The following is a 72,089-nucleotide window of genomic DNA, read 5'->3' as shown; positions in this document are numbered from 1 at the left end:
TGCAGTCAACCATTTTTAATTTCTCCAAAATTTTCTTTGCATATCCTTCTTAAGAAATAAAAATGCCATCTTCCATTTGCTTCACCTCTAGGCCTAAATAGTAAGTTGTGAGGCCAATGTCGGTAATCTCAAATTCAAGAGTCATTGTTTTCTTGAATTCTTCAAACAAATTTGAATTGTTGCCCGTGAAAATGAGATCATCCACATATAGACAAACAATTAAAATATCACCATTAGCATGTAGCTTCACATAAAGAGCATATTCATGAAGACAACGTACAAACCCACTATCTTGAAAGTACTTGTCAATCCAGCTATTCCATGCTCTAGGTGCTTATTTTAGCCCATACAAAGCTTTCTTTAATCTCAACACTTTATCTTCATGCCTTTCAACCACGAAACCCAATGGTTGTTCTACATAAACCTCCTCTTCAAGATAGCCATTGAGAAAAGCCAACTTCACATCAAGTTGAAAGATTTTTCACTTATTTGTGCTGAAATAGCTATGAGAAAACGAATAGTCTCCATGCGTGCAATTGGTGCAAACACCTCTTCATAATCAACTCCATGCTTTTGCTTGTATCCTTTAACGACAAGACTTGCCTTGTATCTTTCCACCTCTTCTTGAGAATTCTTCTTTGCCTTGTACACTCATTTGATGCCAATAACTTCATGTCCTTTAGGAAGAGTTGTTAGCTTCCACGTGTTGTTTTCTTTATGGAATTGATCTATTCTTCAATGGCTTGTCTCTATTTTCTATCTCTCATGGCTTCATCAAAATTCATGGGCCCACTATCAAGGAAAAAACAAAACAAATCATTTATATCAAAGTTAATGATCTCTTCGGTTTCATCATAAAGTTCTAGAATGCTCTTCATCTTTTGTGTCCTTTCACTTAAACTTTCTTGAGGTGGGTGATGTAACATGATTTGGAGAAGGAGGTGGAGTTGTCTCTTGCAAAGGCGCCATGGTCTCTTGATCTTCTTCTCCAAAGTATGGAAAGAAATCAGAGACACCTTCTTATTGCTCCCATTTCCAAGCCGCTTCTTCATCAAATTCTACATCTCTACTCACCACAATCTTGCCATTACTAGGGTTGTATAATTTGTAGCCTTTTGAATTTGCATCATAGCCAATGAAGACATGCTTGACACTTTGATCATTAAGCTTGGATCTCTCTTGTTGTGGAACATGAGCATGTGCAACGCTTCCAAAAACTCGCAAATGATCGACACAAGGCTTCTTTTTACTCCATACTTCTTAGGGAGTCTTGTCTTTCACACTTCTTATTGGAGATCTGTTGGACAAATATACTGCACAAGAGATAGCTTCGGCCCAAAATTCCTTGGGCATACATTTGGCTTTTAACATACATCTAGCCATGTTAATAATTGTTTTATTTTTCCTCTCTGCAACACCATTTTGTTGTAGTGATCTTGGAACTGTTAAAGGACTATGAATTCCATGAGATTCATAAAAATTATGGAATTCTTTGAAAGTGAATTCGCCTCCTCTATCGGTTCTCAAAGATTTAATCTCATAGCCACTATCTTTTTTTAAAAGTGCCTTAAAATTTTTAAAAGCAACAAATGCATCCGACTTTTGCTTCAAAAAATAAACCCAAGTCTTCCTGCTATAATCATCAATAAAAAGTAGGAAATATTTGTTTTTACTAAATGAAGGTGGATTAATTGGCCCATAAATATCAGCATGCACAAGTTAGAGCGGCTTGGATGCTCTTGTAGTGGCTTCTTTTGGAAAACTCCTTCTTGAATGCTTCCCAACTAGGCATGTTTCACACAATTGATTTGGATGGTTGATCAAAGGCATCCCCTTCACCATCTTTTCTTTTCCCATCACCTTGAGTGCGATAAAGTTTAAATGGCCAAACCTCAAATGCCAACGCCATGCTTCATCTTTCACACTAGCCTTTAAGCATCTTGCTTCAATAGTCTTGAGATTCAACACAAACATTCTATTCTTTGACATGTGCACCTTAGCAATCAAATTAGCACTTTGATCTCTAAGCCAACGATAACAATCTTTCATGTGAATCTCATGCCCTTTTTCAAGAAGTTGACACAAACTCAAAATATTACTCTTCAATTTTGGCACATAATAAACATTGGTAATAAGTACATGCCCACCATCCTTTGAAGAAATTAGAATTGTACCTCTCCCTTGAATTTGTACTTTTGAAGAGTCTCCAAAAGAAACATTTCCATTGATCTTCTCATCAAGTTTCACAAATTTTTCCTTATAGCCACACATGTGATTGCTTGCTCCATTATCCAAGTACCACAAACTATGGTCATCATGATCTCCATCTTTGAGTGCTAGCAACAAGCTTGATTCCTTTCCATCTTATTTATCATTAACAAGATTGACTTTCTCCTCCCTATCATTTGAAATGCCATGACATTCCCAAGAATAATGACCATAATTGTGACAATTGTAACATTCAATGTTAGACTTTTCAAACCTTCTTTCATTTGATCTATAATAGTTGCCTCTGCCTCTTCCTCTTCCTCTTCCACTACCTTTACTTGATTGTTGGCTTTTATCTTTATTGTTGGCATGATCTTGATTGCTTCTTCTTTTAGGTACTTGACCACGACCACGACCGCGTTCTCTACCTCTTCCTCTTTGGCTTCCATCATCATTCAAAGAAACCTTGGTTTTGGGGATTTGCTCTAAAGGCTCTTCTTGTCTTCTCTTCATTTTGTCTTCATGAGCTTGCAAAGACCCCTCTAACTCCTCAATTGTCATGGAGTCTAAATCTTTTGATTCTTCAATGGCACACACCACATAATCAAATTTTGGTGTCAAAGATTGAAGAATTTTCTCTACCACATGAACATCTTCTACCTTCTCACCAATTCTCTTCAATTGGCTCACTATAGACTTCATCCTTGTGTAAAAATCCGAAATGGATTCAACATCCTTCATTCACAATGCTTCAAATTCACCTCTTAACATTTGGAGTCGTACCTTCTTCACTCTATCAACTCCTTGGAGAGAATTTTTCAAAATCTCCCAAGCTTCTTTTGCATTACTAGCATCAGCCACCTTCAAGAATATAGATTCATCCAAACCTTGATGGATGAGAGCAAGGGCTTGTTGATCCTTCTTCATTGCTCTTGCTAAAGCATCCTTCTCTTTTTGAAATAACGATGCTTCATCTTCAGGTGAAGTAATGCCTTTATCAACAATATCCCACACATCTTGTGACCCAAGCAAGGCTTTCATATGAATACACCAACTCTCATAATTTTCTTTTGTAAGGTGAGGGAATTGAAAAGAAAGAAGACCACTGCTAGCCATTTCTCAAATTGTTCAAGATTAAAGAAAGAGACTCTAATACCACTTTGTTGGAAAAGAAAGAGGAGAGAAAACACTATTTTGTATTCCACACATATTAACTTTCAAGTACAAGGGATATGTATAGGAGTTTAGGCAACCCCTCAAGTTCTAATTACATGAACCTAAGTTAACATCCATTCATGAACCATCCAAGAAACCCAAAAAGACACATACTTTGAACTATTACATTAATTATATTTAATCACCAAAAAAAAACTAAAAGACAAATGAACCTAGACATATATAGGAAATTACAAATTATTTTTTCAACATTAATTACATTCCTGTATGGCAGGTGAAGATAAAAAAGATAATCAAGGTGTTGAAGGGAATAACAATAATCTTCCCAACAACATTCGTCTTAGAGCAACTCTTTCCGTGAACCTAAGACCGTCTGCAGGCATCCAAGTGAGTGTTGTTACTATAACTCCATACTTTTAATTTTATCAAATAGTATTCTTTTTATGATTATTTATTATTAATTGTTGACTAATATATATCCATTAAAATTTTATAATTAAATTGAAAATAGGCTTTTGATGATATGGTGAGAAGGGATAGTAAAGCCAGGTGGGGCAACCATATTGGATTTGTGTTGTTTCCCTTGAAAATTGCATTACAAGATGATCCACTATGTCATGTACGTGACGCCAAGGTTTCTGGGGACAGAAAGAAAGCTAGTCTTGAAGCTAAATTCTCTTATTTCGTGGCCAAGTTGGCCAGGTTTTTTCCCAAATATCTCACTACTAAAGTACGTACATTTCTCACTTACACAGTGAAAGGACGACAAATTATTTTATTTTCTTTTTCATATTAATATTTTGGTGCAATTTTCATCTGAGTTAAATGATATTATTCAAGTCGAAACAAAATTAACTGTTAAGAAATTGATTAAAAAATATTATTTTATTTTATTTTTACTAATTATGAGCAGTTATCAAGCTGTCCAAGTCGAATCACTCTGTACTTTTCAAATGTACCTGGTCCAGAAGAAGAAATATCTTACTTTGGTCATCCTGTGACATTTATAGCACTCAGTGTTTATGGACTACCTACTGTAAGTACCATTATCTCATTCTTTAAGCAGATTTAATTTTGATTTCCATGATGATGATGATGATTATTATTATTATTATTATTATTATTATTATTATTATTATTATTATGTTACAGGCGCTGATAATTCATGTAGTGAGTTATGCAAACAAGATGAAAATCATTTTATCAGTGGATGAGAACATAATTCCTGATCCACATCAACTCTGTGATGATCTTCAAAATTCTCTTGACCTCATGAAGAATGCTGTCATAACTAGCACAAGGGCAGATCCAAAATTATATAAATACCACTAGTATTAGTATATGTGATAAATACACCACTGGTTAGTGGTTATGTTTTATAGTCTAATGAATATGGAAGAAAATCAACGAGCTTTTTAGCTCAATGATATGGAAGTCGTATCATAGCTATTAATAACCAAGCTGGTAAAAGAAAAAATTCCAAGGATAATAACCTTCGAAGCTGCTATGTTGTTCTCAATATTCAAAACATATGATTCACCAAAATCCGTCAGGAGAGTTTAAAAATTGTCAGGACAACAAGCTGTGTTCATTTCTTGATTTCTCAGCTAGCTGCTGCTTTTACTGCTTTCTGTGCAGCATCTGTGTCCATATTCCACTTTCCTTAAGAGTTCTCTTTCCTAGGTCAACATTTTTGGCTGCATTCAAATCACATGTCTTTATTCTTCCAAATATGTTCACTAAAATTAATTCCTCCAAATATTTTAAATGCCTCAACCACTGGCCCTCAGCTGCATTAATTAAGTTTGAATTCAGGGGCAGCCACAAGATTAGAAATGAAAGGATCAAAGCGTAAATAGTTGTTTAAGTATTATAATTAATAAAAATTTATAAATTACACTACTATTAAACAATAATCAAGATTCATTATTTTTTTATAAATTATATATTTTATTAAATTTAAATAATTATGAAAATTTTAATAAAAAAATTTATAGATTGTGTCAACATTTATTGTAGTATTTTTTTTTTTTTTACCTGTCAATAGTAGATTAATTTTTAAAGACTTTCATTTAGAGTTTACAGTGAAAAATTATAGTGTCATAGAAAAATTAAATTAAATTTTAAAAGTTTAATTGTGTTTAAAAATATTTTTAAACTAATTAATATTTAAAATAATATTTTATAATTATTATAATAAATAGTAACTAATAAAAATTATGACTCTATAAGAATAAAATAAATGGAGATAAATTTTTGTGTTAGAAGAATATGACTTTAATATTTAATTTATTTTTAAAATTGGTGATAAAACTAAAAATTCTAAATATTAATTTTGATAAGTTATTATTTTTAAATTTAAAAGAAAATTTTTAGAGATAAATTAATTAGATAAACAAATTAATAATTTAATTATTATCCAACTCCCCAATTTCTTTTTAGATGAATCCTTTTCATCTCTCTCTTCCATCTTTTCTTCGTTGGAAATGGTTTTTTTTTTTAACGACGTACAATACGTAAATTATCCTTCTATAAATAATTTGGATTTTTTGCAAAATATTAATTAGCTTTTTTTTACCTACATAAATATGATATCATATTTATGTTTTTTTTTTATTTGTTTTCATTTATATTATGCTTTTCCTCTTGTTTTATTGTTTTATGAAAGCAGTATTTTAGCATTAATATGAAAAAAGAAAAATCCATTTCCCTTTCTTTTCCCTTTATTCCTTTTCTTCTTTAAAGTTTTAAAGATTTATATTTAAATATTAAATTCAATTAAAATTTTAAATAAAAGGTAATTTTATGAATTTATTTTAATTATTTTGAATGTTTTCAAATGGAGTTTAGGCATATAATTAGGCTTAGTAAGATGCGTATAGGAGAACATGGTAATGGGCCAAATTACATAAGACCTTCCTCTTCCTCTTATGCGTATACTTAAGATTGAAATACTTAAAATTCTTTCTTTTGTATGCTATGTATGACATGCAAAATGACTTGACATGTAATTAACTTAGTTAAACACAAATATAGAGTAATATGGTAAATAAGTTAATTCTTTTAACTTGGAAATATAAAATAATAGGACTTTCTATGCGCATGTACTTATTTATTTTGAATGGTTGAATTTAAATGCGTGTGTAATCTTTGCTTGCATAAATGTGTGTTAGGGAAATTAATAAAAGTAATAATAAGACAAACTTAATGAATTATTAGTAGAGGCTGAAGCAAATCTAAGTAAGTCTAGGCGGAGAGGATGCCTAACACCTTTAATAACTTGTACCCACTAACCCAAACCTAAGCTACTGGCTCATGGTAACAGAAGGTAGTGGACCTCTACAACAGGTAAGTTGCCACCCACGTCTTTTCTATGATTTTATCTCAGTTAGTACTCAGGTGGCGACCTCTTTCTTTCGCCTTAGTGGCATTAATATTCAAGTAGTGTTATAGGAAGACGATGCTAAACTAGGTTTGAGGATCTCACAATATCAACTATAACCAAATTAACAATATTTTTATTATTTAATATGTAAATTATAATTTTATTGATATTATATTATTAATAATTATTATTTTTTATAATTTTATTAATAGCATTTGATATATAATTATTATTTTATTAAAATATAGTATATTTAGTATTACCTTTTTACATTTTTACATTAGTTTTAGATGAATTAATGATGATGTTCGATATAGATGAGAAGAAGGAGTCAATAGAAGCTGGAGAAATACTCTAGAGTCAAAGGTTAAGAGAAGTAAGAGATAGAATACATGCAATAGGAAGGAGTTAGTTGAAGGAGTGGGTCCCAAAGTAATCACTTTAAATATCTAGGCTCTCAAGTAGATGGGGATGTGAGGAGGATGTTAGTCATAGGATAAGCGAATGGTTATGTGATTTTATGATAAAGTTGAAAGGAAAAAGGAAAATTATGTTATATGGTAGTGAGAAGAGTCAAGTCTAAGATAAGAGTTGCAGAGATGAGAATGTTAAGGTGGATGAGTGGTCATACTAGACTAGATAAAGTCCGTAATGAGAGTATTAGAGAAAAGGTAGGAGTGGTGCCAATTGAAGATAAGTTGAGAAAAGGGAGATTGAGGTGGTTTGGTCATGTGAAGCATAAACATACGGAGGCTCTAGTTAGACAAGTAGAGCACATTAGGTTAGAGGATAGAAAGAAAAAAAGGGGTAGACCTAAATTAACTTGGAGGAGAATAGTACAACATGACCTAGAAGCATTAGATATTTCTAAGGATTTAGCCCAAAATCGTTCAAAGTGGAGAAAGCGAATCCATATAGCCGACCCCAAATTTTTGGGATAAAGGCTTAGTTGAGTTGAGTATAGTATATTTAGTATTTAAATAAATTAAATATAATTATGAATATATTTTATAAACATTTTATTCATTAATAATATAAATTGTGTATGGTAATTTTTTTCAATGATAATTGACTAAATATTTCCAATTTTGATTATATTTAATCTTTTTTAATTTAAATTTATTATTATTTTAAAATTATAAAAAAATTTTGATTAGGTGAAATTCAGACTCTCAATTGTTATCATTTTTTTAAAATTTATTTTCACTTTTTTCTTTTTTGAATTGCAAATCTATTGCATCAAAGCCCAAAGGGTTTGTGCAGCTGATAAAAAGGCCTAAGGCCTGATTACAAATAAAGCCCAACCCAAAGAAGACCCTCTTAGTGTTTAGAACCCAATCCAGCCAAACCTTAACCCTTGAAAACTAAGGAACCAAAACCAGAATTCCTCACCCTTGTGCAGTGTCGCCACCAACAGGATCAACTGGAAGGGATGGTCAGAAAAGAAAATTTTCTTCTATCAAAGCCTTGCTAACTCTTGCATGACCTCCCAAGGACAAGAAAGAAACCCATTAACCAAAGAAAGAGCATCTCCTTCGACATAACTGCCAAGCTTAGAACCAACCATCAACTGAGGAGGAAAGAGGGCAGAGGTCATTACATTCTAACCATGAGAAAATCAGCAACAGACATTTCAAACGTTGAGTATAGATCCTCAAGTTGCCTTCCTTGGAACCCACTCCCATGTCAAATGTCTGCTCTTCCCATTAACACTTAACACAATCGACATCAAGAAGAACATAACCATGTCATACATGGATCCTTCAACCAACAACCTCACCACAGGACAAATAAAATCTTCTCCAAATTACACATCCTACAAATCAAAACCAAACTCAAAACTAATTACAACCTCACCCAGTGATGAGGATGGAAACCCATACCCTAAGGAAGAGAAGGAAGCCTTCCCCTACTCGAAAGGCAAGGGACATCTCAAACATAACCAAGAACAACTAGGTTTAGATAACCCAAAAAGACGAAACATGAGAGAGAGAAACCTTCTCTCCTGTCCACCTCCGTCTTAATCGTGATGTCATCTTATCATAATAGAACATTAAGCAAAACGTTTCAAAGTATGGTTTGTCTCATTACGTCAGCTTGACTTTAGGGCCATGGATTTTAAATAATGGATCATGGGCCATGGAGCTAGGTTATGGACCAAACTATCCGCATGAGTTTGTTTTTAATAGACATAATTAAATTTAAAATTTAAATTCAATAATTAATTTGATTTAAGTCCAATTTAAATATAGTGTAAACATTAAATAAAATAAACTTTGTGTAAAACTATTTTAATATTAATCAAAATTTTAATGAGGTTTATAATTTATTAAAACAAAATTAAAATTAAAATTTATTTTAAATAAAAAAAATTAAGAATTCAATTATTATCCAACTCCCCAATTTCCTTTTAATTAGATGAATCTTTTCTCATCTCTCTTTACTTTTTTTTTTAATTTTTTTAAAATATTTTTTTTTATTTATTAAGATATTCTTCTATATTCATTTTATAGATGACAAATACTAATATCTTTAGAGTTTGTGACTATCCCTCCTAACAATATCTTCTCCAAAAATCAAACTTAAGTTCACTCTTGAGTAGCATGATAGGCCTTACCATTGCACTCAATGCTTGTTAATTTTATTATATATATATTTTTTTTTGAAAAGGATGCTTTTAAATTATTTGATCATAAGTCATGTTTGGCATGGCATAATCAAAATTGTAATATAATCGTAATTACATTATGTTGTTTGATAACACAAAAAAATTTAACGTAATAGAATGAAAATTACCTAACGTAATTAATTATACTTAAAGTGATGTAATAGTCTCTACATAAAAAAATAAAATGAATATAATCATGATTACTCATTTTGATTTTTTTATTTATTGTCAATACTATTACCACCACACTACTCGGTCACCATTGTTATTACCACCACTAATTTTACTCTATCACCACTACCACTACCCTTACAACCACCACCACCACCACCACCATCACTATCCTGTTACCACTATCACTATCACCATCACTTGACTGCTGTTATTATCACTTAGCTATTGTCACCTTTATCACTGCCTAGCCACTATCACTACCTCACCTTATCACCACTACGACTTAGCCATTACTACCATTCGACTATCAATCACTACAACCATTACCACTTAATATTAACATTATAAATAAATTAAATATTAAAATAAAAATTATTATTACATTGTACTACTTATATAACAAAGGAATATAATAATAATTACACTACATTATATTACAATTTTAATTGCATTACATAATTAATTACATTACATTATATTACATTCCTTATTTATAAGATTTATATTAAAAATCACATTACAATGTTTAATTAGCTTTTAAAAGCATTATACTATAATAAATGTTAAAAATAACTACGAAAATTACCAACCACAGAATTTCGTCAGTAATTTACCGACGATTTACTGACGCTTTATAGACAAAAAGAGAGAAATAAAATTTAAACTAATTTTTACCTACAAAATTTTTGACTAATTACCTACGAACACTTTGCCGGCAATATAATTTTGTAGGTAAAAGTGGTGCCTAACATTGGTAGCAAAATTAGCAACCAAATAAAAAAAAATACTGACCAAATATTTCATCGGTAATTACAAACGAAACGCTTTTCGTAGGTAATTTTAAGGAGAAAATAGAAAATAAAATTAAAAAAATACCTACAAATTTTTTGGTCGGTAATTACTAATGAAATACTTTTCGTAGGTAATATTAAGGAGAAAATAGTAAAGAAAAATTATAAAAAGCACAAAAAATTTTACCTATGAATTTTTTTTATCGGTAATTACCAACTAACGCTTTTCATAAGTAATATTAAGGAGAAAATATAAAATAAAATTTTTAAAAAAATACCTATGAATTTTTTTCATCGGTAATTACCAACGAAAAGCTTTTCGTAGGTAATATTAAGAAGAAAATAGAGAAGAAAAATTTTAAAAAGCTAAAAAAATTTTAACTACAAAAATATTTTCATCGGTAATTACCAACAAAAAGCTTTTCGTAGGTAATATTAAAAAGAAAATAGAGAAGAAAAATTCTAAAAAGCTTAAAAAATTTTACCTATGAAATTTTTTTCGTCAGTAATTACCAACGAAAAGCTTTTCGTAGGTAATATTAAGAAGAAAATAGAGAAGAAAAATTCTAAAAAGCTTAAAAAATTTTACCTACGAAAATTTTTTTGTCGGTAATTACCAACGAAAATATTTTCGTAGGTAATATTAAGAAGAAATAGAAAGAAAAATTTTAAAAGCTTAAAAAATTTTACTTACGAAAATTTTTTTGTCGGTAATTACCAATGAAATGCTTTTCGTAAGTAATATTAAGCAAAAAATAGAGAAGAAAAATTATAAAAAACTTAAAAAATTTTACCTATGAAAACTTTTTCATCAGTAATTACCAACGGAATGCTTTTCGTAGGTAATATTAAAAAGAAAATAAAGAAAAAAAATTTTAAAAAGCTGAAAAAATTTTACCTACAAAAAGTTTTTGTCGATAATTACCAACGAAACGCTTTTCGTAGGTAATATTAAGGAGAAAATAGATAAAAAAAATTTCTAAAAATGTCAAAAAATTTTACCTACGAATTGTTTTCATCAGTAATTACCAACGAAATATTTTTCGTAGGTAATATTAAGGAGAAAATAGAGAAAAAAATTTTAAAAAAATACCTACAAATTTTTTCATCGGTAATTACTAACAAAACGCTTTTCATAGGTAATATTAAGGAGAAAATAGAAAATAAAATTTTAAAAAAATACCTACGAAAATTTTTTCATCGGTAATTACCAACGAAACATATTTAATCGGTAATTATTAGTAAATCATAAAAAATATAAAACTCCCACATTGTTTGTGAATATATTGGAGGGGAGTGAGTTTGTCTATAAAAGGAAAATCATTTCCCAACATAGGACAATTGTGGCATAGCCACTATGTGCGGCTTACTTTGGGCCCCACTAGTAATTTTTTTTTTAAGTCAATTAAATCTTAAAAAATTATAAATTAATTTTGCATTTAAATTAAAATAATTAATATTTAATTTAATAATTAAAAAATTAAATTTAAAAATTAAAAATAAATTAAAAAATAAATTTGAAAATTTAAATTTAAATTAAATTTTAAATAAAATTAAATTTTAAATTAAATTAAATTTTAAATTAAATTAAATTTAAAAGTTAATTTAAATTAAAAATTAAATTAAATTAAAAAGTAAAAGACTAAATTTAAAAATATTAAATAAAATTTAACTACGAAAATTTGTTTTCGTCGGTAATTACTAATGAAAAATTTTGTCGATAAATAGTAGGTAATTTATAAGAGTAAAATCTCCTACGAAATTACCTACAAAAAAAATTTAAATTTACCTACTAAATAAATTTAACGACAATATTTTTTTTATCTGTAAAAATTACCTACGCTAGTATTTATGGACAAAAAAATTTCATCAGTAATCATTGATTACCAATGAAATTTAAGAATATTTGATCAGTAATTTTCGTAACTATTTTTTTAATTTTTTGTAAAACAAAATAATCACGTAGCCTATTTTAGTAATTAGGAGACAAATGATATAGAAATTTTCCTTAATAAATTTTATGTCTTTTAAGTTCTATAATTTAAAAAAAAAAAAACTGCTTCTTAGATCTTTTCTCTTGCTTTTCTAATTAAAATTACAAAATACATAAATTATTGATCTATAAATAATTTGGATGTTTTTGTGAAATATTAATTAGCTTTTTCATCTACTTAAATATGACATCATATTTATTTTTTTTAATTTATTTCCATTTACACTATGCTTTTCCTTGTTTCATAGTTTTAAGAGGGAAGCACTACTAGCGTTAATAAAAAAAAAATTCCATTTCCCTTTGTTTTTCCTTTATTCCTTTTCTTCTTTAATTGTTCAAAGATTTATATTTAAATATTAAATTCAAATAAAATTTTAAATTAAAAGTAATTTTATGAATTTATAAAAAAAAAGTAAAATATAATCAACACAGTACACTAGTGAAGTACTAGTTTAAATCAAGTTTTATTTATTAACTTTGTTGAGAAACTCAATTTTAATATTGTGCTTGACTTTTGTGGTCTGAAGGATTGATTATAAACATAAGAGAAGGTAATATACTTGCATGGAAATTAAGGTTGTGCATGGTTCTTGGGGTTTCAAATCGAATTGAAGAACCGTATCAAATTGATAGGAACCGTGCCGAACCCAAATTATTTTGATATTTTGATTCAGTTTTGATTTTTCACTAAGAACTAATTAAAATCGTATTAAAATCAAACCAAAATCGTACTAAACTAGAACCAAATTGAGAATCGAATTTGTACATATGTTTTTCCATTTTTTTTAATGTATTGTATACTTTTTTTTTGGTATATATATATATGACTAAATACAACTTACTATTATATGTTATTTTTTTTATATTTTTTAATAATTTTAGTTAAAAATACATTAAATTGTCTTTCTTAATTATAAATGTACTATTATACTCTATATGTTAATTCATAATTCTTTTTGTATCTTATAGTTAAATATTACATAATTAATAAATAGTTAAAATGTACATTATATTATAATATACTTATACAATATTATACAATATACTCAATTTTAAATTATATATACATCTTATAGTTAAAAATTATATAATTTCGAAATAGTTAAAAAATATATTATATAATATACCATCTATTAATAAGCCAATTCAAAACTTAGATTATGACTTTTTAAGAAAATAATATATAAAATTATTTCAACAATTGAGAACCGAACCGAAACTGTACTGGAATCGAAGAATCGATAATCTTATCAAATTAGAACCGAAATAATGAAGAAATGAATCGAAATCATATTGAAATTTCAATTCGATTCGATTCTGATTTCTAAGCAGATATCAAATCGAACCGAATCCGTACACCCTTGTGAAAACCACCTCACTACAAATAAGGATGACTTTATCAAACTGCTATATCCATGCAATTGGACATTCAGTCGATCTCATCTTTATTGTTCTTTAATTAATTAAAAAATTTGATAAAAATAAAGAAACTATTTCTGCAAATGGAAATTTAGAACATAAAATTTCACCAATATAAGCTTAATCTAGCATAAAAGATTCTCAAACACTCACAGATCACTTATAAAAACAAGTCACATGGCCACTCACGTGACACGCCCTTTGTCCCGTGCACTAAACTGCATGCAGATCACTTCAACAGTTTCAGTGGCCTAAGCTCCCGCACTAACCCTCTTCAATTATGCCCACAAATAGTCTGCCCCTAAGCTCCCCGCACTAACCCTCTTCAATTATGCCCACAAATAGTCTGCCCCTTAATGGCCTTCTCTCTGCTTAACTAGGAATGGTCACATGCACTTTCTTTTTTCTAGGCCACTAAGCAACATAAAGCAAAGTCTAATATGGACTTTGTTTGCCCACATCCACTTTAATTCGGTTTTACCGAATTTCAATAATGAACTCTTTTTTTTTTTTAATTCCAATCTAATTTTAATAGTAAACTTTTTATTTTATTTTTAATCCTTAAATTTCATTGAACTCGAAATTCTAATAATCTTCACTTCCAAATCAAACGAAATTATTATTTCAAAACATTGTACTTTACCATCGATACTAACATCAATTGAATCATATTTACCGCTCTTTGTTAAAACTTTTACCAATTATTATCATTGATAGTCGCCGATTACTTTCTATTTGAAGTTTTGTTTAATCCTTAATACATAAAGACACTCTTTGCAGTATTTTCTCACAAAAAAATTATTTTTTCCCATCAAATGGCCTTATTCTTTGTGTTCGCCATCTTGAACTTAATCTCTAATACTAACTCTTTTGCCAATCCTCTTCAATTATGCGCTTCCTTGTCCACTCCCTCACTTAATGTTGGCAACATATATAAAGTGAAGTCCTAATTCTAATACTAAACTTCCTATTTAATTTTTAATTCCTAATTCCAATACTTGAAATTCTAATAGGAGAGGAGCAAAGACAAGGTCTCTCTCAGTTGTATTTGTATTTATATAACTAAATAAATAAAACTTTACTTGATCCGTTTTCTTTTTTTTTTTTCCTTTTGAATTTTTATGAAATTTAGCCTTTGTTTGTTTTTGTTCAAAAAATATTTTATGTTCATATTTTTTAGCGATTGAAACATTCAAAAAATAGTCAACGAAAAATATTTTCAAAACAATTTAGATAAAAAATTTATATAAAAAATATTTTTTTGCAAAACAATCGTAACCTTGATGTTATTATCACTTTTCCTCTTTACTGGTTGAACTAAATATATTTAAATATTAAATTCATTTAGATATTGAAATTAGAAATAATTTTATGAATTTATAAAAAAAAATTAAAATACAATCCACACGATACACGGTGAAGTAATAGTTTAAATCAAGGTTTATTTCATAACTTTCTGGGGAAAATCAATTTCATTGTGCTTGAATTTTGTAACTAAAGGTTATTTTAATTTGTCAACAAAATAAAAATTATGTATAATTAAATATAAAATTTTAATAATCTAATGCTTTGTTTTGAGAAAAATATTTTTTTAGCGTTTGAGATACTAAAAAAAATGAGTCAACAGATATATTTTCATAGACAAAGGATCAACAAATATATTTACATTGACAAAGGCAAACTAAGTTATTTTTAAGAAAAATAACTTCCTCTTTTGAAAAGAGGGAGTTATTTTTTTAACTTTGACAATTATAATAAAATGTGAAAATATTTATAAATTCATTATATAAACATATACTATAATTTAATATTACAACTAAATAATAAAAAATATTTTTATAGAAAATATTTTTTTAGAAAACAATTGCCAAGGAAAATATTTTTCATAGAAAAGTTATTTTCCATGAAACAAACGGAGGCTAAATAGAATCTTATTTTTGTTTATACAAAAAATAATTTATTTTGACTATTAAATTATTTTTAGGCCTATAATTAATTAAATTAGTTTTTGTAAAATTAATTTAATTAATTTTATTTCATTAATTTAATTAAGAGGCGTAGGAATTAATTAATAAATAAATATGGGTAGTTAAGGTGATAAATATCAAAAGGAAGTTAATAGAGAGTGGGAGTTTAGCTAGAAGAGAAGTTATGGGAAGTTAGAAAAACTGGGCAATAACCTCCTCAAACTGTTGTATGTGGAAATGGTGTCTCCAGATCCTTCTAGGTACTTGCAAGAGAAACTATAAATAGAAGATGGCTTGTAACAAAGAAGGCCCCGACAACTCATCCAATCAATCAACTCAAGGCTCTAGCAGTCTTTTATAATTTATTTTACTATCATTTTTAATTTCTAAGCTATTGTCTTTTAATTTTCAAGTCTTGTAATTCCCTTTAGCAATCAACACAATTTAACTTTTTAATTCCATCTTTTTTTTTTCACACTCACATTTCATTTAAAGGTGAAGCTACGTTTAGTATAATCGGTTCTCATAATTATTTGACCTAGAAATTAGAAAGCACAAGCTCATAGTTGAAATACTCAATATCTGGCATGCCCATAAATCCTAAGCTATTAGCCAGTTGAGATTATTTTCTAGGAAATAAGTTTTGGCATGCCTAGTAGGACAAATTGGTATTTTTTTTTTTTTTTACTCTTCTAACTAAATGAAAATCTCATTACATTCTCTTTTTGGCAGATTTTTTATTTAGGTTTCTAAATGCCATTGAAAACAAGAAGCCTGCTAAGTAAAGATGCTGCTAGGTCTCAGGAGACGGATGGTCTCAATAAGCTTCATTCTAATGCTTCATTATAAACTCCCCTCCAGTCTGAGCATCTATTATTCCTCTAATGGCAGGTGAGACATTAGTGTTGAAATTTTGATTAATCATCCACTTAGGAATAGCATAATGTGGGCATTATCTCTTCAATTCTTTCCATCTCATCCAAGATTTATAGAGTCTCATCTTCTCTTAGTCTAAAAGCTGTCATTTGATTCCTCAACTCTTGAGTTTTTTCTGGTGGAAAGTATTGAGCCAGAAATGCATGAGTAAGCTCCTCCCAATTTGTGATAGAGTTGTAACGAAGGAAATCAAGCCAATCTAAAGCTCTATCCTTCAAAAAAAAATAAATGGAAATAGTTTAAGCCTTGCTACGTCATCAGACACTCCTGGTTGCTTTTGCATGTCACAGATCATGGCAAACTTCTTAAGATAAGTATGAGGATTTTCTAAAAGATGACCCCAAAATGGGAGTTCTAAATCATTTAAAGTACCCCAAAATCTATCTCATAGCTGTTTGCATCAATTCTTGGTCATGCAATGCTCTTTCTCAAATCAACAAAATGAGGGAATGCATGATCCATCATTCTTTCCCTAGGCAAATTAGCATTAGCATTTTCTTCCCCACGACATTCATTCTCATTATTCTGATTATCCCCACCACTGCCACCAATGTGAACTCATTCTTTAGCCATTTCTATTTCTATTTCAACTGCTCTCAAAGCTTATTTTCTCCTTTGGTTTTCTTCTTGTTTGCTTCACAAAATTTCTCAATTTTAGGATTATATAAAAGAGATGTATCACTTGTGTTTCAAGCTCTTCTCATAAAAAGATCAAAAATACCTAAAAAGAACAACCAAACACAAAGTGAAAAGAAAATAAAAATAAGATCTCTAATTACCTAAAACAATCAAGAATTCAATCTTGAACAAACAACTCCCCGATAACGGTGCCAATAAACTTGATATACACTAGCCGCAAGCACACGGGTTGTATAAGTAGTATAGAAATAGATATCATTCCCTTGAAAGTTTAAGTTTTCGATTGAACTTTGGATGTAAAGCTAATCAAGTATGAAAGTGTAATTTAACCAAACAATAAATGAAATTTGAGAGTTTGAAATTTAAAATGTAAAATAGCAAAATTCAATTTAAAATATTAACTAATTTATAATTAACTAAAATTAAACAAGCAAGAATTACTTAACAAAATTGGTAAAATAAGAATTAACTAGAGTTAAAAATTAAAATTCCAAACAAAAATTGATAGAAAGATAATTCCGAAGTTAGGGGGTCATATTCAAATAGATTTGGGATTATCACCTACTAGTCTAATTCATGAAATTCAAGGGTTTAAAGGAGACCAATTCTAAAATCCTTTGAAATCTCTTTTGAGTGAAACAAAGAGTGCTTTAGTTGATCAAATCCTACTTTCGCAGTATTTAGATCAACTAAAACCCATTAAAATCTTTAATCAAACTATAAAACCTTCTCAATCCTTAATCTATTTCTAGATCTAAGTAATTAAGTATAATTTCTTGATTATCTATCAATTGTTTTTCTTCTTTCAGTCCTTTAATCAAATATTAAGAACAATTAATGGGGTCCTACATTAAGTATATCAATAAGCACACAAGAACATGTTAAACCTCATAAATTTCATTAAATTCGGACTAAACCTGTTTAAATCCATAAAAATACCAAATCCCTAATTTCAAAATCTAAGAAACTACTCACAATCCATGTTCAATACAAGATATTCTATGTAGAAGAAGAAATAAAACATGAAAAATAAACTAAAACTAAAAACCTGATTTTTAGATTGAAGAAACTGGTGAAGAAGAGGAAAAATCCTCAGCTAGACCGTGAGATATGATGGCTTATATACCTCTAATAAAAACTCTAGAATAAGCTAAAAATGGGTCTTGTGTGAAGTCAATACATATGTGTAAAAATGCCACATCAGTTGAATTCGGTAAAGTTGCATGGCTGTGTAGGTGCTTATGCCGGATCTTGTGCAGAATTAGGTCTGAGAAGGATGGGCAAGGATGGACTTGCACGGCCATATAGGTCCCTATGCAACATTTGGCAAGTCTTGAGCAGTCCTTCATATCATTGCTTAAGCAGTTGCATATCCATGCAAGAAGCTGTGCAACTTTCGATGAATTTGAAATTATTTTTCAAATTTTTGCAAAAGCAATTGCATGGTCATACAAGATCCTATGCAACTTTCAACAGATTTGTAACTAGTGCCCTAATTCTTGCATAAGTAGTTGTACAACCATGTAGGAGGCTGTGCAACTTTTAGTAGGTTTCAACAATTTCTCTATTTTTCTGGGTGCAAGTTGCACAAGCTATACATGTCACACCTTACCCTTCTGTTAGGCATAACATGATCCCGTAGAATACCTAATGAACTACCGAACTTCACCTACCGATAACTCATTAAGTACCTTACAAGGGATTTTAAAACTATTTTCTTACTTTTTAGAAGTGGTGAGCATTTTCTTATATTTAATAGAAGTTTAAAAAACTAGTTCAAATTTTTGTCCATTTTATTTTTATGCAAATTTTTGAAAAAATTTCGGCAGAGTGCCGTCTATATTTTAAGAAAATAATTCTTTAAAAACCTGTAAAAACACTTTCAATATTTCTTTTTCATCAAACTCACTACTACCTCAACATAGATTCAACATCATTTCTCAATTCAATTGTCATAAAAAAATAATACTCAATAATTCCATTCATTTTTCATTAAAGTAAAAACAATTTACATTCATCAATCAAACTTTACATTAGCAAAACCAAAATAATATTATTACAAACTCTAAACAACTACTCATGATCAGTTTATACATGTACATACATTTACATACATCAAAATAAATATTACAATCAGGGTATAAAATATACCCGACAAAACTTCAGGGACATAGCTCCAAAATCCTCAGCAGCTCACTCTGCTGCTCCTCTAGTCTCTATATCTGCGATAGCAATCATAGCCATCGCTAAGTACTATGACTCAGTGGTGCACAACATACTAAATAACATTTATGCATAATTCAAAACACGTTTATTCAAATACAGTACTGAAAATGAAAGACATATAAAATATGATTTATAAACTTTTAATCCAAACAATTTCATTTAGGAAATCTCAAAATAATTTCATAAAAACACACAGTTATATCATGCCATTCAAAATAATATTCATCTCAATAGCCAGAGGCTTATGAGAAATCACAAGGCTAGCTAGCTCAAATATATAGGTACCCATTCAAATTTCTTCTTCCACAGGCATGATGTGGCCTAACTGCAAGTGCACGGGTTGTACAAGTAATATAGAAAAGATATCATTCCCACGAGGAGTTGTGTTAATGATCGAATTTTTGATATAAAAATTGACTAATTTGAATATTTTTGAAATTAAAGCAATAAATTGATAGATATTGAAATGTGAGGTCTATATGTGTAAAATTAATAATCTATTCAACAATGTAATGATTTAACTAAATTTGCATCAAATTAAAATAAGCAAATTGAAATATGGCAAGATTTAAAATGGCAAGTAATTAAATTCAATTAGAAATTAACAATGATAAAAAGGGCGATTCCGGAGTTTGAAGTTCACATTCAAGCTATTTTGGGATTTTTAAATTGGTTATTCAATCTTATGGAACTTACGGGTTTTAAAGAGATTAATTCTTAAATCCTTTGAATACCCTTTCGAGTGGGACAAAGAGTGCCTTAATCAATCTAATCCTACTTTCGCGGAGTTAAAATTAATCAAGACCCATTAAGTTCCTTAATTAATCTGTAAATCCTCTTTATCCTTTGTCTATTTCTAGATCTAAGTTAATTAAGTCCAATTTCTTGATTGATTATCTATCACAAGGTTTTCTCCTTTCGGTGCTTCAACCATGGATTAAGAACAACACTTAATGGGATCCTACACTAAGCATGTCATTGAGCATGCAAGAAATGAATAAAACTCATTAAAACCACAAAATATGGATTACCCAATCAAAATCCATAAAATATCTCAAATATTACATCCCAACTCTAGAATCTAATGAAAACTACTCACTATCCATAATATTTACAAGAAATTCTGAGTTAATATGGAAATAAATCTTTAATCTAAGCTAAGAACTAAGAAACCCAATACAAGAAAGGTAGGAAATATGCAAGAAAGGAAGAAAACTCTAAATCTGGTCTAGAAATAGAGAGGTGACGTTTTGCTCTCTATTTTCTGACTCTTCCCTGCTGCTGCTTCCTTTTATGTCTCCTCTTCCTTTCGAAAATGAGATAAGGGCCTATTTATATATTTTTCTGACAAGTAGCCCTAAAATGGTGTGTTTGAGGTATAGTTTTCATGTGGAAATCTTCTGCCAGCTCATTATGAAGACTCTATAAAACTGCATAAGTGGTCTGCATAAGTTATGCAGTCCCTTATGCTTTTCAGCAGGTTTTTGGGCCTTCTGTGTGAAGTTGCATAAGCAAGGAGTAAGTCTGCATAAGTCATGCAGTGACTTATGCAGATTTTGGCAGGAATGGAAAAATTGCTTCTTCTCCCTATGCAGAATTGCATAATGTATGTGGCAAGTTATGCGTAATTTGGCCAATGCATACTTCAACTTTAAAACTTATTTTTGACATCTTTAGCTGTAGAAATCACTCCTCATTGGCAAAATTTCCTTTTTTAGTCCCTCAAAAACACCATTTTTCCTGCAAAACAAAGTAAAATTATAAATTAAACCAAAAATTGGCAATCAGGAAAAACTATCTAAATAACTAATGAAATTAGCTAAAAGTGACTAACAATCAAATAAAATGGCCATGAAATTAAACCTAAATGACTATGCAAATTACATGTATCAAATACCCCCAAACTCAAATCTTTGCTTGTCCTCAAGTAAACTTTAAAATATATAATGCAATTTTTAGGGGTGCCTTATCCAAAGAGCTATGAAAATCACTTATTAAAGTAACTTAACATATCTTTAGCCATACCAACAATCCATATACCCATCCTTCACGATGCAAAGAATTTAACGCTTATCCAAGCTTTCACCGCTTAGCCATCAAGTCAATTATCATCCAAAATTCCCAAACCAACCAATCAAAAGAGAGAGTCATGCTTAAAAGAAATTCTAGAACAATCAATAGTCAAAGTGTCTCTATATAGAATGATGGAATTTAATGAGTGAATGTATAATTTTCCAATCCCATAGGCAAATTCCCTACTCCTATCTCCACTAATATAGCAAGTACTATTAAAAGATCAAAGGTCTTTTTAGGAGTGTAATGGGGTTATGGGGTTCAAAATGAGGCTAAGAAGAAAAAGGGTAAAAAGGATTCAAAGCATGAGAATATTTTCAATCTTGAAAACATAAGGTACGCTTCTTACTTTTTTATTTTTTATTTTTTATTTTTTTCTTTTTTTTTTTAGGAGAGAAATACATAATGAGAATTTTCATGTGCTAGCATATTTTACAAAATACATAAAATGGAGGGACACTTTGATACTTTAAACTTGTATCTTGTATTTTCTCTTGATGATTGTCCCTAAAAATGTCACACCCAAACTCATTTCCTTTAATTACTTTGGGTGGATTTCTTTCAATTTGAATGACAATAGTGAAAAACATGTATACTAGCCCTTTTACAAGATGACAAGCATTTCTTCTCCCTTTCATTATTATATTTTTTTTCTCTTTTTTTTTTTAATATGAGTATAAAGTATACCTAATATTATAAATAATTATTCTTATGAAAAGGATTGGAGTGTTTGGTTCATTGGCTAGGTAGTAATAAGGGTTTTAAGAAAAATTAGGAATATAAAAGCTCAAAGAGGTTTGCAAGGGTTAATTTTAATTAGAAAAAAGGCCAAAGGTTTCAAATGAGAAAGTTTAAATCAAAGAATACCTAATCATCTCTCTTTTCAAGTACAAGCTGGTATTTCGCCTTGAAAGGTTTAGAAAATTTGTTCTAGAATTAGTGAGACATCACTTGACTACCTTACATCCAATAACTCCCTCTAAACACTCCAATATCTAAAGGACTAGTTGGGTGGCTTTTTGGCTAAGAAGATATAGGCAAGGGATAAATACTTCAAAACTTTGCACCTCTTAGGAAACTTTCAATACACAAACCCAACTTAAGGTAAGTCAAATCACTCTCATAGGCAACTTTTCAATACTCAAGGAATTTGGCAAAAGATTTTATTTCATGATACATGATTTCTAAAAATGAGCAATGAATTAACTAAATGGAGGAAATCTATTTGTGTGCAATGTGTACAATTTCTAAGTGATGTATAATGTGTATGTGAATGTGTTATGTATATGTATGTATGGATGTGTATGTAAAATATTTACAACTTATATATAAATGGAATGGGATGAGATGTTCCTATACTAAAAAACTTGATGTGAAAAATGTAGCAAAAATCAAAATGCACACCCCCAAACTCAAAATTGGACATTGTCCTCAATGTCTAAAGCAGTTCAGCATGAAAACTCAAAGCAAAGAGGAATAACCAGGAATAGTTAAATTTAAAAGCAAAAAGAAAGAGTTACCTGGTATAGAGCAGTGTTTTAACATCTAAAATGTGAATTCAAAAGATGATGGTGATGCATAAGAAAGCTGCACAGGTTATGCAGAATAAATACTTTGCAGAACAGGCGCATAAGGAGAGTGCATAAGCTGTGCAGTATGGCATGAGTTGCAGAAGGGACTGCATAGGCTATGCAGAACATTTGCATAAGGAGTTTCACAGCCTGTGCAGTATATTGAAAAGCTGCAGCATAATGATATATCAAGGAAAAACTTGCAAACACCAGCAGAGGTATGTAAATATATACAGTGTATTGACAAGTATGCACAAAAGGGCAGCAAAGGCAATGAAAAGCAATGAAAAACCAATGGAATAGCCATCCAATTGTACTTCAAGAAAATAGAATTCAAGACAGACTAAAATTGTTCTAGCACATCTAAAAAGAAAAGCTCCTAGAAGTTGAACAAAAGCAAGATAAAAACTAATCTAATTCTATGGTTTTGCCCTTGTCCAAAGGTGCTGCTAGAGGACTGGATGGAGCTGGTTGCTGCTGAAGGGGTGGTTCTGGAGGAGGTGATGGAGGTGGAGGTGGCATTCCCAGAAAAGCCATGAGCTGCTTCATCATCTCTTTTAACTCTTTCTGCTTGTCTCTGGTTTCCATAACAAGATCAAAGAGTTGATCATGACGATCCTTAAGGGTATCTAGACCAGATTCAAGCTTCCTATCCACAAAATATACATCATCACTAAGCCTCTCAAGATAAGTGAATAAGGCTTTAGTGTTGAAGGGAGGAGGTGCTGTGGATGAAGAGGGTCCAGCTGCAGATGGTGTTGGCTGTGCAGATTCTGCTGGGGTATCCTGTGCAGACTGAGTAGGTGGTGCAGGTTCAGCAGAATGCTGTTGGACTGCTGGTGCAGATTGTGCCTCTGGTTGTGCAGATGGTCCTGTATCTGCTACTGGTTGTGCAGTGTCAGATGGTGGCAAACTGAATCCAGTTTTGGATAAGTGAGTAGCATCAAAATATAGAGTGTCTGAAAGTGCTGGTAGAGGATGCTCTTCCGGATCAAAACCAAAATGTTTAGCTATAACAGTTATGAGCCCACCCATGACTATATCACCTACAGATTTGGTAGCAATGTGCAACACATGTTCACAGAAGAAGTAACCAGGAGATATTTTGACTTTGTGAAAAGCACACCATAGCATGAACAAGTCAGATTTTCCAACAGCACCAGAACTAGTCCCTCGGCCCAAGATAGTGCTAGTAATAAGCCTATGGATAAATCTAAGTGCTGGGTCTATTATTTGGGAGGTCTTGGATCTGCCAGCATAAAAACCCTGAGATTGGTTTGTAATACTTCTCCAAAACTGAACAGCATTCCAAACACCTTTATTTGCTACCTCTATGCCTGTATATGGGACCCTAAACAATCCATCAATAGCAAACCCAAAGATACTGTGAAATTGGTCTAATGATAGCTCTCTATTTTGCCCCAAGCACCTAAATTTCATAGTTGGCTTGTAATCTATCTCATGCAATTTCAGAGTAGCAGAAAATGAGGAAATAAATTCCAAAACTAGGGCTGGATAAACTAATTCTTGTTTATGCACAAATTCCATCCAACCTAGACCATCAAGGTAGGCAACAACATTATCAAATAAACCAACAGATTGGAGGGCATCTGCAGAAATGTACCTAGTGGGTTGCACTTTTCTGTCCTTTAGCCTCTTAAAAGTTGCCTTATGGGTTGCATCAGGAAGAGGCCAAGGTAGTTTGGATACCTGTGTTGCCGCTGCTGAAGGTTGCTTCTTGCTAGAGGAGGGAGATTTGGCTTGTGGGGTAGAGGTAGAAACACCAACCCCTTGTCGTGTGGAAGCCGAAGTTCTGGGGGTTTTGGGTGTAGGCTCCGAAAGTGGAGTAGCAGGTGGGTCCTTGCGTTTTGTGAGAGGTGGTGCAGAGGCCATGGGTCGGGTTGATTTAGACCGGATTCTCCTTTTATAGGTGGATGTAGGAGGAGGTGGAGGGGTTTGTTATGGAGGAGAATCGGGATTGGGGGCTTGCATTGCTAGGGGCGTGACTTGGAGAGGAGAGCCTTGAGGGGAAGGGATTTCCATGGTGGTGGTCGACGATGGTGGGAATGGAGGAGGGAAGAAGAAAGTAAAAGAGATAAAGGGGAAGTTAGGGTTTCGGTCGGTGAAAAAGGGGTGTGGGGAGAAGGATTAATGCCGAAAAAAATGAACAGGAGGGAGGTTGTGAACAAAAACGACGGGAAGTGGGAGGTGGGAAAGTGGGATACCGAAAATTTTGATTTGCATAGGACGTGCGATTTTTCTGCATAAGGGGAGACTGGTGTGCATAAGTTATGCAGGTTCTTATGCAAGTTTCGGCAGAAATGAAAAATGGCAAAAAATGAGACCTGAAAGCTGCATAAGTTATGCAGTTACTTATGCACATTTCAACAAGATTCAGATTATAATAAAAATGCTTTGCAAGTTTGAAAAATACACAAGAATGAAGAAATGTAACCCTGTGAAGCATAAATCATGAGAAATTATCATAAAAAACACATCAATATATGCAGAATCCATCACAATTGCACCATACAAGCTTGTAGAAGTAAGTTCTGCATAAGAGACATTTGTGAATTATGCCATTTCAACTCAAACCCTGCAAATCAACATTCTAGCACATTAAAGCTCAATAAAAATCTGCACAAAGTTACACTTATCCACAAAAGAAAATAGACTCTCCAAGTTATGCCAAGAGAATGCAGCATGTGCACATTGAATCACACAACCCAAATAAGTTCAAAACTACTAAAATGACCCACTTACCATCATATTAACATGATAAGCACAAATACATAAAAGATACACACCCAACCTCAACAAAGAAGCAAATACCATATGCTGTAGACTCTTTTTGCTAAAAAATTTTTTTGCATAAGCCAAGAAAGTGTCCTGCACAGAAAACAATGAAAATAAACCAATCTTGGGAGAGTTAATGGATAAAATATCAGATTAAGAGTTACTCCCCAACAGTGCAACAACCTTCATCCATTGAAATACATCTACAAAGGACAAGATTCAACAATGTCAAAAATTGAATTTGGGGAGATTTAAGACAAAAACAAAAATAATAAAAGTAAATCAACAAAAGCAAAATAAAAGAACTTGGGGTGCCTCCCAAGAGCGCTAATTTATAGTCCTTAGCTGGACTCTTCATGCATTTCACTAAAAAGGAGGTGTGGGATCAGAGAGCTTGTAACAGCTTGCTCCCTTTATTGGGTCTCCAGTTATGTAATGTTTCAATCTATGCCCATTGACCTTAAAATTCCCAGATTTTTCACTCCAAATTTCAATTGCTCCATAAGGGAAAACTTTAGAAACTCTATATGGACCAGTCCACCTTGATTTAAGTTTTCCTGGGAACAATTTCAATCTTGAGTTGAACAACAAAACTGAATCACCTTCTTTAAATTCCTTTTTCCTAAGATGCTTATCATGCCAAACTTTAGTTCTTTCTTTATAAATACGGGCACTTTCATAGGCATCCATCCTCAATTCTTCAAGCTCATTAAGTTGCAATAGCCTCTTCTCACCAGCTTGCTTGAGATCAAAATTCAAGGTCTGAATGGCCCAATATGCTCTATGCTCTAGCTCCACAGGTAAATGACAAGACTTACCATACACCAACCTAAAGGGAGTAGTTCCTATAGGGGTTTTGTAAGCAGTCCTATATGCCCATAAAGCATCATCTAGTTTGACAGACCAATCTTTTCGAGAATTGCTCACTGTTTTCTCCAAGATATGTTTGAGTTCCCTATTAGAAATTTCAACTTGTCCTGAAGTTTGAGGATGGTATGGGGTAGCTATCTTGTGCACTACACCATACTTCCTCATTAAGCTCTCAAATTGCTTATTACAAAAATGTGAACCCCCATCACTAATCACAGCCCTTGGAGCTCCAAATCTACTCAAGACAAATTTCTTCAAGAATTTCACTACCACCTTAGCATCATTAGTTGGAGTTGCAATAGCTTCTACCCACTTTGACACATAGTCGACTCCAACTAGAATGTATTTATTACCATATGAAGGAGGAAATGGGCCCATAAAATCTATTCCCCATACATCGAATAATTCCACCTCAAGAATATCATTTAGGGGCATTTCATCTCTTTTTGACAGATTTCCACTCCTTTGACATTTATCACATTCTAACACAAATTTCCTCACATCCTTGAAAAGGTTTGGCCAAAAGAAACCAGCCTGCAGAATTTTACTAGCTGTTTTAGAGATTCCAAAGTGTCCTCCATAATCAGAAGCATGGCAATGATGCATAACACTCTCTATCTCCTCATCAGGAATACATCTTCTTATTAAACCATCACAACATCTCCTAAAGAGTAAAGGATCATCCCATCTATAAAATTTTGCCTCATGCAAAAACTTTTTCTTTTGTTGCCATGTCATTCCTAGAGGTAAAACTCCACAAGATAGATAATTCACCAAGTCTGCATACCAAGGTAGTTTAGCAACAAGAGAGAAAAGTTGTTCATCCAAGAAAAACTCATCAATAGGGACTTCATCCATTTCTTCATCATCCAATTTCAACCTACTAAGATTATCCGCAACTACATTTTCAGCTCCCTTCTTATCTCTAATTTCCAAATCAAACTCTTGTAGCATCAGAATCCACCTAATGAGCCTAGGTTTAGCCTCCTTTTTACGGAGTAAATACCTAATAGCAGCATGATCTGAAAATATAACCACCTTTGAGTCAATAATGTAAGGTCTGAACTTTTCCAATGCAAAGACAATTGCTAAGAATTCCTTTTCAGTTGTTGCATAATTTGTTTGAGCCTCATCCAGTGTTCTACTAGCATAATAAATAGCATAAGCCCTTTTGTCCTTTCTTTGACCAAGAACAGCTCCAATTGCATAGTTGCTAGCATCACACATAATTTCAAAAGGTAGGCTCCAATCAGGCGGTTGCATGATTGGTGCAGTGATAAGAGCTTGCTTCAACCTACAAAAGGCATCCAAACACTCTTGGTCAAATACAAATGGTGTGTCATGACTTAACAAATTAGACAAAGGTTTGGCTATTTTAGAAAAATCCTTGATAAAGCGTCTGTAGAACCCGGCATGCCCTAAAAAACTTCGAATTCCTTTGACATTGGTAGGAGGAGCCATCTTCTCTATCACTTCAACCTTGGCTTTATCAACCTCTATTCCTCTGTTAGACACCAAATGTCCAAGCACTATCCCTTCCTGAACCATGAAATGACACTTTTCCCAGTTTAACACAAGGTCAGTATCTGCACATCACTGCAAAACTTTAGAAAGGTTAGCCAAGCATATGTCAAATGAAGATCCATAAACAGAAAAGTCATCCATAAAAACCTCCATTATATCTTCAATGAAATCTGAGAAGATTGCCATCATGCACCTTTGAAAAGTGGCTGGTGCATTACACAACCCAAATGGCATCCTCCTATAAGCAAAGGTTCCATATGGACAAGTAAAAGTGGTTTTCTCTTGATCATTTGGATGGATAGGGATTTGGAAAAATCCCGAATACCCATCTAAATAGCAAAAATAAGAATGCCTAGCCAGTCTTTCTAACATTTGATCAATGAAGGGAAGTGGAAAATGATCTTTTCTAGTGGCAATATTTAATTTTCTGTAATCTATGCACATTCGCCAACTAGTCACTGTTCTGGTGGGAATTAATTCATTATTTTCATTTTTGACCACTGTCATTCCACCTTTTTTAGGGACAACATGTACTGGACTCACCCAAGTACTGTCTGAGATAGGATATATGATCCCTGCATCAAGCAACTTCAAAATTTCTTTTTTAACAACTTCTTTCATATTTGGGTTCAACCTCCTCTGATGTTCAATAGATGGCTTACAATTTTCTTCCAAAATAATTCTGTGCATGCAAAAGTGTGGACTTATTCCCTTAATGTCATCTATGGTATATCCTAAAACTTTCCTAAATTGCCTCAACACTCTTAACAGCTTATCAACCTCTAAAGTGCTCAAGTTTGCATTTACAATTACTGGATAAGTGTTATTGGGGCCAAGAAATTCATACCTGAGCTGAGAAGGAAGTTGCTTAAGTTCTACCTTAGGTGCATCTTCTTCCTTGAATGATGGTTGCTTAGATTCGACTTTTTCCTTTTGTGTGAGTTGAAAAACTGGAGCAGAAATGAATGGTGGACTACCCTCTAAATGTTGAGCATATGCAGCCACATGAGGGTTGTCATAGTCTATGCTTCCTCCATGAACCAAGCAATTTTCAAGTGGATCTTCCGGATATCTCTTTCTGAAGTGTTCTTCAACCAGCTCATCAATGATATCAATTCTCAAACAAGTATCAGCTTCAGAATGATGCTTCTTCATAGTGTTATTAATATTGAAAACCAATTGATCTTCACCAACTCTAAGAGTCAATTTTTCTCCCTTAACATCAATCAATGCTCCTGCTGTAGCTAGAAAGGGCCTTCCCAAGATAATTGGGATATTAGAATCCTCTTCCATGTCCAAGATGACAAAGTCAACAGGTATATAGAACTTCCCAACCTTCAGAGGCACATTCTCCAAAATCCCTTCAGGATATTTAATTGATCTGTCAGCTAACTGAAGAGAAATGTGGGTTGGCTTAAGATCTCCCATATTGAGCTTCTCATAAATGGAGAGGGGCATAAGGCTAACACTAGCCCCTAAATCACATAAAGCTTTTGTAGAACATGATTCCCCAATGTGGCATGGAATTGAAAAACTCCCTGGATCCTTGAGCTTTGGAGGAAGTTTCCTTTGGAGGATAGCACTGCATTCTTCTGTCAAAGCTACAGTTTCATGGTCTTCAAGTTTCCTCTTGTTTGAGAGAATTTCTTTTAAGAATTTTGCATAAGAGGGCATTTGTGAAAGAGCATCAATAAAAGGCACATTTATGTATAGCTTCTTCAAAACCTCTAAGAACTTCCCAAATTGCTTATCAAGCTTGGCTTTTTGAAATCTTTGTGGAAAGGGAAGTTGTGGTTTGTAAGGCTCTGGAGGTATATACTTCTCTTCCTTCTCTTCAATTTTCTCTTTACCTTTTTCTGCACTTTCTTTCTCACTTTCTTGTTTTTCACTCTCATCAATTTCTTTCTCATTTTCTCTCTTCTCACTATTTTCACTTTTCTCATTTTTTTCACTCTTCTCATTATTTACAACCTTCCCACTTCTTAAAGTAATAGCTTGACACTGCTCTCTTGGGTTTTCTGGTTGACTTGGAAGTTTTCCAAAAGACTTGGTACCTGAGGAAGATGCTTGTTGTGCAATCTGATTTTCCAACATTCTGTTATGTGTTTGCATCTGTTCTAGCCTTGCTTTCATCTCTCTCATCTCTTCATCATGCTTAGTTTGGTTAGCAAGAATCTGTTGTAATAAAGCTTCTGTGGTGGAACTTTGTTCTTGCTATTTTGGTGGAGGTGCAGGATTCATGTTTCTCTGCTGAAAATTAGGCAATGGTTGCCTATTTTGCTGATATGGAATTCCTTGTTGCTGTTGTGGTTGAAGATTCTGATTTGGGACTTGACTTTGCTGATTTCCCCATGAAAAGTTGGGATGATTCCTCCAAGTTGGATTATAAGTTTGAGAGTAAGGATTCCCCATTTGTTTGTTTCCATAATTACCAACATATGCAGCTTGCTCTCCATAGTCTACTCCACAGCTGGTAGTTCCTTCTGCATAAGCAACTTGTTGTGAACTTCCAGATGATGATGATGAACTAACCAACATACTTAAATCTTCCATCTTCTTAGCCAAAACATTTGTAAGTGCATCAAACTTTGCATTAATCATGTTGAATGGATCAAGGTCATACATTCCAGCAGCTTGCCTCTTTTGAGTTGGAGCTGGTCCTCTTGGACTACTCCAAAGATGAGTATTCTTTGCAATTTTCTCCAATAGCTCATAAGCTTCATCTTCATGCTTCATAATAAATTCTCCTCCTGTTTGACCATCAATAATCCCTCTAATTGTAGGAGTAACACTGGTGTAAAAATTCTAATTTATCATCCATTTTGGAATGGCATGATGTGGACATTGTCTCTCTAATTCCTTCCATCTCATCCATGATTCATAGACACTTTCATCTTCTCTTGGTCTGAAAGCTGTCATTTGATTCCTCAATTCTTGAGTTTTTCCAGGTGGAAAATATTGTGCAGGAAATGCATCAGTGAGTTGCTCCCAATTTGTAATAGAGTTGTGAGGTAAAGAATCAAGCCAATCCAATGCTCTATCCTTCAAAGAGAATGGGAATAGCTTCAATCTTGCTGCATCATCAGATACTCTAGGTTGTTTTTGCATATCACAAATCATAGCAAACTTCTTTAGATGTGTGTGTGGATTTTCAGAAGGATGTCCACCAAATTGGGAATTTTGAATCATTTGAAGAACTCCAAAATCCATCTTGTAGCTATTTGCATCAATTCTTAGTCTTGCTATACTCTCTCTCAAATCATCAAAACGAGGAAATGCATGATCCATCATACTTCCCCTAGGCACATTAGCATTTACAACCTCTTCACCTTGGGCTGCATTTTCATTGTTTCGATCATTTCCAGCATTACCACCACCAATTCTAATTCTTTCATCAGCCATTTCTGCTTCAATTTTAGTTGCTTTCAAGGCTTCTTTCCTTTTTCTAGTTTCTTTCTTGTTGGCTCTACAAAATTTCTCAATTTCAGGATTAAACAATAAGGATGTGTCACTTGTGCTTCTAGCTCTTCTCATAAAAGATTAAGAGTACCTAAAAAGAACAAACAAACACAAAATGAAAAGATAACAAAGATAAAACTATAAACAACTAAAATAATCAAGAATTCAATCTTAAACAAACAACTCCCCGGCAACGGTGCCAAAAACTTGATGTGGCCCAACAGCAAGTGCACGAGTCATACAAGTAATATAGAAAAAATATCGTTCCCACCAGGAGTTGTGTTAATGATCAAATTTTTGATATAAAAATTGACTAATTTGAATATTTTTGAAATTAAAGCAATAAATTGATAGATATTAAAATGTGAGATCTATATATGTAAAATTAATAATCTATTCAACAATGTAATGATTTAACTAAATTTGCATCAAATTAAAATAAGCAAATTGAAATATGGCAAGATTTAAAATGGCAAGTAATTAAATTCAATTAGAAATTAACAATGATAAAAAGGGCGATTCCGGAGTTCGGGAGTTCATATTCAAGCTATTTTGGGATTTTTAAATTGGTTATCCAATCTTATGGAACTTACGGGTTTTAAGGAGATTAATTCTTAAATCCTTTGAATACCCTTTCGAGTGGGACAAAGAGTGCCTTAATCAATCTAATCCTACTTTCGTGGAGTTAAAATTAATCAAGACCCATTAAGTTCCTTAATTAATCTGTAAATCCTCTTAATCCTTAGTCTATTTCTAGATCTAAGTTAATTAAGTCCAATTTCTTGATTATCTATCACAAGGTTTTCTCCTTTCGGTGCTTCAACCATGGATTAAGAACAACACTTAATGGGATCCTACACTAAGCATGTCATTGAGCACACAAGAAATGAATAAAACTCATTAAAACCACAAAATATGGATTACCCAATCAAAATCCACAAAATATCTCAAATATTACATCCCAACTCCAGAATCTAATGAAAACTACTCACTATCCATAATATTTACAAGAAATTCTGAGTTAATATGGAAATAAATCTTTAATCTAAGCTAAGAACTAAGAAACCCAATACAAGAAAGGTAGGAAATATGCAAGAAAGGAAGAAAACTCCAAATCTGGTCTAGAAATGGAGAGGTGACGTTTTGCTCTCTATTTTCTGACTCTTCCCCTGCTGCTGCTTCCTTTTATGTCTCCTCTTCCTTTCTAAAATGAGATAAGGGCCTATTTATATCTTTTTCTGACAAGTAGCCCTAAAATGGTGTGTTTGAGGTGTAGTTTTCATGTGGGAATCTTCTGCCAGCTCATTATGAAGACTCTATAAAACTGCATAAGTGGTCTGCATAAGTTATGCAGTCCCTTATGCAGTTTTCGGCAGGTTTTTGGGCCTTCTGTGTGAAGCTGCATAAGCAAGGAGTAAGTCTGCATAAGTCATGCAGTGACTTATGCAGATTTCGGCAGGAATGGAAAAATTGCTTCTTCTCCCTGTGCAGAACTGCACAACTTATGCGGCAAGTTATGCGCAATTTGGCCAATGCATACTTCAACTTTGAAACTTGTTTTTGACATCTTTGGCTGTAGAAATCACTCCTCATTGGCAAAATTTCTTTTTTTAGTCCCTCAAAAACACCATTTTTCCTACAAAACAAAGTAAAATTACAAATTAATCCAAAAATTGGCAATCATGAAAAACTATCTAAATAACTAATGAAATTAGCTAAAAGTGACTAACAATCAAATAAAATGGCCATGAAATTAAACCTAAATGACTATGCAAAATGCATGTATCAAGGCACACACCTCAACACTTCAACCAGAGAAGGAATCAAAATTCGAAACTAATTTCTCCCACTAGTCATGCTAGTGAGACATTCAAATATATGGTCATGACACTGTGATTTCAAAACTATCTTATCAATTTATCAAACATTTACTGATAATTAAATCATATATCATCAAATTTTCAACAATTTAGATCAAAAGCATAGTGTACATTTCAATCATTATTTCGCAATATAAATAAACCACAAATCATTTCATGCACTTTGCAAAGAAATTTTAAAGAATGTTTATGTTGTGCACAAACCTTATACGAGTTGCCTTTTGACCTTAACTCGATGCTTTAGGTTCTTTCCCGGTATTCTTTTCGACTGAAACACACAATTTCACAGTATTTCAGTACCATAAATTATCATAAGTCTAAAAATAATTTCAAATCTATTTATATCTAACTTTAATATGCTAAACTTGATGTTCATTAAAATTTATATTTTGGGGTTACTATTCACGACACTATTCAAGTCAATTTATTGACTTTCTAATACTTAATAGGTATGAGAATTCTAATTTCACCCACATACCACATTTTGGTTACCTAATTTGCTGGTTTTGGTTGTTTCCTTAAACTTCAAGTCTCTTAGGCACAAATTTCAAATTTTTAGTTTTGGTGTTCAATTTTGCATTGTTCCATTGGTCATGTTGCTGTGATAATTTGGCTAAGTTTTCTTCATAGAATTTGTTTTTTTATTGTCTTAACTTTATTTCCCTTCTTGAATCACTCCATTTGGAGTTTTGAAGCCCAAGTTATAGCCATTTGAACATGGCTGGCTGGATTTGGTGTTACCCATAATTCCGGGCAAACTATGGATTTTGGCAATTTTGTGGGTTGAATGCAGGTAGTTTTTCAAATAGATTATGGTCAAAATTCGGGTTTTTTTTTCTTCATGAAAGTTGTAGGTCTATGTCTCAGCTTTCTATTGGTATAAAATTCAGGTCATTTGAACCTTCCTAGACTAAGTTATGGTCAATTATGTAACTACTGTTCATTTAGTCATTTTTGTACAGGTCAGTGTGCTCAATCCGGATTTAACCTAATTGTTCACTAAGTTATGGTCATTTTTTGGGCATGATTCCTAAATGAAAAATGGTCTATTTTGTGTCTAGTTTCATTCCCAATTGACCTCATACCAATTAGGTTAGTAAATTTTTAGTTTTGGTCCCTGAAAGGGACCTAGGTCAAGCTGCCTGCATATTGTCCCTAACCAATCCGAATTGAAACTTATTTCTAACAAATCACACACAGCAAAAATGGTCACAGTTGACCATTTCTCAACTCAAATAAGGTCATTTACATTCATTAACCAATTTCTAAAATTTTTCTTTTCCAAACCCTAAGTCAAGAACCCTAATTTTCTAAGTAACACAATTCACTCAATTTTAACTACCTAAATCATGCATATACTTCATACAATACTAGAATTCATATTTGATTAAACCAAACCACTCAATTCATCATCCACCCAACCTAGCCAAATTCCATACTCTTCCACTCATACAATTTCCTCTATTTCTCATGGTATTTCATCACCATTAAACTTAAATTCATGAACTTAATAAGAATTTAAGCTTGAAGTTGGACTTACCTCACTTGATCAATTTTCTCAACCTTCCAAACTTCAAGATTTCTTCTTTCTTTTGCTTCCAATCACTCTAACAAGGCCAAATGGTAAGTTTTTATTCTAGGGGCTATGGAAAATATGGAAAATTTTAGGGTGTCTTTAAGCTCAAAATGAGCTTTCATGGAGGAAGTGGAAGAGAAAAGAGAGAGATGAGAGAAAGAAAGGCTCACAGCAAGAAGAAGAAAGGAATGAAAAAAAAATGTCTTTTTAATTTATTTAAATTGTCTCTTTAAATGATTATCCTCTAATTTTCAAATTATAAAATTTAAAATTTATTTCATCATGCTTAGGTAATGTATGATGTCATAATATTCTTTTCTTTTTGAATTTTTCATCTTATTTTTTTCTTTAGTTCTTTAATTTAATTCTCGATCCCAAAAATTTCGTTTCTCCGATTTTATTGGACAGTTAGGTCAGGAGTTAGCTCTAGGGGTGAATTGACTAAATTGCCCCTTGCTTGTTCAATTCGGTTTATAAGTTATTCAATATTTCTTTCGGATCTTTGACCTAATTATTTGACCAGCTTAACAACTCTTTTTCGTGATTTTCTCTTTTCCACTGTGTTTGCAATAGTCCTAAGGATCGCGGCGTCATATTTTACAGTTCGAAATTTGAGTTTAGACTGACCTCGCAGTCATTCTCGAGAAGATCACCTATCGCTGTGACTCTCGGCTCATTTAACTTCTTGTGTTCTGTTTTTCTTATTTATACTTAACTATTTGGCAATTACTAATTATTTGCGTTCAGGGCTTATCTAGGTGTCTTAGATGTGGTTCTACTTCTCTTACTTGTCCGGACCGACACCGGTCACCGGAACAGTAAAATATACCAGGCTATGCAAATAGGGGTGTTACAATATAGATCCTTATGCAACTTTTGGCCACCACTAATTTAAGCAATTTTTACACTTTATTTTGGAATCTTTTGGCTTGGAATTCACTCTTAAAAAATGTAATTAAGCCCTAAATCTTTAAAAACACCATTTAATATATAAAATAAGAAGACATACACAAATTAAACTAGAATTAACAAATATGGAAAACTAATTAGATTAGTAATGAAATTAACTAAAACTAATCAATAAAAGGGCAAAATGACTATAAAACTGAACCTAAATAACTAAAAGATATGCAAATATCAAATTCCAATTTTCTTTCACATTCACATTGCATTTAAAGGTAAAACAACGTTCAGTGTAATTAGTTTTCACAATCATTTGATCTAGAAGCTATAAAGTGCAATATCATAATTGATAAACTCAGTATCTGGCAAGGCTGTAATTTCTAATTTGGCAAAACTGTTATTAAAATCAACAATACAAAGATAGATAATGAACAATAAATTTCAAAGCTACTGAAAATGGAAATGGTATCAACTATAAATAGGAATGGTGAGGGGTCGAATACTTTCAGATAGGTCTGTGCATGGTTTTTTAGGATCCTGAACTGAATCGAAGAACTATATCAAATCGAATCGGAACCCAAAAAAAAAAAAACCTTTAATGTACTAGTCGAACTCTATTGAACCGAATTTATTTTACTATTTTAGTTCGGTTCTGATTTTCATCAAAAACCAAATCAAAACCAACTAAACCGAAAAATCAAAATTATATGTTTTATGATTTTTTAAATATATTATACAATTTCAATAAAGTTACATATTTTTATATTCAATTAAGATTTTATATATGTATATAACATAATTTGTCCTTAATTATATATATAACCTGCAACTTAATATTAACTTTATTAGTTTTAATTATAAATATATTAAATCACTTTATAGTCATTAATTACATGACAATTTTACCTTCCAGTCACGTAGTATACTTTCAAGTTAAAAATTATGTAATTGAAAAATGTGTATAAAATAATAGAATATAGTTATTAAGGGACATGTTATGAAGTGACTTAAAATTACATTAGCTATTTTATTTTTAATTTTAAAAAGTCTTAATCATAATATACAAAATTTTTCATGGAGTGATTTGTTGTTACTTTATAATTGGGAATATAATATTACTTATTAGGGATATTTGATGTTATTATGTATTTTTATGTGAAAATTGTTAGTTTAATTTTATGTTACTTTATTGATAGTTTATTTTAATATTAGTATTGTTATTTAATGTTAATATTATTATTTTGTTTGATATTTTAATGTTAGAAATATATAATTGTTTTTATTTTTTTAAAAGAAATATAATAATGTTGTAATTTTGAGTGTAGAAACCGAGAACTGGAATGGAAATCAAATTGGAACTAAAACCAAAATCAGAATCGAAGTTAGTATTGAACATGAAACCAAAAGTTCTTAAAAATAAACCAAAATCGAACTAAAAATCAGTTTTGATTTCGATTCCAAAAAAAATAGAGGAACTAAAGTTCGGCTCTGATTCTTATCAGGAACTGAACAGATATCATAACCGCTCAATCCTACTTTCAGATGCTTGATACAAATAACCTTATTAAAATAGTTTCGATAGTATATAATTGAATTTAGAGTCAGTTGGAATGAGTTCAGATTTAAAAAATAATATCAGATTCGAGTTTTATATATCAAGCATTTGTAATAGAACCTATATATATATATATATATATATATATATATATATATATATATATATATATATATATATATATACCAATGACACGCAGGATCGATGGGATATCCAACAGAGATAAAATTAATATAAAGAAGAAGAAGAAAGAACAATAAATAATAAGAAGATGCAGTAAAATGCAAATGAGAATGCAATAAATCAACAAGTTATAATAGCATAAAACAAATATAGATATAAAGAATAAAATAACAAGTCATAAAAGCATAAAAATATGGGCAGTAGAACCAGCCACAGATATAGATTTGAAGAACAAATAAAGATTGTAAGAAGATAGTTTTATTGAAGCTTTGATATCGGACACTCACAAAGAGATAGGATAAGGAAATGGAGAGGTATCCCTATGAAAAACTTGTAAAGAAAAAAAAAACTTGTAAAATGAAGTAGAGAGCCTCTTCCTTTTATAGATGAAGGAAAGAGGTTTACAATGATTATCAGTTACTATTACACATGTGAAAGGTAAAAGATATCTAAGTTGAGTTGAAAATGTCAATAGTTGTTGCTAGATGTCATTAGTTATTGCTAGTGTAGTTCATATAGCCATGTGTTGACCAGAGTTGTCTTGATGATAGGCATGTGAAGAGTACCGGTGCTTTAAGATGAGCTAGCTTGGCTTGGAGTTTTTGAAGTGGATGACTAATTGTTGCATGATAGTAAAATATTCTTCATTTGATTTTGGGCCAAAAAAGTTGAAGGAAGTTGTCTTTGCTCCTTAGGCTATTTGAGTAGCCATTGTTCAAGGAGGCCTTTTGATGTTTTTGAAATTTGGACCACCATCTAATTTTGAACTTTGGAGAAGTTGATTAACCATAGTCCCATGAAAGGACCCATGGCACAAAGAACTTTGAAGCAAATAGAATGAGGGTGAAATATGTCTTCGTAGGCTTATAGCGAGCCTTGAAAGTTGTATACCCTTGATTGATTTCGAGGACAATATTAAAGTGAAATTTGGAAGAAAAATAGCCAAGTGTGCATTTTGGATTAGAAAAGCATTTATCCAAGCTTGGTGGTAATCCCAATATGTGAAAGTTGTAGTAGAAGGGAGGCTTTGACCAAATCTAGCTTGAAATTTCTTTAGATAACTTTGAGTATAGTTGGAATAGTTTGGGACGGAGTTTAAGTGTTTAATTTCAATCAAGATACTTTGGATCTTTAGACTTATCAAGTGCTAAGAACCAAAGAACTTAGAATCATAAAATCCATCCTCTTAAAATACTTTGATAAGAATCTTTTAAAATCCGGTTGAATCAAAGTTTTGAGAAAAGTTTTGTGAAACCGAAGGAACAAGTTTAGGAGTTGAAAAAGTTTGAGAAAGTGATTTTTGAGAGAGAGTTTTTGGTTTTGAACAATAATTTCTGCTTGAGTTAGAAGTTTTTGGTGATTAATGAGCAAGCCAAACTTGCAAGTCACTTGGAGAAAGTTGTTCGAGGAGTTTGGGAAGTTGAAGGTTGGTCAAGTTGATCTATTTCTTAATAAAGCATTCCATGAGACAATAGGGCTTTGGGAAGTCATCTTAGGTTGGCTTAGTGTAAGTTGTTGAGAGGAAGCTTGGGGTTTGGGTGAGGTTTTCTTTGAGGTAGACTTTTTCTTTTGTTGATTCTTTTTCTTTCTTGGGATCATTAGGATAGAATTCATATCTCCTCTAATATATTCGATATCAAAGTCAAAAATACTTAAAATAGCTAGCAAAGATTTGTTTGGAAGCAATGTTTTGAACATCCTTTTTCAAAACCTCTTTGCAAAATTTTTATTAAGCAAATCACTTTAAAATTTTTGAATGCAGATGACTATGGATAAAATTTCTTTTTTAATAGTGGAATAATTTTTCTGGGTTTTATCCCAATGTCCAGAAACATACTAAACTATAACTTCTTTGTTATTTTTAAGTTGCTTTAAAATTCCTCCATATCTAAGATCAGAGGCATCAGTTTCAACAATTTTAAAAGCAAATGGATCAGCAAGATGTAAGCAAGGAATTTACTTTATTTGGGTTTTGATTTAAGTGTGTTCCTTAGGATTCTTTTTGAGTCTTTCATGAAGTGGTTGAAGCAGTTTATTTAAGTTTGGAAAGAAATCTAAGACATAGTTTAAACATCCTAGAAATCTTTGAAGTTGAGTTTTTTCAAAAATTTTGTCAGGAAACTTATTAGTGAAAGCAAGCGACCTTTCTATTGGTGAGATTGTACCATTGGAGATATAGTGTCCTAAGAACCTAATCCTAGTCTGGAAAAGACTAATTTTGGACTTAGAAACTACTAATCCATTTCTTTTTGCAATAAGGATAAAAGTTCTTAGATGTTTGAAATGTTGCTCAATAGAAGATGAAAATATTAAGACATCATCAATGTAAACTATGCAAAATGCAGAGTATGGATTAAAAATGTCATTCATAATGCGTTGAAATTCAGATGGGGCATTTTTCAAACCAAATGGCATGACATTCCATTCATATTGGACAACGATCTTTGAGAGCTATTTGTATTTGCCAAAAGCGATTTCATGTCAAACTTTGAAAAGATTTTAAAGTTTTTGAAGAAGATCCTTTTGTTTGGAATTAATCCATTTCAAAGCTTTGTTAAGAGGCTTATAGTTAATAACAAGTCGAGGACTCCTCTTTCAATTAAGACTTGTTAACATAAAAGCAGACAACCTCGGGGACAAATTAAATTTTTAGAAAGCAAATCTTTAATCTCATTTGGTCTTCAAGTTCTTCATTCATTTGAATCTTTAGTAGGAATTTGAGATTCTTGAAAATCATTTAGATCAACAACATGTTGTTTTCTTTCCCAAAAGCATTATTTTCTATTTGTCGTTGAAGAAGAAATCCTTTTCTTTAAAACAGATGTTGAAGTTGATTTTGAATTCTTTGGATTAAAACAGTTTTCTTAGGTTTTGGAGTTCTATTTCCTTTGACAAATTGAGTTGATTTTCATACTTTAATAATGGTTTGAGGTTTTTCAATAAAAGGGAAAACAATCTTTTCCTTTAAGTTTAGCGAAATATGATCATAATATAAGGAGTAATAAGATTTATGAATGGAGTGCCAAGTATGACCGTATGATGAATGTTATGCACAAGCAAGAATGAAGTTTTGATTTTATTCAAGAATCAATTTCGAGATAAGAGTTATTCTCAAAATGCTTTTGGAATTATTTCTTCCTTGATACAATTACAAAGAGAGCAATAGTATCCAATGGAAAATCATCATAAATTTTCAAAGTTATTTTGACCAAATATTTAAGTGACTTGTTTTAAAATTGAAAGAAAATTGTCCGAACATCTTGTAGATTGGCTAGTTGTGGTGTTGTTCTAGATTGTCTTCTTCGAAAATTTGTTAAGAAGAAGTTGAATAGTCTTCTTGGTTTGGAGTTGCTTTAGTTCAGACTTGATAGTTTTGATTTCAGTCTAGAGTTCTTGAATGGTGGAATCAGAGGTTTTTATTTTGGAAGTTTTAGCCTTTTGTAAGATGACTGTGAGGTCATAGGGGTTTTTTTGCTTTAGATGGCACAGAAGTAGAAGGGGTTTGAGAAGATGATGCCTCAAAAGAATGTTGAAGCTTGGTGAGATATTCTTTGTCTTGGATGTGTTGAATAACATCAAGCATAAACCTTTGATCTTGAGCATATTGTAGAAGAGGAGAGGACTTCATTCTGATTATCTAAGAAATTGAAAGACTCAAGCAAAAGGGCTTCAAGTTTATACAAAGTTTCTTCTTCAAGTTAGAGCTCATGGATTCATGTTGAGCTTGCAATATTTTGCAATGTGACCTTTCTTGCGACATCTATAGCAAGTAACATCTTTTCTGGGAGTAGAATTGGGATCGTAGGGTTTTTGAGAAGGTTTTTGGTACTTTATATTGTAAGACTTTTCTTTGGGAGGTTTGTCTTGGTAATAGGTGGTTTTCTGTTTGGAAAAGTGTTTTATGTCTGCATGGTTTGAAAGTTGAAGAGGAAGATGGTCTTTGGTAGGAAATATCAAATTGTTGGTAGAAGGTTCCAAGTTCTTTTTTGGTTTTGTGGAGCTCCCATTTGAGTTGTTTCTGTAGCTTAAGATCTTGGCAAATCTTCAAGCCTTCTGATGAGTTCTCCATAGGTGAGCTGATCATAAGGAATTTTCTCATTGTTTTGTTCCTTGATCTTATTTCGAACCTTTTCTCCAAGGAGAGGGGGGAGGCCAGCAAGGAATTTCTCCTTCCAAAATGGTAGATTAGAGTCTTCTCGAAGTATAACTCTGGTAAGGAAAGTATCCTTATACCACTTGAAGTCACTAAGCTTTTTACACCGAAGATTTGAAAGAAGCTTAGCATTCTTGTCTTTGAGATGCGAAGGATCTCCGACAAAGTGAAGTGTCAAGGCTAAGATGAGGGTGGCAACCGCATTTTGAATTGGTCTGCCATTTTCATCAAGTATCGGATTTTGATCATCATCGAGTTCAGTGAGATAGTAATCCCACCATCCTTTTAGTTGACCATCGTCATTTGTTAGAAAATGTTGAGGACATTGTATTCGACATTCCATCTATGTTCCATTCATAGAAGAAGCATTGTAGCGACTTTGGGAGAGGGCACATCTTCTTGATATGGCTCATGGATAGTAAATGAACTTTATATATTCTTGGAAGAGCTTCTTCTTTGTTCCATTACATTGATAGAAATGATAACATTGGACTTTGAAGAAGTTGATGGAAGTTGGTTAATAGCTTGTAGAAATTCTTCGTTGTTCTTTTGTTGGAGGCTAGAGCTTTTGAAACTTCAAAAGGCTTAAAGTGGAGCTTTCATCTTTGTTTCGTGGAGGCGATGATGGTGGTTGAGATCATTTACCAATAGCATGAAGATGACTATTGGTCTTGCTCGTTGAATGATGTTTTCAAGATCTCTTGTTCTTCTCACTCTTAAGTTTGAAAGGAGAATGGTTTTGAGGTGTTTGATTTGAAGTTCTCGGAGAGGTGGATGGACATTGAATCCATTTTCCTTTTGAAGTTTGAGTTGTTTAAAGTGGGTTTTAGGAGCAAAAGGATATTCCGGATGATTTCATATTGTTCAAACCAATCAAAGAAGAAAATATGCATTTGATGCTTATGAAGGAATGCATAAAATTTCTCTTGGATTTCCTGCCTTTGATTCATGAAGTTTTGGAAAAACCAAAGTTTTTTCTCATGATTATGAGGGGCATAAAAATCTTTTTGAAGATAAGCTTTGTTAATCTGAAAATCTTTTTGAAGAACATTATATTCTGAGGAGAAGGTTAGAGATGTTGGTCCGGTTGTTCTGTCGTGGTATGGTAGTTGAAAAGTCAGCATTGAAGTTGTTCTTGGTATGTCCGAAATTGAGTGTCTAGGTAGATCCGAGATTCGAGTAAAGTGTTTTGTTGTTGGATAATTAACTTAGATCTATGAGAGGTAGTTGTGAGATTCTTCCTAGGTCTATAGTTCAGGAAGAGGTAGCATCAAAAGATCTTGAAGTTGGGGTTTTCTAGCAAAAGAGTGTTTTACTTTTCATTTCTTTATTTAGGCTAGGTGGTGGTTGTGGTCTTGTGGCTCCTTCTAGGATCGTAGTGAGACTTCATTCCATTTGATGGCTTTAGGAATAGAAGGAGGAGGGTTTCTCCTTGAATAAGAACTTATCATGGCTTTGTAATGAACTTTAAAAATCAAAGCAACAGAATAGATCCAGAAGCATTTTATAATTATGAGTTTTAATTTGCAAAATAAGACTATCAAGCAAATTTCTATCATTTAAAGTTAAGTTTGGATAACATTCAAAAGAAATTGCAAAGACTAGACTCAAGCAAAGAAGAAGTCATAGAAGCGAGCATCTCTTAAGATGGAAGTGTTTAGACCTTCTTGGGCTTGATTCGAACTAACCCTATATGGACATAGTTGTAACCTTTGGCTTTGTGTTTATTTAAGGGTTAAAAGCTTAATGATTTCAAAAGGCTTTGTGATTGGAATATCTCTTTCAATGGTATAAAAGTTAAACTTGCTTTGTTTATAGATCTGATCTTTCTGGACTTTAGGAAGTTCCCAATTATCTATTGCTTTTTCAAAGTCTTCAATAATTAATTCTTCACTGTTGACTATCTTTTCTCCAGTCCCAAAGGTAGAAGAACTGGAAATAGATTGATTTCTGCAAAATATATCCATGAGTTGAATAGTCTAATTAATACATCCCCTACAGTAGGATATCTAGATTTACAGCCAAACCACTAGGACTTATGACCAACAACCTTAAAAGGACTCAGGAATGCACTAATCAAACACCCTAAACTCATAAAAAAATAAATAGAATTTATATATTTTATATAAATTATTAATTAAAATACATAAAATTAAATGAATTAAAATATTAGGGTAGTGCTAAATAGCTCAAACTAAGTCAACTCAAATATATTAATTAGACCCTTAATTAATGAGAAGTAATGAAAAGCAATATTTTATGATTAATATACCCTTAGAGAAAAGTTTGATGGTAGTTTTTGATGCCATACATCATGCATGCATTGATTATAGCGTGACCTTGTAAATCAATTGTGAAAACAAAATCAACCCAATTGGTCAAAAAAATTTAATTAGAAATCAGACCATTAATTGGTCCAATTTAAATGTTAAATCTAAATTTCAGAGAATCAGATTAAAACAGTATGAATTGATCGAGTAACTAATGAGTCAAAAATCTGATCAATTTGAAATAAGCATTGCAATCAAACCAGTACACTCCAACAAAAAAAGTGTAGAGAGGAGGCGCTAGGATAGGCACCTCAAAGAATTTTTGGTAACCAATGACCATATGATCTAAGGCTACTCCTTGTATATCCAGTACAATAAAAATTAATCATTATTAGCCTTAAAAAAAATTTAGCTTCACCCACTTATAATTTAAATAATGAATAATATAAATAATTTATTTTACTAATATGTTAAATAAATTATTAAATTATTGTTCTATTTTATTATCTTTTAGATAGTAAAAAGTATATAAAATTTTTCTAATTATTATGTTATATAATTTTAATATATTAATATTTATATTTCATTAATATGAATAAATTTATTATTGCAAATTTTTTATAAATAATTAAATTATATTGTTTAAAATTTTATTTATTTTTTAAAAATATTTAAATATTAAAACTTAACTAAATTTATTTTAATAATTACTTATGAAATGTATAAAATTATTAATTATAATATAAATATTATTATTAATCATATAATATTTTTTTTATTAACATATTGGTTAAAGTCTGGTTTAACTTCAATTGAATCTAAAACCTTTAACTCTCCGTCTTTAGCGGTTTAATGATTGGACCAAGTTTAAAAATCTTGTCCAACACATGCTCAAAATTGGTTTATGAGTTATATTACATTTAATATAGACACTATTTAAATATATATAATATGTAATATATAAGGGTATAATATTTATTATTTGAGTATAATTTTAATGTAAAACTTTGAAATTGTGAATCATATTCACAAATACAGTAAAATGTAATTAGATTATGCTTAAAGCTACACCACATGTAAATGTAATTGTATTGCTATTGCTTCTAATCCATTTCTTCACTTGTAATTCTTGTATATATCAACTGAGATATTTATCTCTCTCTTCATATATAGACTTTACAGTATAAACTTCAAATTAAATTTTATTTATTTAAAATTATTATATATAAAAATTTATAAATATTATTATAAAAATATATATTTTATATTTAATTAATTATTTATATAAACTGATTTGAGTGACAGATATCTAACATAAAAAAATCTGAACTCAACTCGAATACTCAGAATGCTTGATAATATTAATAAAAAATGAGTATAAGAAAATGGTTTAAATGGCTCACAAGTCATGACTGATAAAATTAAAAAATGTAAAAGAAATTAAAAATTTAATACACTTTTAATTAAAATTATTTTTGAACCTGTTTAATCAGGCTCATTGTAAATATTAATAATCAAATAATCATTTGAAATGAATTAAAATAATTTATAATTGATTTGACATTGAAAATAATAATCAGATTGGGTACTCTGATATTCGCCAATACTGCCGTCCTAGCTACAAGTTAGAGTGCACAAAAGTCAAGCACATTAAAATTGCAGAAAGCATGTTAGAAGAAATTCCGGGCATATCAAATGGCTTTTACGCGCAAAATTCAATTTTTAAATTTAATTTTTGTTAACAAAATAAAATATATATAATTAAATATTAAATAACATATATAATTATTTAAATTTTATATTTAAATAAAAAATATGTTATTAATAAAATAAAATTTGACCACATAATTATTTAAATTGAAAATATAAATAAGGATATTTTAATTATTTAATTTTTAATTAATAAAAATTAAATAAAATTTGATTGAAGTAACCATTTTGTTGACAATTAAAAGGAAAGGGACTGATCTTATTTTTTTTATATATATATATTTTAAAGGCTAATTTGTAATTTATTTTATAATTGAGGTTTAAAATTATATATTATAATTTTAAAAATTATTAAATTAAAATTAATTAATAATATTATATTATATTATATTATTATTTTAGTTTGGCCGTTAAAAAATGTGAATCACATTACTCCCCTGTGCTGGCTAATATCATGCACCTACTTTTTATCATCTCATCAAAAGAAATTATAAAATAAAACAACGATTTTATGATAAGCCAACAGAGTGTGAAGAAGTACATATAAATGGTTTTCATAAAATAATAATTTTTTAATAAGAAATTTAAAAAAATTAATTATTTAATATTTGTTTATGTTTAATTGAGTTGCTGTAAACTATCTTATTGTAATGACCACATAAAACACCTTGTTCAGTGGCGACCATACACACTACGTATTCTATATACAAACAAATTTTTTGATTGTAAGTATCCAAACACAATTCTATCCTCCTAAGAACACTATGGAAGGCCTTAGACCAATTCAGGTATCAAACAAAGAGAGCGAGGATGGCCAACCCTTGAGTCCAATGGCTCGCATCTTTCATCAACCTTGCTCCGATGTCTACATCATCATCATCATCATCATCATGGGGTTTAACACCCCAATCAACCCTCTTGTTTTTAAAGCCAGTTTGCGCCATTCGTTACTTAAGCATCCTCGTTTCTCTAGTTAGCAGGAATACTATATATATTTTTCGCATATAATTAATATAAAATATTCTTAAATATTTAATAATTATGGAAACTTTTTTTTTTTTGGTTTCAAATCTGGGACCTAAGGAGTACGTAAATTTTGGGCTACATTGCTGATGTGCAGGTTGTGGAAAGTGGTGGGAAATACTTATTTGCATCTTGAATGTAAAATAGGACGAATTTAGGTAAACATATATTTAATTTTATCAAGCATTAATTATAAATAACTAATTAATTTATTATATCTATTAAAATTATAATTATCAATCAAATCATAGTTACCACTCTTTATTGAAATACTTACTTATTTGCGTCTTGAATGAAAAATAGGACGAATTTAGGTAAAAATATATTTAATTTTATCAAGCATTAATTATAAATAGCTAACTAATTTATAGTTATCAATCAAATCATACTTACCACTTTTTATTGAAATACTTACTTATCTGCGTCTTGAATGTAAAATAAAATGAATTGAGGTAAAAATATATTTAATTTTATCAAACATTAATTATAAATAGTTAACTAATTTATTATATCTATTAAAATTATAATTATCAATCAAATCATACTTACCACTCTTTATTGAAATTTCTCTTAATTATCATAATTAATAATCATCAATTACTTTTCATTTAAAGCTTTGATCACATAAGAGTCCTTTTTATGGTACTTTATTATAAATTAAAATTAATTTTTTTATTAAATGGTTTTATTTGTATGCTGGTCACATCTTGAATTTGGATTTTAATACCAGTTATTATAAAAATCACTCACACAAAATTAAAAAACATAAAATTTTAAAATTATTCTGTGTAACATACTTCATGACAAATACGCTAATAAGAAAAATATAAGTATAAACACTGATTATTTTTCTAAAAATAAAAAAAGAAAGAGTAAGTTATACAGCCCTTCACATAACGCGCCACATGCCCGTGTTCTACACTGCACGCAAATAACTTCAATAATTTAGGTGGCCCTAATTGTAGGCTGTGTCACCAACCCTCTTTAATTTTGCCCATAAGCATTCAGTTCTCTAAATGGCCTTTTTCCTGATCTCTAACTTAATGGTCACACACGCACGCTTCCTCTTCAATAATGCCCACTCAAGTTGGCAACATAATAAAATTGAAAATATAATTAAAGATATTTTAATTTTTTAATTTATAATTAATAGTAAATTATATCAAATTTGAATGAAATAACCATTTTGATGATATAATTAAATTTGAGAAATTGACTTATTTCAAATTAAAAATAGAGAGAATGATCTGTTTTTGACATATCTTAAATTATCCATAACTTATTAGACTATAATTGAGGTTTAAACTTATAATTTCACAATATCATTAAATCAAAGTTTACTAATAAATTATATTGTATTATTTTTTAGTTGGACCTTTTCATCCTTTTATTCAGTGGGAACTTAACACAATTTGTACCATACATAATCCTTCATTAATTTGTATCCTATGTATACAAATTTTAATGGCAAGTCCAAACACAATTCTACCCTCCAAAGAACACTATGGAAGGCCTTAGACCAATTCGAGTATTAAAGGAAGGTGGCAAGGACGGCCAACCCTTGAGTCCAATGGCTCGTATGTTTCATCAACCTTACTCCAATGTCGTCGTCGTCGTCGTCGTCGTCATGATGATGGGGATTCACATCCCAATCAACCCTCTTGTTTTTAAAGACAGCATGCTCCAAGCATCCCCGTTTCTCTAATTTGCAGAGTTAAACTAGAACTTAACATGCATACTATTAAATGAATATTATAAAATTAATAATAATAATATAAAAAAATTAATAATTCAAGTTAACATATTAATATATTAAATTATTGAGATCATTAATTATTTAAATTATAAATGGATAAAATTAAAAATTTTAATTTTCTTTATAATAGTTATATATAGAATATTAATTTTTAATTATTTAAATTAATATAAATAATTTAAATAATAGAAAAAGTTTTTATTTTATAAATAAAATGAAAGTAAAATATTAAAGATAAGCAGTAATTGATCGGTAATGCAACACTATTAAAGAACAACATTAATTTTAATATTAGAAAAGAAATAAAATAAGGTAACAAAAGTAATTAATAAAAGTCAAGTGCATTAAAATTACAGATAAGCATATTAAAAGAAATTACATGCAAATTAAATGGCCTTTAGCGCACAAAAATCAATTTTTAAATTTAATTTTTGTTAACAAAATAAAAAATATATATATAATTATATATTAAATAACATATATAATTATTTAAATTTTATATTTATATAAAAAATAATTTATTAATAAAATAAAATTTGACCACCATAATTATTTTAAATTGAATATATAATTAAAGATATTTTAATTATTTAATTTATAATTAATAAAAATTAAATAAAATTTGATTGAAGCAATCAATTTGTTGACAATTAAAAGTAAAGGGACTGATCTTAATCTGTAATTTATTTTATAATTGAGATTCAAATTTATATATTATAATTTTAAAAATTATTAAATTAAAATTAATTAATAATATGATATTATTATTTTAGTTGACCGCTAAAAAATGTGAATCACGTTACTCCACTGTGCTAGCTAATATCATCCACCTACTTTTTGAATATCTTATCAAAAGGAATTATAAAATAAATCAATTTCTTAATAATGAATTTAAAAAAATTATTATTCAGCAATTTTTAATATTTGTTTATGTTTAATTGATTTGCTGTAAACTATTTTATAGGAATCATAGCTACACCATATAAAACCCCTTGTTAGGTGGTGACCCTGCACACATCGTGTTCTACATATATATACAAATTTTTTGATTATAAGAATTCAAACACAATTCTATCCTCCTGAGAACACTATGGAAGGCCTTGGACCAATTCGGGTGTCAAAGAAAGATAGCGAGGACGGCCAACCCTTGAGTCCAATGGCTCGCATCTTTCATCAACCTTACGGTGATGTCTACACCATGACCATCATGGGGTTTAACACCCCAATCAACCATCTTGTTTTTAAAGCCAGTTTACGCCATTCTTTACTTAAGCATCCTCGTTTCTCTTGTTTACCGGTATAATCTATATATTTTTTCACATATAATTAATATAAAAAATTCTTACATATTTGATAATTATGGAAACTCTTTTTTTTTCTCTTTTTTTGAATTCTGGGACCTGAGTATGTAAATTTTGGGCTACCTTGTTGATGTGCAGGTTTTGGAAAATGGTGGGGAAATGAGATGGGTCAAAACAGAGGTGAACTTGGATAACCATGTAAGAGTTCCAGTGGTTGATCCAAACATGGAGTCTCCTGATAAGTTTGTGGAAGATTACGCTTCCAATCTTAGCAAAACCACAATTACCAAGTCTATACCTTTGTGGGATGTTCATCTTCTCAACGTTAAAACCTCTGAAGCTGAATCTACTGGCATTTTTCGCATCCACCATTCCCTTGGCGATGGCATTTCCCTCATGTCTCTTTTACTTTCCTGCTCTCGCAAAGCATCTGATCCTGAGGCACTTCCAACCATCCCAACAATAAAAAGAAGGAATCCTAGAAACTCTGGAGGGTTAACGTCTTGGCAATTTTTGCTCAAGTTATGGTGGTTGGTGTTGCTGTGTTGGAATACTATTGTTGATGTATTGATACTTCTGGGGACAATTTTCTTCTTGGAGGATACTAAAACGCCTCTTAAAGGTACATTGCCGCTCGGACTTGCTCAAAGAAGGTTTGTTCATAGAACAATCAGTTTGGATGACGTAAAGCTTGTGAAGAATGCCATGGGCACAGTAAGTCGCAAAACACAAAACTTTAACCACTTTGGAACACAGCAAACTCATTATTCTTTTGGTCATTTTTGTCTTTACAGACAATCAATGATGTGATGGCAGCAATCACACAAGCTGGTTTGTCTAGCTATCTTAACAGGAAGTATGGTAAGTATATATCTCCCTGCGTACAGGAATAGCAGTGGATTTTGATCACTAGGTGTATTATTAATTCCTATATGGCAGGCGATGATAAGACATATAACAAAGGAGCAGAAAAGAATAACAACAATCTTCCCAACAACATTCGTCTTAGAGCAGCTCTTGCGGTGAACATTAGACCATCTGCAGGCATCCAAGTGAGTGTTGTTATAAGATCAAATGGATTTTTTTTTACTACACTGGATTTATTATAAATTCAAAATATAATATATATAAAAAAAATTTATTTATTAAATATATGAATCGCACATATTTGTGTCTTAAATCTAAAATAAAGTAAATTTAGATAAAAATATATTTAATTTTATCAAGCATTAATTATAAATAGCCAACTATTTTGTTATATTTATTAAAATTGTGTAATTAAATTGAAAACAGGCTTTTGATGATATGATGAGAAAGGATAATAAAGCAAGATGGGGTAACCACATCGGATGTGTTCTATTTCCCTTCACCATTGCATTACGTGAAGATCCATTAGATTATATACGTGTTGCTAAAGTTACCGGAGACAGAAAAAAATCTACTCTTGAAGCTAAATTCACTTATTCCATGGTCAAGTTTTCTCCCAAATGTTTCACTAATAAGGTAAATTTGTCACTTAGAAATATTTTAATTTCTTTTTAACAAAAAAAGGTTCATATTAAGATTCTGGTGGAATTTTTCATTGGAGTTAAATAATATTCTTGAAATAAAAAAAATTACATAAAAAAAATAAAATTAAGTGACAATTTTAATGATTATTATTACAATTTATATTAATTAATTAATCCATCTAAGAGTTAACACTGTACCTTTTTTTTCATAATTTTATTGGTTATTAATTGAGAAATTGATTTAAAAAAATATTTTATTTTATTTGATTTTAATCGATTATGAACAGATATCGAGCTTTCCAAATCGAATCACTTTGTGGTTTTCAAATGTACCTGGTCCAGTAGAAGAAATATCTTACTTTGGCCATACTGTAGCCTTCATAGCACTCAGTGCTTATGGACAACCTAATGTAAGCACCATTATCTTCTTTTTTTAATTAAGAAAATCCAAGTTTGATCTTCATGATGAAAATTATTATTATTATTATTGTCGTCATCGTGGTGTTACAGGCATTAGTGATTCATGTAGTGAGTTATGCAAACAAGATGAAAATCGCCTTATCAGTCGACGAAAATATAATTTCAGATCCACATCAACTCTGCGATGATCTTCAAAATTCTCTTGACCTCATGAAGAATGCTGTCATAACAAACCAAAGGACAGATCCAAAATTATACACCACTGGTTAGTGGTAACGTTTTATAGCTAAATAATTAAATATGGAAGCGAAAAATTGTGTACCCTCTTGATTGCCATCGATCATCAACAATAATGTCCTGCAGCAAATATCATTTTGCATTGGATGGGGAATTCAATAAAAAGGCTAGGGGCTGCAATGTTATCGTCAATGCAATAATATCATGCGGATCAAGTTGATCCAGATCAAGAGGAGCATATTAGTATTTTCCACAAAATTATATTTCTTAATATTTATTCCTTAAATGCTATAATAATGTAATGACAATAATAACATTTAATGTGAAATGGAATATTTTTATTGATTATAGAGCAACACTAATTATGAAACAACATTTAATGATAATGATTATATCCAATGCAACATATTTCCAGTTATCAAAATCGAACCAGTTTGATCCAGTGGATTTAACTAGAAATCGAATCGGTTGATTTTAGATCAAATCAACCCCTTTACTTAAAAAAGAATAAAAGGATAAATTTGGTGAAGAGAGGAATTGAAAACCCTCTCAATATATATAAAATTCTCTTAACATTTATTCTATATTATATTTTTGTTAATTATGTATTGTGACATACAATTTTAATATATCAAAATCTAAAATTTCAATTTAAAATTTTAGAATGCTTTTAATATTATTATATATTAAAATTTAGTTAAAATTATATTTAATAATTTTATAAACTATTTATAAAATATGTTAAACATCTTTAATCAATTGCTCTTTATATATATATATATATATATATATATATATATATATTCTTACTTGGTGTATATTACAATTAAATGTGCTATGCATACTTTAACTCCATATAATTAGTATGTAGCACTATATATAATATATTCTAGACTTTCATCAATCAATTGCTCCTTATAATTCAATTAATTAGTATTTAAATAAATTATTAAACATATTGCAATTAATTTTTCTGCGCACACCTTATGTAATTAGTATATTACACAATAATATGTGCAATATGTACTAGTTTTTTCATCAATTTGCTCCTTATAATAATTAGTACTTAAATTAATTATGAAATGTATTATAATTAAACATGTTATGCATATCTTAGCTCCATATATTTTGTATATAGTATTATAATATATGCTACATCTTTCATCAATTACTTGTTATAAATTATTTGTACTTATTGTGAAAAGCACACCCATACAAATTAAAGAATATAAAATTTTACATGGTTCAGCGTAAGACTACTCCACTGAATAAATTCACTATCAAGGAAAAATAATTACAACCACTAATTATTTTTCTCACCTTACAGGTCACTGAAACAAAACTTACAGAATTTGACCCACCTCTCCACTTCATGAGCTCTCTACAATGTAGTATAATGGCTAACCAACTATTCATATATATAAGCCATTAAAACTCAGTCCTTTTGTAACTCTAATTATTAAACTTTATAATTTAAATTCTATAAACTTCTTATTTTATCTAATCTCTTAATTCCAATTTAACATAGATTCTAACAATCTTCACCTGCAAGTCAAATTGAATTAGTCTTCACAATTTCTGTAAAAGTCAATTTTCTCTTGGATACTTCCTTGCACTCTTGATTGTTGAAATCGTCTATTGCCTCAACTTGCATTCTTTCAATCAATGTGCTTCCTTCGAATTTGTAGAGATTCTTTGCATCGATTTTCTCACTCTTTATGATCACAAAGGCGCCTAGGCTAACTCTAATGACTCCATCATGAATTGAACACCCATAACCCAAAGAATCCAACTCACCCAAGAAAATTAAGTTCTTTTCGATTTTAGGAATATACCTCACTTCATCAAACAATTTCACATGATCACCATATAACTTAATCTTCACTCTTCCAACACCTTCGACCTCCATCTTGTTCCCATTGGCTATCTTCACTTTTTCTCCTTTCTTTTCTTCAATCACATCAAACCACTCTTTCTTCAAGCAAATATAAAATGGGTAAATAGAATTCATTAACTCCTCATCTTGTAACAAATCTTTTACCTTTTTCTTATCATCATTCACATTCAAACATTCACCATCAATACTATCATCAATTGCAATTATAGCAATTCCTTCTTTTTTTCTTTCTGCAACTTTTCTTGAAATATTTAAATTATGCAAGATCTTCTTTCTTCTTCATGCAATGGTATTGAATGTGACCTTTCTTATGATAGTAGCAACATTATCTATCTTTAAGGTTTACTCGTGCTTAGGGGTAAGCATTATTCAGTTCAAACCAAATAAACTGAACTGAATCGCTTTAATTCGATAATTCGGTTCGGTTTTTAAAATAGTTTGGTTCAGTTCGGTTTTGTATTATAAAAATTTCAGTTATTTCGGTTTGGTTCGGTTAAGTTTAGAAAAAAAATCAGTTAAATCAAACCGAACCGAATAATTTTATTGATTTTTTATTTAATTTAATTTTATGGGGAATTTATGAATTATATGTAATTATATATATATAAATTGTTTAATTTCATTGATTAATAGTTATTATGTTCAAATCAAGATTAAAATCTGACAAAATAACTTGAAAATCAAGTCTAAATTAAAAAATAATGAAAAATAAAGCCGATCAGTTTGAACCGAATCAAACCGAAATAGAACGGTTAGGTTCGATTCGATTTTTTTATCCAGTTCTGTTCGGTTCGGTTTCTAAAATTTGTAATTCAGTTTTCATGATTTAATGTAGTTCGATTTGGTTCGGTTTGGTTTAGTTTGATCCGAATGCTCACCTCTACTCGTGGTCTGGAGCTCGATCCATTATTCTTTCTCTAATTGTTTTAACGTAGATTGATTCTACCATGACTAGAACTAGCAACAAAAGCTCCACCCTCATTGCCACTACTTGTTTTCTTGAACTTCTCATCATCTAAGATAACTGCGGTAACCTCCTCCACCTTTAAAGTCTCTTTCTCAACTATTAGGACTGTTACCAAGTTTTTATAAGATTGTGGGAGAGAGGTTAAAAGCAAGAGGGTTTTTTCTTCTTCATCTATCTTTACACCAACACTAGCTAATTGAGTAATTAATTTATTAAAAACATTAAGGAGATCCCTCATATCAGTACCTTCATTCACTGTGAGTTGGTACAACTCCTTTTTCAAGTACAAGCAAATTGTGAGTGACCTTGACATATACAAGATCTCTAATTTCTTCTAAAAAATAACTGGCGAAGTCTCCTCCAACACATTGTACTTCACATTAGGGGCTAACGTCAATCTAATCATACTCACCACCCTATGTTGAAGCTTCTCTCAATCATCATCTTTCATGATTGTCGATTGCTTCTCGTTTAATGCTTTGATTAATCCTTGATACACAAAGACATCCTTCACGGTACTTTTCCACATACTAAAATTATTTTTCTCATCAAATAGCACCACCTCAAAATTTGTGTTTACCATCTTGAACTACAACTCTGATACCACTTGTTGTGAGAAGCACACCTACACAAATTAAAAAACACAAAATTTAGCTTGGTTCTGCATAAACTTACTCTACCAAATAAATTCACTAACAAGAAAAAATAATTACAACTACTAATTTTTTTTTTTACCCTTACAAGTCACTCAAACAAAACTCACGGAGTTTGACACACCTCTCCACTTCGTGAGCTCTCTAAAATACAATATAATAGCTAACTAACTATTCATATATATAAGAAACCTTGTATTTTTGGGACTCTAATTATTAAATTTCATAATTTAGATTCTACTAAATATCCTATTTTATCTAATCTCCTAATTCTAATTTATCTTGAATTCTAATAGTACTTAAATTAATTATAAACATATCATAATTAAATATGATATGTATATCTTGGATCCATATAATTAGTACACAATACTATAATATGCACTAGATCTTTTATCAATTGCTCTTTATAATTAAATTAGTATTTAAATCAATTATGAAAGCAATTATATGATATGTAATTGTAAAGTACACATATAATTAATGATTAAACATTTTGTACAACAAAATAATACACTTAAAATTAAAAAATTACATGGTGATTTGACATATTTATTATTAAAATTATTTAAAAAATGCAAATGGATTAAAGATGATAGTAAATCTGTCAAATCACTAATCATTCTTAATTATAAGTATATTATTATATTATATACAATGTATAATTCTTAAAAGAAGAGAATTGTTCAAATCTTTATATTTAGCACTGTAACGCCCTCACCATAGGTAGTCCGTACATCCTACTGTTCCAGCGACTAATGTCTGTTCAGATAGTTAAAATGTCTAAAACTACACTTAAACTATAGTGAAGAGACCTAAATTAATGAAATAAATGTAAAGAAAAATTTAATAAATATAGGAAATAATTTTGGGATGCAATTTTAAGGTTTATTTAGGTAAAAATGACATTAAAGATGTTAAAGAAAAGTTAGAGAAAATAAAATAAAATTTAAAGAATTTATTAATTGATAACAAAATAATAAAAATAACTCGATAAGCACCCCGAAAGGCATTTTGGTCATTTTACCCCCCAGAGGTGAATTTTGACCTAAATGTCAAATTAAAAATTAAGAGAATAAAATAATTAACATAAATTAAAAATTTATGAAATGAATTAGAAAATAAGAAAAGAAAAGAAAAGAAAAGAAAAGAAAAAAAAGGCTTATGAAATTTAAAAAAAAAATTTAAATACACATAAATGTATATATATAAATACCCATAAGAGACAAAACCCCACCAACCATTTTCTTCTTCCTCTTCTCTCTCTCTCCTTGCCATCTCCCTTGGTCTCTCCCTCCCCACCATTGTTATCAAGCTTAAAGCTTGATTTCCTCTTCATTTATCCATCAAAACCCATAGCTCTCTTCACAAATAATTCTCCCCACTCCATAAGGAAGCTTTAGATACCAATTTGAATAAGAGAAATTGAAGTTTGCAAGTTGGGTCATAAGGTAAGTGCAAAACTACCACTCCCTCTCTTCTTTAAATCTTATAAGAATGATGAGATGAGTGAGTATTCCATGAAAATGAAAACAAATAAAAAGCAATTGAAGAACCCTAATTTTGGCAGCCATGAATCTTGTGAGGTTTGCTATTTTTAAATGATGAAAAATGATTCTATAAGGATGTTTGAATAGTTGATATGATAAGAAGTGTAAAAGAGTTGAGTTTGTGTAAATTGGGTGATTGGAATTAGGGTTTATGTATATGATGTGGAGACTTTATATAAATGCTTGAAATTGACTTGATTGAGTTGAGATTGTTGCTTATAGAAGTGCTATGCATGCCAATTGAAGTAGGGAAGATAGAGGAAATTGAAATTGGGAGTGCTTGTTTTCTGCAGGTTTTGGGACTCAATGAGTCCAACGTGAGTTTTGAACCATAACTGAAAATATGTGACTCCAATTGGTATGAGGCCAATTGGAGGTGAAACTAGACCCAAAATAGCCCATTTTCCATGAAGAAACCATGCCCAAATTCTGTCCAAAACTTGACCTAAATACTACCCAAATCCGGATTACCCTGCACCAAACCCAGAAAATAACCCATTTGGTCATAACTCCCTCTACACTGGTCCAAATGACCTGAATTTGATACCATTGGAAAGCTTAGATATAGGGCTACAATTTTCATGAAGACCACTAAACCCAGAAATGCCAAAAACCAAACCAAATTGCTGGCCCAAGTTGGGTCACAAAACTGCCCAGAATTAGGTTACCCAGAAACTGCTGGACCTAACCTCACCCGACCAGTTTTGGAAAAATGACCATAACTTGGTCTACAAGAACTCAAATGTAATGAAACTAGTGGCAAAATGTCCACAAGACACAGACCTACAAAATTGGTGTTTTGACCAAAACCCAGAAAATAAGAGAACTAGGTCAAACAGTTAGAATAAGTCACTGCATCAAAACCTGCAATCTGACCAAACTTCACTTGACCCCAAAACAATCTTTTGGTCATAACTCCCACTAGAAAAATCCAATTGAGATGAACCATACCTTTCCAGAAACTTAAGAAACAGGGCTACAACTTTGTTTTAGGAACCGTCCTCAACTTATGAATTTAAGAATCTCAAAAAGTGACATGCAGTCACTGTCTTGAACTGAGCCCCCGTTGGCACAGGGTACATGAACCCAGGTCAGTTAATTGGCCATAAATAATTCCAAAAAACTTGAAAAATCATGATACAAATTTCTCAATGATCATAAGAAATAGGGCAACAATTTTTATGAAGATCACCATGCCTAAAAGTGACTGCAAGCTATTCCATTAATTAGGTAAAATTTAAGTCCAAAAGCTGCCTAGTTAAGGAACCAGAATATAGGAATGAGTCAGTTATGGTTATCGGACCATAACTTGAGTTCTAAAAATCAAATTGATATGATTCAAAAGGAAAAATAAAGATAAGACATAGAGAAACAACTTTCATGAAGGAAGTGTGGCCAAACAGTGGCTACAAACTGATCATATGGATAGGTAAAAGTAAGACACAAAAACTGAAACCAAAGAAAGGTCCATGAGATAAATTATCTTATGGTAGGAATTTAACCCTAACAAGCCATTAAACACTAAACCACATAAAAGGGTATGTGGGTCGTATTTTCCCACTATAAAGTGATATGCACAATTCAAAAAAATAAGTAATAATGTGTAATTGCTCAACGTGATATGTAAAGTCAAAACAGTGAAACTGAACCTAAAGAAAGGTTCTTGAATTAATTTTTTTTTAGTAAGAACTTATCTCTAATAAGTCTCTACATGCTAAATTACATGAAATAGGTATGTGGGACCTACTTTCCCACTACAAGGTGACATGAAATTAGTTGATACATAAAATGTAAATTTACCTAAATGGTTTGCTAAACACATAAGTCATAGGAAAATACACTTGGAAACTATGTTTCCATCATATATGAAATAACAATACTATAAATATGTATAGTACATGACATAAAATAATGAGAGTGATAAATACATAAGTTATACGAATAAGTGCTTGGGACCTATGTTCCTATTCTAATAACATGGAAATGGTATAAAGCATAGGTAGTACATGAAGTGAAATAAAAATATGTTATGAACCCTTAATAGTACATAGCATGAAATAATAAAACTATAAGTGCTTAATAGTACTAATTTGCCCAAAGTATGCCTAGGCTTATATGTATATAGTTGGATCGATTGGTATACCAATTAGGGACCACAGATAGCAGTACTGCCTACAGAGCAAATCATGAAATGACAATATATGTCTGATATAATTGTTCTATAGGGTATATGTCTACCCATTGGCCATTATGCCTAACCTTATTTCTGGCTTTACAAGCCTGACAACAGGCCTCGTGCCTGACAGCAGGCCTCGTGTCTGACAGCTGGCCTCGTGCCTGACAGATGTATACATGGTAGATGTGACACCCCTAACCCGTCTACAGTGTAGCCGAGCAAGATATGCCACACAGTGTGCCGGAGCACCATATCTTATTCCATAACAATTTACCCTTCTTAATTTATTTATTTATTATTTACCAAGTGCAATGTTTTACCAATTACATCATTTATTTACAAATTTGGTTAATCTGAATTTTTCATAAATTTTTATAGAAAATCCAGCAGAGTGCCGGCTGTAAATTGGAAAAAACAGTTCTTCTGAACCTGTTAAAAACACTTCCAATATGGTTTTCAGATCCAAAACTCCAATATACATACATATCAATTCAATCTCCAAATCTCAACACAATTTTCAAAATTTTTGTTTACATCACAATTCGAATTAATTTAATGAATAACTCCTCAACATTTTATTTTTCAACAAAATATGCTGATAATTACAGTAACATGAAATTTCATATATTTACATTATCATATGATTTTATGAGTTTGTAATTACAATAAAAAAAACTAGTACAAAATGCAAAGTACAAAATACAACCCAAAATCCTAATATCCTACCAAGTGCACTGTAGATATAAAGGTGACTCTGGACTCTACGCAAATCTGACTAATCACCTGGTCTGAGGTTTGCTGGACTCCCCAGCTATGTCTCCAGTACCTGTGCGTGGCAAAAGTGAAGCGCTAAGCAATTCTGCTTAGTGGTGCCAATATAAAATAAAATAGCTAAAATAAAATGGATGTGCAGAATGTATGCTGACATTTTTGTAGACTAAGTTCCTGGTGATTATTGTAGTATTATTTGATTAAAATTTGGTAAGATTTATTTAGATTGCCCAAGTAACCTAAACTAGTCGACTGGACTGGACAAACGGGTAAACTGGCACTAGGAACCAAGTACCTCGGGCCATCACACCATCGGTCACATTGTGTCTCTCGGTGTGCAACAGAACAGCTAATAAGCTGTAATAAACATTGGGCACAAGGCCAAGTATCACACTGATATCAAAATGGCTAAAAGCCATAAAATCACAGAATGGCATAATGCCATGTGCAGTACTACTAACTGAACCCTATTGGCATGCCAACCTATCCAAACCAATCATTCTAGGTATACTAGGGCATTTTACACAGTTAATGATTTAATTATTTATTTTTATAATGTAGAGGTCACTATTCACTTGACTAATTTCACTTAAAGGTTGACTTTTTAATTTATAATAGATTTGTTGAATCTAAGTTCACCAAGATACCACATTTTAGTTTACAAAAGTATTGGCATTAGTTGCCAAACAATACTTAAAACCAATGGAGAATAAATCAGAATTTTTAATTTTGGATGCTAGAGTTCACTGATCCATTAGGCTATTCTACAGTGAGAATTTGGCCAACTGTTCTTCATCAAAGTTATTTCTTATTGTGTCTAGTTATATATATATATATATATATATATATATATATATATATATATATATATATTTTTTTTTTTTTTTTTTTTTTTTTAATCACTCCATTTGGAGTTTTGTAGCTCAAGTTATGGCCTAAAAACCATAACTGGCCAGATTGCAATTTTTCCAGAATTTATGGGCAGAATCAATTCTGTAGTTTTTGTACACTGACTGCAGGTCAGTTTTTGGATATGTTATGATCAAAATTTTGGTTTGTTTTCTTCATGAAAGTTGTAGAGTTATGTCTCAGCTTTCTATTGGTAAAAATTTAGGTCAATTGGATTTTTCTACACTGAGTTATGACCATTTGAATAAATACTATTTATTTGGTCATTTTCCAGGGATAGCATGTTAGTCACCCGGATTAAGGTAGTTTTTAGGTCAACTTGGTTTGGTTTTCTGGGCAGGGTTTCTTCACCAAAGTTGTTCTTATGTGTTTAGTTTCATGTCCAATTAGCCTTGCACCAATTGAACCTACACAACTCCAGTTATAGTTGCCCAAACCTACTGGACTCACACCCAGTCCTACAGGTCACCAAGGGCAGCATACCTAACTTCAATTCCCATAGAACAAATCACTTCATTTCTTAATCACACATAACCAAATAGTCACTAATTGACCATTAAAACTTTTTTTCACCAACACATGAACAAAGTCTCAAGTTTGTGCCCAAACCCTAACTCATCCATTTCAAATTATGCATTTACCTATACTTCATTATCCTAATCAAGAGATTAGTGTTAAGGGCAGCTATGGCATCATTTTAATTCAAAGAAATCTTCAAAACCCTACCAAGTTCAAGGCTATCAAAATTTTGGGGAAGGTATACATATGATGTTTATTAAATTTTCTTGTAAATTTGCACTCAATTCCATTCCCTCAACATGAATTTAAAGAGGAAGGAAGAGTTTGGTCACTAACCTTGAATGGAGTCAATTCCAAGCTTGTAAAAGCTCTTCTTTTTTACTTCTTTTTGCTCCCAAAAGCATCACTAAGATGAAATATTAAGGTTTTGTGTTGGAAACTTAGGGTTTGGTTGAAGAAAAACCAAGGAACCAAGCTTTGGAAAACTTGGCATTTGAGCAGAGGGATGAGGAATGTGGTGCGGCTTGGAAAGGATGAAGATGGCTGAGTGTTTGTTCCAGATTTTTGACTTCTTTTCTCTCTTTTTAATGTATTATGAATTATTTTATTGCATTTTGATTGGCCAAAAATTTTAAATGACCTCATGCTTACCTAATAAATCAATATTTTCTTTATTTCTTTTCTTCTCTTTACTACTCACTTTAAATTTCATTTTTAGCAATTTTTATTCATATTTGATATCATATAATTTATATACTTAATTGGACAAGTTGGTCAAAATTTATCTCTAAAAACAAAATGACCAAAATGCCCTCCATTTGGCTTAACGAGCTAAAATTGTGTGTACCGATTGATTAAATTTTCCTTGTATTTTCTTAGCATTTTATTGTCATTGAAACCCCAATAATCATTCTCTGAGATCTCAAAAATTATTTCATGAAAATTTTCCCAAGTCTAGGATTACTAACGGCCTTCGTCGTCACTTCCCATTAGGGTCACTCATCACTGGGGCTACGGCTCATTTAACCTTAGTGCATTTCATTTCTAAAAATTTTCCTTATCATTATTTGGTTTATTTATAACTTCTCACTCTAGTCTAATTATAATTCCAAATATTCTAGCTGTCCGGACTGACATTGGTCACCGGAACAGTAGAATGTATGGACTAGCTAAAGTGAGGATGTTACAGCTCTTCCCCTCTAATAAAAATTTCGTCCTCAAAATTTACCTAATGTAAACAGTTGAGGGAACTATTGCCTCATCGTTTCCTCACTTCCTAACTGTGACACCCCTTACCCGTCTACAGTGTAGCCGAGCAAGATATGCCACACAATGTGCCGAAGCATCATATCTTATTCCATAACAATTTACCCTTCTTAATTTATTTATTTATTATTTACCAAGTGCAATGTTTTACCAATTATATCATTTATTTACAAATTTGGTTAATCTGAATTTTCCATAAATTTTTATAGAAAATCCCGCAGAGTGCCGGCTGTAAATTAGAAAAAACAGTTCTTCTGAACCTGTTAAAAAAACTTCCAATATGGTTTTCAGATCCAGAACTCCAATATACATACATATCAATTCAATCTCCAAATCTCAACACAATTTTCAAAATTTTTATTCACATCACAATTCGAATTAATTTAATGAATAACTCCTAAACATTTTATTTTTCAACAAAATATACTGATAATTACAGTAACATGAAATTTCATATATTTACATTATCATATGATTTCATGAATTTGTAATTACAATAAAAAACTAGTACAAAATGCAAAGTACAAAATCCTACCCAAAATCCTAATATCTTACCAAGTGCACTGCAGATATGAGGTGACTCTGGACTCTGTGCAGATCTGACTAATCACCCGGTCTGAGGTCTGCTGGACTCCCCAGCTATGTCTCCAGTACCTGCGCGTGGCAAAAGCGACGCGCTAAGCAATTCTGCTTAGTGGTGCCAATATAAAATAAAATAGCTAAAATAAAATGGATGTGCAGAATATATGCTGACATTTTTGTAGACAAAGTTCCTGGTAATTATTGTAGTATTATTTAATTAAAATTTGGTAAGATTTATCTAGATTGCCCAAGTAACCTATACTAGTCGACTAGGCTGGATAAACGGGTAAACTGGCACTGGGAACCAAGTACCTCGGGCCATCACACCATCGGTCACATTGTGTCTCTCGGTGTGCAACAGAACAGCTAATAAGCTGTAATAAACATTGGGCACAAGGCCAAGTATCACACTGATATCAGAATGGCTAAAAGCCATAAAATCACAAAATGGCATAATGTCATGTGCAGTACTGCTAACTGAATCCTATTGGCATGCCAACCTATCCAAACTAATCATTCTAGGCATACTAGGGCATTTTACACAGTTAATGATTCAATTATTTATTTTTATAATGTAGAGGTCACTATTTACTTGACTAATTTCACTCAAAGGTTGAATTTTTAATTTATAATAGATTTTTTGAATCTAAGTTCACCAAGATACCACATTTTGCTTTACAAAAGTGTTGGCATTAGTTGCCAAACAATACTTAAAACCAATGGAGAATAAATCAGAATTTTCAGTTTTGGGTGCTAGAGTTCACTATTCCATTAGGCCATTCTACAGTGAGAATTTGGCCAAATGTTCTTCATCAAATTTGTTCCTTATTTTGTCTAGTTATATTTCTTTTTTGAATCACTCCATTTGGAGTTTTGTAGCTCAGGTTATGGCCTAAACACCATAACTAGCCGGATTATAATTTTTCCAAAATTTCTGGGCAGAATCAATTCTGCAGTTTTTGTACACTGAATGCAGGTCAGTTTTTGGATATGTTATGATCAAAATTTGGGTTTGGTTTCTTCATGAAAGTTGTAGGGTTATGTCTCAGATTTCTATTGGTAAAAATTCAGGTCAATTAGACCTTTCTACACTAAGTTATGACTATTTGAACAAACACTGTTTATTTGGTCATTTTTCAAGGATAGCATGTTGGTCACCCAGATTAAGGTAGTTTTTAAGTCAACTTGGTTTGGTTTTCTGGGCAGGATTTCTTCCACAAAGTTGTGCCATTATATGTCTAGTTTCATGTCCAATTGGCCTTGAACCAATTGAACCTACATAACTCTAGTTATAGCTACCCAAACCTGCTGGACTCACACCCAGTCCTGCAGGTCACCAAGGGCAGCATACCTAACTTCAATTCCCATGGAACAAATCACTTCATTTCTTAATCACACATAACCAAATGGTCACTAATTGACCATTAAAAATTTCTTTCACCAACACATGAACAAAGTCTCAAATTTGTGCCCAAACCCTAACTCATCCATTTCAAATTATGCATTTACCTATACTTCATTATACTAATCAAGAGATTAGTTTTAAGGGCAGCTATGGTATCATTTTAATTCAAAGAAATCTTCAAAACCCTACCAAGTTCAAGGCTGTCGAAATTTTGGGGAAGGTAAACATATGATGTTTATTAAATTTTCTTGTAAATTTGCAGTCAATTCCATTCCTTCAACATGAATTTAAAGAGGAAGGAAGAGTTTGGTTACTAACCTTGAATGGAGTCAATTCCAAGCTTGTAAAAGCTCTTCCTTTTTACTTCCTTTTGCTCCCAAAAGCTTCACTAAGATGAAATATTAAGGTTTTGTGTTGGAAACTGTGACACCCCTTATCCGTCTACAATATAGCCGAGCAAGAATATGCTACACAATGTGCCAGAACACCATATCTTATTTCATAAGAAGTTATCCTTCTTCATTTATTTATTATTCACCTAGTGCTAAATTTTACCAATTATATCATTTATTTACAAATATGGTTTATCTAAATTTTTCATAAATTTCTATAGAAAATCCGGCAAAGTGCCAGCTGTAAATTGAAAAAACAGTTCTTCTGAACCTGTTAAAAACACTTCCAATATGGTTTTCAAATCCAGAACTCTAATATACATACATATCAACTCAATCTCCAATTCTCATCACAATTTTCAAAATTTTTGTTCACATCACAATTTGAATTAATTTCATGAATAACTCCTCAACATTTTATTTTTCAACAAAATATACTGATAATTACAAAAACATGAAATTTCATATATTTACATTAGCATATGATTTCATGAGTTTGTAATTACAATAAAAAACTAATACAAAATGCAAAGTACAAAATACAACCCAAAATCCTAATATCTTACCAAGTGCACTACAGATATGAGGTGACTCTGGACTCTGTGCAGATCTGACTAATCACCCGATCTGAGGTCTGCTGGACTCCCACTATGTCTCGAAGACTGCGGCGTGGCAAAAGCGACGCGCTAAGCAATTCTGCTTAGTGGTGCCAATATAAAATAAAATAGCTAAAATAAAATGGATGTGCAAAATGTATGCTAACATTTTTATAGACTAAGTTCCTGGCAATTATTGTAGTATTATTTGATTAAAATTTGGTAAGATTTATTTTGATTGCCCAAGTAACCTATACTAGTCGACTGGACTGGATAAACGGGTAAACTGGCACTGGGTACTAAGTACCTCAGGCCATCACAGCATCGGTCACATTGTGCCTCCTAGTGTGCATTAGAACAGCTAATAAGCTGTAATAATTATTATGGATAAAACCCAAGTATAATAAACTCAATTAAAATAGCCAAAGGCTATTATATCACAAAATGGCACGTAAAGCCATAAAATACACAATGGCATGAAACCATATGCAGTACTGCTAGCAGAACCCTATTGGCATGCCAACCTATCCAAACCAATCATTCTAGGCATACTAGAGCATTTTACACAGTTAATGATTAAATTATTTATTTTTATAATGTAGAGGTCACTATTCAATTGACTAATTTCACTTAAAGGTTGACTTTTTAATTTATAATAGATTTATTGAACCTAAGATCACCAAGATACCACATTTTGGTTTATAAAAGTGTTGGCATTAGTTGCCAAATAATACTTAAAACCAATGGAGAATAATTCAGAAATTTCAGTTTTGAGTATTAAAGTTCACTGTTCCATTAGGCCATTCTACAGTGAGAATTTGGCCAAATGTTCTGCATCAAATTGTTCCTTATTGTGTTTAGTTACATTTCTTTTTTTGAATCACTCCAGTTGGAGTTTTATAACTCAAGTTATGGTCTAAGCACCATATCTGGCCAGATTGTAATTTTTCCAGAATTTCTTGGCAGAATCAATTCTGCAGTTTTTGTACACTGATTGCATGTCAGTTTTTGGATATGTTATGGTCAAAAATTGGGTTTGTTTTTCTCATGAAAGTTATAGGGCTATGTCTCATCTTTCTATTGGTAAATATTCAAGTCAATTGAACTTTTCTACATTGAGTTATGACCATTTGAATAAATACTGTTCATTTGGTCACTTTCCAAGGATAGCATATTGGTCACCCGGATTAGGGTCATTTTTAGGTCAACTTGGTTTGGTTTTCTGGGTAGGATTTCTTCACCAAAGTTGTGCCATTATGTGTCTAGTTTCATGTCCAATTGGCCTTGCACCAATTAAACCAATACAACTCCAGTTATAGCTGCTCAAATCTGCTGGACTCACACCCAGCCCTACAGGTCACCAAGGGCAGCATGCCTAACCTCAATTTTATTGTCCTAAATCACTCGAATTCTTCCTCAAACATAGTCAAATAGTCACTATTTGACCATTAAAATGTTCATATACCATTACATGAGCAAACCCTAATTTTGTTCAAGTGTCCAAGTTTTCAAGTTTCATTCATGCATTACACTTGCACTTAAATGTTCAATCACTCATCTCATGTTAAGGGTAGCTCACATACCACTTTTTTTCAAGGAAATTCATGAAACCATAACCATCCCTAAGCTGCCAAAATTGTAGGGATGAATACACATAAATTATATTCTATTTTTCTTACAATTTTCACTTATTTCATGGCCTTAAACATGAATTGTGTAAGAGAGGGAGGAGATTGGACACTAACCTTTAATGGAGTCAATTTCAAGCTTGTAAAAGCTCCTCCTTTCTACTTCTTTTTGCTGTCTTTAGCTTGCCCAAGGTTTATGGATAATTTTTGTGAAGACAAAGATGAGTTTTATGGTGAAAAACTTAAGGAAATCAAGTTGGAATGAATGAAAATGGTGGAGAGCTTTAGGAAGGGATTTCAGCTACCATGGATGAAAGAGGAAGATGAAGTGATTTTTGGTGTTCTTTATCCCTTATAATGTGTTTATTAAATTTTGATTGGTGGAAGAGTTTTTAATGAGATCATGCTTATGTCATTATTTGACTTTTATTTCATTATTTTTTTTTTGTTTTGTTTTTCTTCCTTACTCCTTTTACTTATTTTTAATAAATTTTTCATCAATATTAATTCACATTTTATGTCATAAATCTCACTTACTCAAATGGGCAGGTTGGTCAAAAATCATCTCTGAAGACGAAATAACCAAAATTCCCTCCATTTGGCTTAACGAGCTAAAATTGTGTGTACCGATTGATAAAATTTTCCTTGTGTTTTCTTAGCAATTTATTGTCATTGAGACCCTAATAATCCTTCCCTGAGGTCCCAAAAATTATTTCATGAAATTTTTCTCGGGTCTAGGATTACTAACGGTTTTTGCCGTCACTTCCTGTTAGGGTCACTCATCACTGGGGCTACGACTCATTTAACCTTAGTGCATTTTATTTCTAAAAACTTTCCTTAATTTTTCTTTTCATTATTTGGTTTATTTATAACTCCTTACTCTAGTCGAATTATAATTTCAAATATTCTAGTTGCCTGGACTGACATTGGTCACCAGAACAGTAGAACGTATGGACTAGCTAAAGTGAGGATGTTACAGCTCTTCCCCTCTAATAAAAATTTCGTCCTCGAAATTTACCTGATGCATATAATTGAGGGAACTGTTGCCTCATCGTCTCTTCACTTTCCCAAGTTGCCTCCTCGATATTATAGTGCCTCTAAAGTACTTTCACCAGTGGAATATATTTATTTCTCAGTTCCTTCACTTCTCGAGCCAGTATCTATATAGGTTCTTCTATATATGTCAAGTCCAGTTGAATTTCAATCTCTTCCATGAAGATGACATGTGAAGGGTCTGAGCAGTACCTTCTTAGTATAGACACATGAAATACATTATGGATCTTATCCAGTTCTAGTGGTAAAGCTAGCCGATAGGCCACTGGTCTCACACGTTCAAGAACTTCATATGGGCCAATGAACCTAGGACTTAACTTACCCTTCCTTCCAAACCTCAGTACTTTCTTCCACGGTGAGACTTTGAGAAATACTTTGTCACCAACTGCATACTCTATTTCTTTTCTTTTCAAATTGGCATAAGATTTCTGTCTATCTGAGGCAATCTTCAAATTTGCTTTGATTAACTTTACTTTTTCCTCAGTCTGTTTCACCAGATCTAGTCCTACCAGCTTATCTTCACCCAATTCAGTCCAACATGCAGGGGTTCTACACTTCCTCCCATACAGTGCTTCATATAGGGCCATTTGAATGCTAGTTTGGTAGCTATTGTTATATGCAAATTCTGCTAGTGGGAGATATCTATCCCAACTCCCCTCAAACTCAATGACGCAACTCCTCAGCATATCCTCAAGGATCTATCACATAATTCACATTGTTACTATCATTTCAATTTATTATTTGTAAAAATTCAATGAATTTTTAGGTTTACCTGAATTACTCGTTCCGACTGTCCATCCGTCTGAGGATGAAAAGCCGTGCTAAAGTGGAATTGTGTGCCCAAGGCTTTTTGCAACTTTTTCCAAAATCTCGATGTAAACCTTGGGTCTCGATCAGATATAATGGAAAGTGGGATTCCGTTCAGTCTAACTATCTCACTGATATACAACTCTGTTACTTCTCTAGTGAGTAGTCAGTCCTAACTGACAGAAAATGTGCTGACTTCGTCAATCTATCTACTATCACCCACTTTGTATCATGCTTCTTCTGGGTGAAAGGTAGACCACTGACAAAATCCATAGTGACCTGGTCCCATTTCCATTCAGGTATGCTTATAGGCTATAGCAATCCTGATGGAACTTGATGTTCTGCTTTAACTTGCTGACATGTTAAGCACCTAGTAACATAGTCAGCTATATCCTTCTTCATATCAGGCCACCAATAATGAGGCTTCAAATCATTATACATTTTTGTGCTCCCCAGGTGCATAGCATAAACACTGGTGTGTGCTTCTTTTAGAATACTAGTCTTCAATTCCCCATCATCTGGTACACATATTCTCCCTTTGTAGTACAGATAGCCATCTGCTTTCATCTCATAATCAGTTTCCTTTCCCTTTGAGATTTTTCCCATAATAGCCATTAATTTTTCATCTGCCTTCTGCCCATCTTGTATCTACTGTAGCAGGTTTGGCCTCACTTGTAACTCAGCCAAAATAGCTCCATCTTTAGCTAAGGACAGATGGGCATTTAGTGATCTTAAAGCTGTGATGGACTTTCCGCTCAAGGCATCAGCAACTACATTTGCCTTTATAGGATGGTAGTCTATCACACAATCATAGTCCTTTAGGAACTCAATCCATCGCCTGTATCTAAGATTGAGCTCCTTCTGGGTTGGCAAGTATTTCAGACTTTTGTGGTCTGTATATATGTAGCATTTTTCACCATACAAATAATGCCTCCATATCTTCAATGCGAAGATAATTGCTGCTAGCTCCAGATCATGAGTAGAGTAGTTATGTTCATGTGGCCTTAACTGCCTAGAAACATAGGCGACCACTTTCCCCTCTTGCATCAACACACACCCTAACCCATTATGCGAGGCATCACTGTAGACCACAAAGTCCTTTCCCTTCACTGGCTGTGTTAACACTGGTGCCTCTGTCAGCATAGCCTTTAGCCTATCAAAACTGGATTGGCACTTGTTGTTCCAGCCAAATTTCACATTCTTGTGTAACAACTTGGTCATTGGAGCAGCTATGAGAGAGAACCCCTTCACAAATCTTCTATAATACCCAGCTAGCCCCAAGAAACATGTCACACCCTACTCCCCTGTAAGATGCAACATGATCCCGTAGTACACCTAATGAATTACCGTACTTCGCCTACCGATAACCCATTAGATATACTACAAGGGATTTTAAAACAATTTTCGTGCAATTTAAATCATCGATTAAAATCTGGTGTTATAAAATTTTTAAAATTTGACAAAGTGTCATTGTATTTTGAGAAAACAGTTCTTCAAAACCTGCAAAGAAATGCTCCCAATATGTTTTCTCAAATACAACTCCAATAACTTCATTTCAATTCACAATTCAATTCTCAATAAACAATCAATTCATTTTCAAACTAATCTCATCATAAAGAAACATTTCATTGATTACAAGACTCAAAATTTATAATACAAAACTATTCAAGTAACTGAAATCTCAACTTTACATTTACAATAATTTACATTTAATTACATACCAAAATATTTTACAAGAGTTTTTATACAACTGCTCAAATAATTTACATACATATTATTACATGCTTACATCAAAACCTATGTACATGGGTATACCTATGATATACCTGGAGCTGATCTGAAAGTGTCCTCAAAGAAACTTACTCACTGCTCTATGCTCTTCTCACCTGCGACAGCATGCAAAGCTATCGCTGAGTGGTGAACTCAGTGGTGCACAACTATAATTTAAAACATAATACAATATATATTGACAAAAATTACAGTAAATAATTTGGAAATCTGAATACTCATCAAATTCCACGACTCAAAATATTCATTGCCAATAATGTAAATCATTTGTATAAATGACTTGGATCACAAAATTCAATTTATCAAATCTTGACTATCCATTTAAGTAATTCCAACAAAATCAATTATACATAAACCATAATTGAAATCACAATTTCTTACCATTCAAAAGCCATTCTGTATCTCAAAAATCATTATGTATCTCAAAAATCATGTTGTATCTCAAAAATCAATCTTTATCTCACTAACTATGCAAGACTAATCCGAAAGGGCCATATTCGATGTGATTTTAACTCCCTATGGTCGGGGAGGTCGAATCAGATTCTAACTCCCTATGGTCGGGTTGGTAGAATCATAGTTCAAATTACCATCAAAATAATGAATCTTCCGAAAGTGCCATAACGATAAAATAAACTTAGATCTAACCTCAAATCAGAGGAAAATCTAAGCCTGTGCACGTACCATGGTAATCAAAACACAACTAACTCCATTGTCTTCTCAACAAATGAGAGAGATGGGTAATAACCTAGTCAAGCATCTATAGCGAGATATAAAACA

At 31.6% G+C, this 72,089-nt stretch overlaps 2 protein-coding genes and 1 non-coding gene across 3 annotated transcripts in view; all 3 read left to right on the top strand.

Moving 5' to 3' along the window:
* LOC110631589 (wax ester synthase/diacylglycerol acyltransferase 11-like) overlaps positions 1 to 4,921 on the top strand; it is an 18,294-nt gene extending 13,373 nt beyond the window's left edge. The window contains exons 4-7 of the mRNA XM_021779463.2: positions 3,659 to 3,771; positions 3,896 to 4,114; positions 4,298 to 4,420; positions 4,537 to 4,921. Coding sequence (XP_021635155.2) covers positions 3,659 to 3,771; positions 3,896 to 4,114; positions 4,298 to 4,420; positions 4,537 to 4,716 — 635 coding nt within the window. The 3' untranslated portion in view covers positions 4,717 to 4,921. The remainder of the gene's footprint in view (positions 1 to 3,658; positions 3,772 to 3,895; positions 4,115 to 4,297; positions 4,421 to 4,536) is intronic.
* A 26,322-nt stretch (positions 4,922 to 31,243) lies between these two features.
* LOC131171494 (small nucleolar RNA R71) lies at positions 31,244 to 31,350 on the top strand. Its single transcript, XR_009142154.1, has one exon. It is a non-coding gene; the product is annotated as a small nucleolar RNA R71 (small nucleolar RNA).
* An 18,571-nt stretch (positions 31,351 to 49,921) lies between these two features.
* On the top strand, positions 49,922 to 52,386 carry LOC131171193 (wax ester synthase/diacylglycerol acyltransferase 11-like). Its single transcript, XM_058130662.1, has 7 exons — positions 49,922 to 50,181; positions 50,324 to 50,899; positions 50,980 to 51,046; positions 51,125 to 51,237; positions 51,479 to 51,688; positions 51,984 to 52,106; positions 52,207 to 52,386. The coding sequence occupies exons 1-7, from the start codon at positions 49,975 to 49,977 to the stop codon at positions 52,384 to 52,386; spliced, it is 1,476 nt and encodes a 491-aa protein (XP_057986645.1). The 5' UTR covers positions 49,922 to 49,974.
* Positions 52,387 to 72,089: the final 19,703 nt, after the last annotated feature.

Source organism: Hevea brasiliensis, chromosome 12 (assembly GCF_030052815.1).
Source record: "Hevea brasiliensis isolate MT/VB/25A 57/8 chromosome 12, ASM3005281v1, whole genome shotgun sequence".
NCBI classification, from domain to species: Eukaryota; Viridiplantae; Streptophyta; class Magnoliopsida; order Malpighiales; family Euphorbiaceae; genus Hevea; species Hevea brasiliensis.
This window is presented reverse-complemented; position numbering and strand designations above follow the sequence as displayed.

Bases quoted from the DNA above. Each gene is read 5' to 3' on its own strand.
- LOC131171193 (XM_058130662.1), top strand. From the start codon at position 49,975: ATGGAAGGCCTTGGACCAATTCGGGTGTCAAAGAAAGATAGCGAGGAC. The intron at 50,182-50,323 runs GTATAATCTATA...GTTGATGTGCAG, and splicing joins CTCGTTTCTCTTGTTTACCG to GTTTTGGAAAATGGTGGGGA. The intron at 50,900-50,979 runs GTAAGTCGCAAA...TTGTCTTTACAG, and splicing joins TGAAGAATGCCATGGGCACA to ACAATCAATGATGTGATGGC.